The 60,738-nt window shown below is 29.5% G+C and overlaps 4 protein-coding genes and 1 long non-coding RNA gene across 5 annotated transcripts; 3 read left to right on the top strand and 2 right to left on the bottom strand.

Annotated features, from left to right (window-relative positions):
• The first annotated feature begins 2,607 nt into the window (after nucleotides 1-2,607).
• LOC137820286 (vacuolar protein sorting-associated protein 2 homolog 1) lies at nucleotides 2,608-7,601 on the top strand. The gene is made up of 5 exons (XM_068624272.1): nucleotides 2,608-2,919; nucleotides 3,504-3,634; nucleotides 6,625-6,729; nucleotides 6,947-7,207; nucleotides 7,307-7,601. The coding sequence occupies exons 1-5, from the start codon at nucleotides 2,883-2,885 to the stop codon at nucleotides 7,445-7,447; spliced, it is 675 nt and encodes a 224-aa protein (XP_068480373.1). The 5' UTR covers nucleotides 2,608-2,882; the 3' UTR covers nucleotides 7,448-7,601.
• A 12,275-nt stretch (nucleotides 7,602-19,876) lies between these two features.
• LOC137822436 (RING-H2 finger protein ATL52-like) lies at nucleotides 19,877-20,401 on the bottom strand. Its single transcript, XM_068627322.1, has one exon. It carries the CDS (start codon nucleotides 20,399-20,401, stop codon nucleotides 19,877-19,879), a length of 525 nt encoding a protein of 174 aa, XP_068483423.1.
• Nucleotides 20,402-31,051: 10,650 nt separating this feature from the next.
• On the top strand, nucleotides 31,052-31,651 carry LOC137822434 (golgin IMH1-like). Its single transcript, XM_068627321.1, has one exon. It carries the CDS (start codon nucleotides 31,052-31,054, stop codon nucleotides 31,649-31,651), a length of 600 nt encoding a protein of 199 aa, XP_068483422.1.
• Nucleotides 31,652-35,435: 3,784 nt separating this feature from the next.
• Nucleotides 35,436-38,825, bottom strand: LOC137822433 (uncharacterized). The gene is made up of 2 exons (XM_068627320.1): nucleotides 37,858-38,825; nucleotides 35,436-37,785 (listed from the first exon to the last, which is right to left on the bottom strand). The coding sequence occupies exons 1-2, from the start codon at nucleotides 38,823-38,825 to the stop codon at nucleotides 35,436-35,438; spliced, it is 3,318 nt and encodes a 1,105-aa protein (XP_068483421.1).
• A 13,599-nt stretch (nucleotides 38,826-52,424) lies between these two features.
• LOC137822734 (uncharacterized) lies at nucleotides 52,425-56,153 on the top strand. Its single transcript, XR_011082975.1, has 2 exons — nucleotides 52,425-54,482; nucleotides 55,126-56,153. It is a non-coding gene; the product is annotated as an uncharacterized lncRNA (long non-coding RNA).
• Nucleotides 56,154-60,738: the final 4,585 nt, after the last annotated feature.

Below are 60,738 nucleotides of genomic sequence, written 5' to 3'. Positions count from 1 at the left end.
TTCTGGATTATATAATCTGGAAGTCTTTTTTCATATGTGTGATTAGCTTCTAAATTACATAATCTGAAAGTCTTTTTTGAATATGAGATTAGTTTCCGGATCATGTATCAGGAAGTCTTTTTTCAAATGCATAATTAACTTCCAAATTATATAATATCTGAAAATCTTTTCTGGATATGAAAATAGGTTCTGGATTATATAATCTGAAATATTTGGATATATTAAGAATTACATAATCTATAGGCTTATTTCAAATAAATAAAAAACTTCCAATTTTTATAAATATAGAAAACACTTATGGATCCGAAAAGTTGAAGTTGAACTAGTAACATGTCCATTGAAGTCTTAATTTACTTTTGTGATTTCTAATCTGTTACATTATTTTAAAAAATTTATATTTACTTTTACTTCAATACAAGAGTCTTATAAAATCTCATTTAATAATATATTATTTAAAATTTAACCCAAAAATATTTATTATTGTAAAATATTCATAGAAAATAATAGTTACTTAAAAAAAATCTAAGATCTTAAATTTAGTATCATATTAAATTATAAAACTTAAATCTTAAATTTATGATCTTATGTATGATTTGTAATGGAAATGTCCAATGAGGTTTTATAAGTACTAAAAACTGAGAGCTACCAAAATAGGTGTTAAATTAAAATTAGGCAATTCTAATCCCATTTATTAAGAACTATAATTATATTTTAAAAAATGAAATAATATTTTATTAGAATACATACATTTGTTACAACTTATGTACGAAATCACTTAATCTAGAAAGATAAAATTAGTTTTATTAATGTGACTTTAATTTTAAAGAGAATTATATTTTTATAAAGCATACCAAAATAGTACATTAGTTGGATATAAGGTTAGATTAGGCCTAAAAATTGATAGTTTATTTAAAATTTGGATTGAGAGAGAACAACATTTTTTAAACCTTTATACGTTTTTACAACCCCACTATAAATTATTTTTCTAAATAACTTATATAATATCTTTATTTCATGATGACTCCAGTGGACATTTTTTTTATCTTTATATAAACAATCAACAAACAATAAATATATCATTCAATGAAAATTTACTACATCAATACATCTTTTACAATAATAACTCCTACACCATACCATGTAAACATTTCAATCATATTTTAATTATTATTATTCTTATAATGAATATTATTATTATTATAATTATTCTTAGGATTTTTTCTTCTTATTATTAATATGTACAATATATTATTAATATGTACAATATATTATTAATAATAATACAATATATTAATAATGTTAATAATAACTAATAATATATTAAAAATGTCAATAATAATTATAATAAAATTAATAATAATAATTTTAATAATATAAATAATAATATTAATATTATTAATAGTAATATTAATAATATTTAGAGTAATAACAATAATAATATTAACATTAATAATAATTAATAATATTAATAATAATAATAATAATATTAAAATTAATGTAATTATTTATGAATATGAGTTTATCCATATGTAATTATTTATAAATTATAATTTGTATGTAATTGTTTACATATTTTAATTTGTATGTACGAAAAATTTCATAATTAATATTTATATGTAACAATTTTTCGTTTTAATTCATAAAAATTATGTATGGATTTTATTTTTCCACCAAATTATTTCATTATTATATATAAAAAAAATTCGTAAATAACTCATATTTACCTAAAAATAATCATTCATAGATAAGTTCAAATATACCTATACATAATAATTTATAGATAAGTCCAAATTTACCTACAAACACAAATTCGTAGGTAATTATGAGTATGTAAGAACAACTTTTATTGTAATTGTTTTACTGTTAAAATTTTATTAAATTTGATTAATGTTTGTTTGATTAAATTTAACTTTGTGTGAGTATTGAAAGAGTGATAATTATAAGAAAATCGATGATAAACTCATTATTCAATAAACTTGAGGACAAACTTGCTTCCATTTATGTTTGAGTTTCCATTTTGAATAATTTCTAATTTTTTCCTATAGTTTTACTCCTATTTTACTATTCTATTGATTAGAATAACTTATTCAAACTTTGTATGATATCACTTTCACAATAAAAAAATGTGATATGCAATTAAACTTTAATTTATACATGCTTCTCTATGTTCTAAACTTCTTATGAATACTTAAACTCTATCATTTATTTTAAGAACTTTCATTCCTTGCTACAACTAATAAAACATCATCATTTGAGATTATATATGCATGTGTAGAAAATCTTTATTTGATAAGATAATATTATCATATTTATTGGTAAAATAAAATTACATTATAATAAAATAAGATTGTTGGAAATCCCACATCTAAAAATATTTCATTATATATAAGTGAGTGCAAACTTCATCCCATAAGCCTTATAAGATCGAATTAGACTTAAAGTCCACTTCATAATATGGTATCATAGACATTTCAAACTTATCCTATCAAGAACTGGTTTGATTTTATAGGATTAAGTTAGACTTAAAGTTTAACATTACAAAATATTAAACTTCATTTTTGTTCAATCCAAAATTATTTTGCAAAGTTTAGAAGAGAAGTCGGTGGCAGTGCAGAAGAAAGTTGTTCGGTTATTTCGCGGAAACTGATTAAACAGCAATGCAAGTGTGGGTCCCACCCCGAGTGCGGCACGTGTGGGAAACGCCGCTGATAATCGTTCGTCGCTGATTCCTTCTTTCAACGCTTACCGCGTAAGCAACCTTCGATCAAAACCATCATCTTCCAATCCCAAACGAGATCGGAGGCTTTTACGTTGTTCTGTTCTCTTGTCTTTTGCATTTTCCATTCGATCTCTGCTAAGGTTGTTCCTTTCACTCCGCGACCATGAGTTTCATCTTCGGAAAGAGGAAAACACCCGCAGGTTTGTTAATTATCGCCTTCTCTGTTCAATAGAGAAAATCTATGATTTTTCGAATTGGGGTTGCTCTATTTTGATTGCAGAGTTATCACGTCTCATCAAAATCCTTACTTTTGTAATACTGTTATGTTCCATTGAACAAAGCAGATGCACCGCAAAACTTGTTCGACCGTTTATGCAGAGTTTAATTCTTTGGATGATTATATTTCCCCCCTTTGCTTTTATTTTTTTCTTCTTCTTTCTGTTTGTGGTTGCTGTATTGCATGTTTAACTTATGATCTGTTGTATTTTTGCTCTTTTTAGCTTTTTGTCTCCTTTTTTTGATAAGATTCAGAGATTCCCTTGAGATTTATATTTTGTGTTCCCTTTCTTTTTAACTTCAATTACAATTATGCTTTGTAAGTATTGGAATTGCAATTTTAATGATCCACTAACCGGCACGTTAAGTTGTTTACTTTATGGGGTGTCTTTGAGGGGTTGTTGCAAGTTTCAAACATGCATTAACTGGTGTTTGATTGATTTGGTGTCATTCAGTAACACTGCATATTGATTTCATAGTACCTGAGCATAGAGTTTGTGACTTTCAGAGCTTCTGCGGGAAAATAAGAGGATGCTGGACAAATCAATTAGAGAAATTGAGCGCGAGCGGCAAGGTTTGCAAGCACAAGAGAAGAAATTGATTTTGGAGATAAAGAAAAGTGCTAAACAAGGCCAGATGGTATGGTGACTGTGTCCTAAGTCTATTATTTGTCTAGTTTTTGATGATATATGTATGGTGAACATATGTCTTTTTCTCAATATGTTAGTTTAGCTTTTTTTATGCAAATTTGTAACACCCAACCTCTGCAGTTTCGTAAAGGATTTGGAATGAAATTTTCTGCTCTTAAAAGAAGGAAAAGGCATGAATATGTTTGGCTGTTGTGATGATATTGTTTTTCTTAGTCTTACAATTTCCTTGTTCTTTGCTCTGTGTTGTTTGTAACTGATACTTGTGGTGTGTGGTTTAGGAAATTGTTTTACTTAATGTTATTACTTGTATTAACCAAGAGACACATGCACATGTTTTGGAGATGAAACTTTTGTTGTTGCTGTTTTTGCCATCACTAACTCCTTACCTAGTAGCGCTATTGCAGACTCAATGTGATGCCTGTTTTACTAATGCATCTGCTAACTACTGTTGCAGATCAAATGTGCTGCTTAATTTTTCAATTATATTTCAAAAGTGCTTAAGATAAATAAATGGGACTCCCATTTTCGTAAATTGGAACTCCACTCCATTCTCTTTGGTGGTATTGATTCTAAGTGTTAGTAGAAGCACTCACTGTTAGCTATTTAACTTGGTGCTAGGTAGTTGCAGTAGTTATAGCAGTAACAGTCAACTGATAACGAACAGATTGCCAGGTTGGCGTTATTGTTGTGAATCATCTGTATATAAATACCATCATATTGAATTAGAACAACATAATGAAATCATTTGAGGAAGTCTCCTCTCCTCTCTTAACATTTTTTTCCCACGCTAGTTTATCTCTGCTTCTATTACTACTGAATTCTATTATGGTATCACAAACTTGCCAATGATCCTGAGCCATGATCATTAACCACACGTAGCAATCTGTTCAACTCAGCTGCATGGGGCTTTATCATCAATGCTCTCTACTGCTCCAGTGACGTTTTCACAATCTGTCTCAGTGAAAAAATTTCTTCTCTTTATTCAGCAAGTTGAAGCTATCGTCAAGCCTTATTGCTTGTATCAATGTGTAATCAGGGCTAATTTTAATTCTAAATTCCATGGGTGATCCAATGCTCCGACAAGATCACATTAATGTGATTCTTGATGGACTTCCTGATGACTTTGACACGTTGTCATGTCCATCACTGTCCTACCAATGTACAGTGTGGACATTCTCTGTTATTCGACAAGTCAACACTACAGATTCTGAGGTTGTTTTATTCAATGAAATTGGCTTCCCCTATCCCTGACTTTATCCCAAACCATCTTCCACTTCCTCATCTCTTCCTTCTCCACCATTTCTTCTTCTCACTTTATTTTGCCTCCATCTAGTTCCACAACCAATTCTGATTCGCATAACGTCCTCAACACTTGTACTGATATCTTTCCACTCATACAGTGCAGATTAGATCCAGGTCTAGCATCACAAACCTGTGCAAGAACTCTCAGCTCTTCTTGCCAATAGTACTTAGACTTTAGTACCCTTAGACGAAGAAGCTGCATGGTCCAGCCTTCAGGATTTGAACCAAAGCATTATTTTGCCTAAAACATGCCCTACTTGAGAGGTTCACTAACACACTACATAGCCTTGTCAGCTGTGCAAATATGACTCGTCTCTGATTACCCACTTTCTGCCACTTTGTTTACATCCTAGTCTGTGTTGTTGATGACATTTTCATTACAGGAAATCATCCTATCCTTTTTCAGCAGCTGAAGATTAAGCTTAACTCAGTGTTAGCCCTCACACAATTGGGGAACTTAGATTACTTCTTGGGAATTGAAATTAAATATCTCTCCAGTGGTTCCATATGCTTATCGCAAAGGAAATATATTTGTGATCTATTTGCCAAGCCAACATGTCAACAGAAAAGGGAATTACCTCTCTCAATAAATTGGAAAATGATTGGAAAGATTCTTAGATATTTCCAATGTATGATCAACTATGGGTTACATTTTCAACCTTCTGATCCCAAAAAAACCTAACTATTCGCCCATTCTATTTGCCTTTAGACCAGATGGCAAAAGATCAACATCCGGGACCTGCATATTTTACCTTGGCTCGAATCTGATCTCATGGTGGTCTAAGAAGCAGACCTTGGTTGCTCACTTATGCAGATGCCAAATGTCACAGCTTTTCAAACACTACTGCTAAGATCCTATTCATTCAGTCTCTTCAAGAGCTACAAGTTCCTATTCTTACAACTGTTGTCTTCTGTGATAACTTAACTACTTAGTACTGTGTCACTGGCTCATAATCCAGTACTTCACTCTCGTATCAAACACATGGAATTGGATGTCTCCTTTGTCAGAGAAATGGTTATCGATATTAACAGAAGTCTCTGTATGTCATGTACCCCCTAGTGATCGGATTCTAATATGCTTACCAAGCAATATACAACACCAGATTCCATGGTGAAGAAGCAAACTCAAAGTGGTTGAGCAATTTTTAAATGTTGAGCCCACTTGAGTTTGAGTGGATGCTGTTAAGAGTAGAAACACATGGTTATCTATATCTTAGGTTCTGCTAGGTAGTTGCAGTAGTCACAGATGTAATAGTTAAAAAATAGTTAACTGATTGCCAGGCTGATTGTTCAGATGTACTGGTTGGTTAGGATTCAGTTAATCTGGGTCACATTATATATAAACCATTCTATCCCTTTTAAACTAACATGATGGTATTATTCTAATTTTTTTTTCTTTTTCTTGTTTATCTCGGTTTCTATCTACCACAGAATTCAATAGCATGACATTAACATGGAAATGATAACTGATTTGATTATTTCAAGATAGTGGAATTCAGGGTTTAGGGTTTAGGGTTTAGGGTTTGGTTTCTTGCTCTTGATGAATTTAGTTTGGTTTCAATGTTTTTTTACCAATAAGATTAGATATTTACCCTGAATCTAGATTTGTCTGTAATGGCATATATCTCTGTTGTTTATAGTTAACTATTGATTTAACCTTTACGGTGGGTTGTTCAGGGAGCTGTTAGAGTCATGGCAAAAGATCTAGTTAGAACACGGCATCAAGTTGAGAAGTTCTATAAGCTAAAATCTCAGCTCCAAGGTGTATCACTCCGAATTCAGGTAAGTCATTGTGGTGACTGTATCTATTGTTTTGTAATTTTTGTTTTTGGCATACATGGTTAATATAGGGCAATGACTCTTCCCCAAGGTTCATGGCATTTTCTTCTTCTTGATATATGAATAACTGGCCAACAGTCACGAAATTTTTGATTAAAACAGATGTCTTAATGATATTCAAGTACTAAAAGGTAGTTTCTTTTGTGCTTCACTTTTTCAGACTTTGAAATCAACCCAAGCAATGGGTGAGGCTATGAAAGGAGTGACAAAGGCCATGGGGCAAATGAATAGGCAGATGAACTTGCCATCTCTGCAGAAAATCATGCAAGAATTTGAGAGACAGAATGAGAAGATGGAATTGACTTCTGAGATGATGGGAGATGCAATAGATGATGCTTTGGAAGGAGAAGAGGATGAAGAAGAAACTGAAGATCTAGTGAGCCAAGTTCTTGATGAGATTGGAATTGACATCAACCAAGAGGTATGATTATGGTTTCCCATTCAACTTCTCTTTTCACCTGAAATGAATGAATGAGTCTGTAGAACAAAGCATGATGAGTTGTTTTTGTTTGATATGCAGCTTGTAAATGCACCATCATCAGCTGTTGCTGCCCCAGCTGCAAAGACCAAGGTAGCTCAAGTTGAAACTACTGGAAATGATGATGGAGGAGGGATAGACAGTGATTTACAGGCAAGGTTAGACAATTTAAGAAAAATGTAGTCTTTCCTCTGTAGACTACATGATATCAGAGAACTCAAGTTGATGCTCATATGTACCATATAGTATAATTCACAAGTTGTGCCAGGATTTGATGAACTTATGATATGATTATAAAATGATGGTTTCTAAAGTAAATAAATTTAATTTTGGTGCACCTTTGAATATTTTTATTTTTGAATATGTTGGATTTTTAAATAAATAAATAGTACACTGTCTGTTATAAAAATGGATTGTTTTTATAAATAGACACTTAGAAATCTAATTTTACGTTAATGATTCAATTTGTGTTAATTATGTATATTAAATGTTAATAATTTATTACTTTTCGTATAAATTCATTTAAATATGTTAAAATATAATAAAAATTACAATAAATAAAATATAATTAAATTCATGATTTCTTTTTAATCTTTGTTGAAGTTTGCATCGAGGGATATTGTCTTTTAAGAATATATTTCAGTTTAGTGAAAAGAAACACATTCTATATTGCACTTATAGAACGGATATTATTATTATTATTATTATTTGTTTATATATATATATAAATATATTTAATGTAATTTTTTAGATAACAAAAATATACAAATACTCATTTTTATAAATGCAAAAAAGGAGAAGGACAAACTTAATAATAATATACATAATTTTTTCACCTATCTCTTTAATTTCATATGCAACTTTGTTTGTGATGTTACTTTAGTAACTTTTTTTTTTTACTTTTATATTCATTGTTACATTTAATTTTTTTTAATAATATCCTCTTTTGTAATTTACAATTCTCGTTCAACTTGTACAATTTGTAAGTTTAAATTGCACTATTTTAAACATTTTCGTCAATTTTCATTTTATCAATTCCATCGATCAATCCATTCATATAAGACATGAGTTTAACATTTCATGTTTATTTAAAAAATCTAACATATTTTATAAAAGGAAGTATAGTTTTGTTGACATTTCTAGATTTAATATTTTCTAATAAGTTTAAGTATTTTATGTATATAATATAGTCATTCAAATTAAAATATTTTTTTAGTTTGCTAATTAAAATAAAATAAAAATATATTTTTTAATTAAATTTATTTTATTTTAAACTCTAAGTACAAATAATCATGAAAAACAATTATATGAACTATAGAAATTTTTCTTTTTAATTTTTTTAATATTTAACAAAAACACTTCACTTTAAAAAAAAACTTCATGTTTTTTTAATGTTTTTCATAAATATAATATACTTTATAAGTTTATATATATTAATCTATAAATTATCATGTTAATTTTATCATAATAACAAATTAGATGTTATACATCGATAAATAATGAATCAATGCACACAAAGAATAATATTATTTTTAACAAATGACAAGACATTTTTTGTCGTATGAAGTATGTTCAATCAGAAATTAACATATGATCCAATCTAATACTTAAATTAAGAATGAACCTAAAACTTAAGGATTAAGATGAGTTTATTGTAATCCAAGCCGCACATCTACAAATATGACAGTGTACAAAAATTCTTCCTTAACTTCTCACCACATAATATCTAAGTTTATTGATTCAGACTATTAGTGAAATAATAAGAATTTTATCATGTGATCTTTTACTTAATAAATATATTCAACCATAGTTCATAAAATATCTCATACTTATAACTTACAATTTTCATACATGTATATTATTCATAGTCATTATATTTTTAAGTCACTATGAAATTATTTCATAATATCATATTCCCTTTAAATAAATTAAGTCAATAATATTCAAAATAGTCATCAGATTACTCTTCTACTTTATTATATTGCATCACAATTCAAAAACAACTCATAAAACATAAATTAATTTGCGACAATCGTTCAAGATAACAACTCATATGAAGTTTCACTAATCCAATCATATTCAAATATAACTCATAAGAAAGCTAAGATGATAAACTACAACTCTTATGAAGACCTTAAGTTCAAAAAGAAAAATTTACTTAACTTAAAATTTTAAAAATTGCAAGAACTTTAACTAAAACTAACAAGTTGACCTTTGTTCACTAAAATAGTTATAACAATCATAATTTAAGTTACAAACCTCCTTCTTAATTGATTCCAAAGCCATTGTAAATTTATCATCCAATGGTACAACTTTCAAGAAGTCTACTAATCCTAATTTGAAAACCATTGATATGCTCAACGCCTACAAAATTGCTGAGTGAAATTAACAAATTCTCCACTTGCTCTCAAGTCTAAATCTGTTGAGCGAATTTTGATCCACTAAGCAAATTTTTACCGTTTTACTGAGTATGCCAAAGAGTAATGTTCTCTTTCTAGACAAGCGAATTTATGTAGAGTTTGTCATTTTATAGAATATTCAAAATCCAATCAATTTGGATCACATAACCAATTGTTCAATTCTAAGAAAATTCAAAGTAGAATGAAATCTAAAGTTTATCCTTCAACCTTAATCATTCTTAATTTCCTCAAATAAGTTAAACTATCAATCTTCAAGTATTCTTTAACAACTAATAAAACAAAGTCCTTACACTTACTTATTCAAATTGATCAACATCAAGTACTTAAAATATTCAAAGTTTATATCAACATAATCAAAGTTAATCATACCAAACTCGATTATACAACCCTCAACAAACAAATTTTCAAGATAAACTTATCACACCAAATTTCAATTGTTACAATGTAATTCAATTCATAAGAGTCTAATACTATTATCAAGTCATAACTCTCATTATCAACAATAACAATTTTCATAACACACATAATTGTTCAATCAATTCAACAAAATTACAAAAATAAACTCAAAGTATCTTATTAAAATTTCTCCTATTTCACATTTCTTTCAATAATCATCCACATACTTAGACATTTAATTGTGATTACATTCAATTGTCATTTAGAGAAGTTAATAATAATACATTCCCTTTCCTTACAATAATTGCTCAAATAAAAAAGATCACAGGGACAAATTGAAAACACTCCAAGATTTTAGAGATAAAAAGACATAACAAAAAACAACCAAGTTTCACTAAAAGACTAAACTAATTGAGGGAATATTTTTTAAAAATTATCAAAAACCAATGATATCAAATCTAAACAAAAAGAATAAGAAAAAGATTTCTCAAGTAAAGAGACAATTATTCTAATTTAAATTCTATTTGGTTAAGAATAATCTTAACTGCACCCATTGTACTCATATGTAAAAGTTTTACTTAATATTAATTAATCTTTCTCTTCAATAATTGTTGATTCTTCGATCATTTATGACACCTCTGTTGGTAGGTTCAGAAAATTAATAAATGATGTAAACAAAGTCAAGCTGCAATAATATTTCGCATTTATTGTAATAATATTTAGTTGTATTAATATATATATATTCATATTTAGTTTAAGAAAACACATATTTGAAAAAATAGAAAATTCTCGTTCTTAAACTCTTAATCTTTAAAATTATTGTTTAATCTTTAAAAAAAATAATGTATTGTCAAATGTAAATGTGATCTGAATGAATCATTTAGTACACTAAAAAAATATTATATTAATTAAGTTAGATATTATTTAAAAAAAAAAATTAATATTTAAAATAACTTTTATTATTAATAAATATTTTTAATTAATTGTAAGGTTTTAGTATAATTTATAAAGTTGAGGTTGATAAAAAAGTTTTGGGAGAAACATTAACCTGGCTGAAATTGGTACAGTATTTGCCATTTTTCATAATTTAAACATGTGAAAAAAAAGATATTGCTATATTTTTGACATTATTTGTTTGTATCATAGGCATACATAGGTGTGTGGAGAAGTTGATAATAATGGTAACATGTTGAAAGAAAAAAAAGAGACTTAGGTGGTGTTTTATGTGACATGAGATGTTGAGAAGGTGTGTCCTTTGTTTCCATGTTCTCATAGGTGGCTACTATTATAGTCTATGTTCAATGTCTTTATTCATTCAATTTCAAGATATGTTAAAGATGCTTTCATTCCATGAACTCACTCAACAACATTTATAAAGTATAATATCTTAAATTATATTTGTGTTTTTCAGAGATTCTACTGTTAGATTGATCACACATTCAAAATTTGCTTTAAAGATTAGTGTTTATCTTTAAAAAAAACATTAATAAAAAAAATGTATTTAAATTATATTCATCTCGACTTTTAAGGAATAAAAATATCACTATAAGAAAATTATGAAATAGAAAACATTTTTTAATACTAAAATAATTAGTTGTCATAGTAACTAAATTATCATTCTAGAAACTAAACAAAAATTGATTTCTAAATTAGTTCTTATTATTATTAAATAGTTTCTAAATTTATATCTAATTAGCAACCAAAGTTTTAAAAACCAAATTTAAAAACTAAATAATTGGTAGTTAAAACCTTGGTTGCTAATTAGATACCAATTTATAAACTATTTAACAATAATATAAACTAATTTAGAAACTAATTTTTTATTTAGTTTATAAAATGTTCTTTAATTTAATTATTATTGTAACTAATTATTTTAATTCGATTTTATGATTTTCTTGTAGTATATATATATATATATATATATATATATATATATATATATATATATATATATATTTACTGTAGCAGAACATTATAAAAATATAATTTAATTGTTTTTAGTTTTACTTATTTATTCTGTTTTTTAAATGAGCTTAATCTCAGTTATTTTTATAAAATAATAATAGTTATATTTACAGATTAAAATACTTTATATATATATATATTACAATTTATATATTAAATCATTATATTTAAAATTATAATTAATTTTATTAATATGATTTAAATTTTAAAATTATGTATTTTATATCAAGTTTTTAAAATTTTATTTTTCATTCTTTAGTAAGTAAAAGTGGTTCATTAACACAATGTACGATCTATGGACCGACAAAATTTAGTAAATGACATGTAAACATGATCATATAATTTATTTTGGTATCTATAATTACATTATATTAAATAAATTTCTCTTTTCTTATTTTTTATGCTTTTTTTAATCAATTTATTTTAAAAATTAATTACTTATTTTAATATTTTCCAGAAGATATTATTTTAAAAAACTAAATTAATTTAATTTAAACTTGTGATTTACTAACCGAAACTAAATTAATTGTTAAAATAAATAATTATTAATTAAATTGGTATTAATTTAAAAATTATATATTAATAATAGAAATATCAATACTTTTTGTAATTTTTAAAATAATTTTTAATATAAAATATAATAATTAATTTTTTTCATTTTTTAAAATTAATTTTTATTTGATAATTTTGTTGTAATAGGTATTAATAATATTATTTTTATTTATTTCATTCCATTACCAATTTAACAATTAAAATTTAGTTACCATCATTGTCTATTGTTATTTCAATCATTACACAAACTAATATTATTAAATAATTATTTTATCATTATCTTTTATCATATATTTGTGACAAATATCATTTTATCGTTATTTTAATTATAATTTGTGACCAACTCTTATTTCAACCACTAAAATAAGTGATTTTTTTAGTGATGCATGGTGATTAAAATGGAATAAAATGAGATGTTGAGTTTTCTTCTTTTTAGAATTCATGTGAAGTGTTTTCAGTGACAAGTCATATCAATTTTATGGCTTTTATAAAGTGATTTGTATTCACAATTTATGCTCAATAATATTTAAGAATTAAACTTTCAAATAATGATATAAGTCATCTCTTTTATATTTAATTTTTATTTCAATTAGTCCATTTTATTAAGGTGTTTCGATTAATGAAAGTTATAGAAAATTCCATTATATTATTAACATGGTAGAAATATATAAATATTTCTTGAACTCTTTTAAAAATTATAAAGGAGTAATGTTTCTGAAGTAGAAATATATCCTATGGATATAAAAACAAATATAGAATAATAATAAAAAAATGTATTTTGACAATTACAATAAAAAATATTAGTTTATCACTGTGATATAACATAATATAATTTTAAAACTTATTTTAAAAAATTAATGTGATAATATATAATAACAAAAGAGGTCTCATTTTCTTTAATTTTGAAGTTTTTTTTAAATATTTTTTTTTTTACTTTCTCAAATTTGAGTTTTTTTTTTTTTTACTTTGATGCTCTAAAATAAAAAATATTTTTTTAGTTACTACAATTTAAAAATGTTATTTTATTTCTCTTTGTCGATATTATTATTAGAGGCACAGTTTACCTAACAAAATAAAGTTTAGTAGATTTAGAATTGCAGTTTGTAACCATATTTTACTGTCAAACTTTTTATTTAAAAATTGATTTATGACAATACCAAATAAAAGTAAATCAAAATCTAATACCTCTAATACAACATCATAATTTTTAAATTCCAAAGTAAAATTCCACATATAGAATATTTGTATTATTTCAAAAAAAATGTAATTTAAAGCTCACTAAAAATATTATAAAAAAGCAATTTTCGACCACTAAAAATTGGTTTTATAATTTTAATTTAAAATTTGATACTTATTTAGAACTGAGAAATTTTCTCCATGTACGGATGTAAAAAAATAATTCTCTAAATAAAACTTTTACTTAAAAAAATTATTAAATAAAAATTAATTTTAAAAATAAAAAATAATTAATTATTATATTAACTAAATCAGATACTATTTTAAATATTAAAAAATTTATTCAAATCTAAAATAATTTTTATTATTAATAAAATTTATAAATTAATATCTAATTAAAAATAATTTTTAATTTAAAATAGTTAAATGCGCTAATGAGATATTGTTTAAAAACTAGTTTATAATTTTTGTTAATAATAAAAATTATTTTATATATCAATAATTTTTTATTTTTTAAAATATGATATAATTTAATTAATATAATAATTAATTTCTATTTAATAATAATTTTTTAGTGTATATTAACTTTTTTTTCCAAAATAGAACTGATTATTATATAAGGTGAGAATTCGGTTGTTACTTGTATTATTTAAAAAAGGATTGATTATAAAAAATATCAGATTATAAAAAACAGTGGTATTCAATTTAAAATTAAACAAAATACCTCGTTGTCGAAACACTTCCATCATATTTTGAAGACCTTAATCAACCAAATCGAGGACAACAAATGGTGTTTTTGCATCAAGGATTCTATTGATGTTCCAATACTAGGAAGAGATTAGATCTCCATTTTCACAATTATTTATGTTTTTTTTAATTGTTTTTTTTTAACTGTTGCAACGTCAATGTCAAGTTCGAAAGATAATATCGTTAGAAATATTATTTGTTTTGTATGTTTTGTTCTTAAAAAGCGTTTCGGTGAAGTTAAGAGAGAAATGTGTATTTAAACTACTCTTAACCTCAACTCCTAAACGACGTGAGACTATATATTGGTCGTACGGAAATCATAGTCTTTGGTCCAGGGCTAAGGAAAAGATTTATGATACCCAGAAAAGAATTTACGGTTCTCATAGACGGCGTCAATCTTCCAATCTCAAGTCTGTCAATCACAATATCTGATGTATTGTCTGTTTTGGAGATTGGTGTTCAATCATAATTTTGTCCTTAACCTTAAAAGACGTCTCGGTGGATTAAGGGAGAAATATGTATTTAAATTTTTTTTACCTTAACTTCTAAACGATATGAAACTACATATTGATAGTATTAGAAAAAAATATTAAGAGTATTTTTAACAAGTTTTTTTTTAAACATTTTATAAGAGACAAAAGTAAAAAAACAAACTTAGCTTTTTTTTAATAAGATGAAAATAGTGAATGAATTAAAAATAAGAATTTAAAAAGGTATATAAAAAAGTTGTATAAATTGATTTTTAGGTCAATATATATCACCATTGATTGTTTTAGTACACTTCTTTGCATTTCCATAGTGGATGGATACGATTGATAGAGTTTTGTAAGATATATGGACATGCGCGTACGGTAGACTCGACTCTCATCTCCTTTCAAATCACGGCTAACATTTTCTTAAAAGACATTTTTGCCCTTTCTTTTCTTCTTTGTTGTTTTCTCATTTTTTAGTAGGTAAGATTAGTCTACATTATTATAATTTGGAATGTTAAAAACTAAACCAATTAATAAAACAATAAAAAATTGATTAAAAAAATTGAAACTCTGTTAACATTAATTTTTAAAGATTTTTTTGGAATTTTTTTTCAGCATATCGATTTGATTTGGATTTTAAATTATAATTAAAAAATAAAATCAAATTACTTTATACCTATATACTATGAAGATGCTCAAATCTCAATAAATTAATTATAAATCAACTTTAATTAGTATACTACAACTAATGATATATTATAATTCAATCACTATCTTATAAATAATATAAGACATAACTATATAACTAAATATAATCTTTGTCCTTTTTATTTATTTAATTTAAATTTTTATTTTATTATTAGGAGGTTTAAACACTTGTATAAATTTTTTTTAATAAACATATGAGATCTCTCATTTTTCAATATTTATATTATCTATTTAAGGATCTTTAGCTCAATGTTAAGCATCTTTTAACTTGACTTCATTCCTTAAATATTTGTAGTTCTACTTATATCTTGAGTCTCTCTAAATCATTTTCATTATTTGAATAATTCTTTATATTGAAACACGTGATTACTAAATTATAGAAAAACATAAATGAATGTTCACAACGTATTAAAAGGCTTAAACACTAAAAATTATATAAAGAGTCCAAGAGCTCTCAATTAAGACTAAAGAGTGTGCTATTATTTTCAAATAAATAATTTGCACTAATCTCTTCTTGTTTATCAATAAGCAATACATTTAATCGACATACAATATATAATTTGCATTCATCTTTTTGTGATTTAGTATTTGAAAATGTACACCATCTAATTAGTATGGCAAAAAATTGCTTGCACCGATCTCTTCCTATTCAAAGACTATAAAATGCAAATCATCTAATCAATTAGATAGTAAAAAAATTAGTACCGATCTATTTGTAATTAAGTATCCTATCGTAATTATGTACTAATCTTTTTATATCACCTTATGCACTAATTTATGTGCACCAATCCATGAATTAACATTAAATAGTGTACATACAAATAAAACGTGATAGTTATCAAATCAAACACTAATTATATTTGTATAGACAAAGTGAGTCTAAATAGTATCTGAAACTAGTCGTACAATTGTTGATGTGATGGTTGTCTCTCGCTCCTCACTTCAAGTCTCCTCCTTAAATTGTTGGTGCTTAGTCGGGGTTTACCTGAAAAGGGTACTTCGACGATCAAGTAAGTACTTTGTGTTAAAAGTGTATATGAAAATTGATTAAAACATACCTTACACCCCTGTAAAGGGTCTATTTATAGTGTTTAGTCATGGGTATGTGTTGTGATTGACCGAATCTATCGAATATCAATGTTAACTGATTTCTAACATGATTTTCTGATTTATAGGGAAGTATATTGGTATATTTTAAGAATATTTTTAATAAATCAATATTTTTCACTAAATCAGTATTAGCTGTTTATCCCAGATTCGGTGGAACATGATAATGATTCATAGACAATTTTCATAACTCTCACTATTGTCATTTATTGAAACACCTTAAATATATATTAATACAATTGGTCAGTCGCTGAGACAGAGTAATTAACTCGCCCAGACCGATACATTAACCAATTTAATCCAATATTTATAAGCAAGCACTAAGCATAATTATTTATTAATTTAATCTTACTAAATATTGTACTTCCTTCTTTTTAATTTATGAAAAACTAAACCTTATCTACTTATCTCTATAAAAAAGAACCTAATAGTTATTTGATTGGACATGAATTAATGTCCTTCAATTTTCATATACAACGCGGAGTATTGTGTTTTAATCTTCTATCAAGATTTTTCTAAAAAAAAATGCATTCATGACGTAAGAAAAAAAAACAATTTACGTGTCCATTTTCGTTTCTAGTATTATGTTACATCGTTTTTTGTTCCTGCGAACATTATCTTTCAAATAGAGCCAAATTGAAGTTGAAGATGCTACCACTTAAGGACAAGTAGTATAAATGCAGTTCAATAGCTACACGCTAAAATGGATAAATAATTATTCTAAACTGAAACATTTTAAAGTTAGAAAGCAAAACATATATTTTTTCTATTGAATTTATAATTTTAAATTTTAGATTTTAAAAATCTAATGCTAAATACATTAATATTTAATTTTCAATTAAATTCATTCTCAGATTACATTTTTTTGTATACATCGGTGACAAACTTTACATAAAAATAATAAGAATAATATAATAATAATTTAACAAGGATATTAATAAGTTGATTTAGAGACTACAACAAAATAAGACACTCTATGTATTTGACTATGTTAATTTCTGACGTTGATATAGAAACTGATAATAATCTTCTTTTCATCATGCTGACGAATATAAAATTTGTATCGGGTAATGATACCTTCATACAAAAATATTATTATTTTATTATAATAGAATATTTTAATTAAAAAATATTTTTAAATGATTTTTTTTACTATTAAAGTGTAAACAATTTTGTCCATTATCTGTCTTTTTCGAATAACAAGTATCCCACTTAAATATTTATTAAAAAAATTAAAAAATTATAGGAAATAAAATATAATATTATTAAGAATTCATGTAAAATAACATAATTTTTCTTTTCTTTTGGATGTCAAATAATAAAAAATAAATTATAATTGTACAAATTTAAAAATAAAGCATCAAATAAACTTAAAAACATTTTTATATAATTGATATCAATGACCAATATGAGAACCAATAAATATGCACATATTATTCCTGATAATTACTTTAAAAAAGTTAAATATCTATGTTTATTATTATATTGATTCATTTAAAATATATTTAGGTAACATTAACAAAAAAATTGGCATACTCACACTTATAGATTTATTTTAGTTAACATCAATAAAAATTGATATTTTCACAAATATAGATTTATTTAACCTTCCTATTAGACTCTAGTAAAGATTCTGTAATATGGAGAGTGATGGTGCATAAAATTAAATTTAAAATTTGTAATAAAAAATATGTATGAAATTTGAAAAGTAGTAATATGTTTTAGCAATGATGAAGAAATGAATTAGGGAAAGATGTGGACTCATGTGGACCAAATCCAATGGTATATGCCCAACCAATCAAATGCACCTACAAGCCGCCCCGGTCCCCTAACTCCCACAAAGTTCCTAATCTTCACTTTCATTTTTATTTTATTTTTTAATAAAAGTTCTTATATTTGATATCACTGTAAAACTTATATTTTGATTAGACTGATATCTCAATAACAAAAATTAATTTATCATCATATAAAATTATTATTAAAAATAAAAAAATACAAGTAAATATGAGAACTAAACTAAAATCATTATATAAAAAAACTTCATCTTCATTCTTTCACATTCATATTTTTCTTATTTTTTAATAATAAAATATTATATTTAATTAATAAAAATAAAAATAAATAAAATATCTACATATGACAATGCAGGACGGACCACGCAGGTCGTCCCGCAATCCTCAATCAAAAAATGTAAGACAGACTCACTAATCTAACTCGTTGATCCGTTTTGATCCGTCCCGCATAATCCGCAGCCCATTGATCCACATAAATAAATAAAAAGTTAATGAAATTTTAACTTTTAAAAAAATATATTTTTTTTATGTGAAAAAAATCAGTAAAATGAGCTCATACTCTTTGTGCGAGGCGAGCCAACCCGACCTATATTTTAAGGTGTGGGGCGGCTCGGCCCGCATTGTCATCCATGTTTTTAATTGTCAAATGATAGTGTAAAACAATAATGACTATCAACATATATCAGCTTCCTAAACAATTAATAAAAAAATAAATATACTAAAAATAGTAGATGAGAATAGGATATCTTCTCGTACGTCTAATATAGTTTCACATTACTCAATTAAAAAAAAATTATATATATTTTCATCTTTCAACCTACTCAAACATTTTTTAACAACAAAACATTACCTTCAAAAAAGAAAATATTTTATTTTGGATTTATAAACTAAAAACATTTGAAACATGATTACGTGAGAGGGTAGAAGATAGATATTAATGAGGGTATAAAAAATATAGTATGAATCTCTGAAAAATGGTTTACACATATCGAATGTCAAAGAAACGAAAACAAGGTAAAATTTGGTCCTGGGTATTGGTTCCTAAACTGCTCCGAAATGAACCTAATCTGGTGATGTTCAAGTTGTAGTTCACTCACTGAGTCAGTGTTCCACCAAAGAAAAAAGGACCCACCCCAGTGAATTATTAAACCACGAAAGTCCGAATTAATTTTCACAAGACATAACAGTTTTGATAAACTTAACAAAATTTTGATGGCAGTGAAAATTAACTGAAAAGCTTTGCGGCATGTAATAATTTATTGTGTATAATCTGAACTATGAGATGCGACCGGATTCAATGAAGGCATGGAGAGAATTGTCGAGAACGGGTGTTCTGCAAATGGGGCAATCGAAGTGAGAGAAGAGCCACATGTCTATGCAAAGAACGTGGAAATAGTGTTTGCACTGTGGAAGCTTCCTCACTTCTTCTCCTTCTTCATAAACCGACAAGCAAACAGGGCATTCAAAATCTTCTTCTTCTTCTTCTTCTTTTTTTTCTTTTCCGACCTCTTCTTTCTTGTACTTGAAGCTCGACAGCAACTGTCTTTGTTGACTCTCCAACCTCCTCGTTATCTCCGAAACGCCGTCAATTGTTGTTCCCAAACCGTTGGAACTCGCCCCGGAAGGCGGCGACCGCGCGTGGCCGCGTCTGAGGAGAAGGAGGTTGTATATGGCGAGCACTATGGCGGCGGTTCCGACCACCACAAGACCGTAGTACAACATGGGCATGGTGTTGTTCTTGGAAGAGGAAGAGGGTGGAGGAGGGGATGAGACTGTGAAAGGGCTTAGAACATCACCCATGTTATGATGATGATGATGATGATGATGATGGGGTTTTGGTGAGATTGGGAGAGAGAGAGAGAGAGAGAAGAAGCTGGAGAATATTATTTTGTAGACAACGAATCAACTAACTCACTCTACACCCTTATCTACCCAATAGTGTTCTAGTTTAGGAGATGTGATTATTGAGTTCTTTTTTTCTTCACCTACTCTATCCCATTTCAGCCATCTTCTAATTTAATCATTTTATTTTGAAGACAACTTTTCAATAAATTAATTAAAAAAAATTAAATATATTTTTTATTATTATACTATATAATGTAAAATTCATTTTCTTTCTTAATTCAAATTTTATAATTTTTGAATATTTATAAGAGAAATGATACATTGACAACACAATTACATTTATCTCTTTAAAATTTCAGTTTTTGTATGAAACAATCAAAATATCATTTATTTCGTATTATCAATAGGAGATTGTATATCTGAGTATAACTCTTAATTTTAGTAATTAAAGAAAAGTTTTGATAGCTTTCATTAAAGAATGTTACTAGTTACTAATTGAAGAAAAGTTTTGATAGGTTTTATAAAAGTAATGTTAACTAGTTAAAGGTAAAAAAAGTGGTGGTGATTATGTTATGATTGAAGGGTAGAATATGAATATGGTAGGTGTTTTTTTTTTTCTTTTTATGGTGAAGTTGAGTACTATAATGTGTGATGGAATATTAGTGTTTTAGAGAGGACTAAGAGGAGGAGACAAGGAAATGTACTATGAGGGGGGCAGTGAAGAAGAATGGGTGAGAGTGACCAGAAATTTGTTGATAAGTGTCATGTCTCTCTTGCACGTTCTCTTCCTCTCTTTATTGCCTCAACTTTTTTCCAAGCCTATTTGGGTAAAACCTAAGTACCATTTTTATGTCTATTCATTTCTGATGTACTGAGATTAATTTCATTCATATGGTAATAATAATAATAATTATTATTAATTTTATAATGTGACTTTCCATTGGATTATTATTTGAAAGGAGGAATTAGGAATTAGTGCAATTTGAGTTGTGAAAATGGACTCTTCCAACGTAAATTGCCATCATCAATGGTGAGACGGAGGGGCACTACAGATTTTCAAAATAGTAAGAAAAACAGCACTCCACACTTCCAAATTTCCCTCATCTTTCAGAATTAATTAAAAAATATATATTTTTGTTCTCTACTGTAGATTTTTTGTTTTCGTATCCTAAAAGACTATTTATATATTCTTTCTTCTTTCAATTTGTTGAGGCGTCTTTTAAGGATAAAATCGTGATACAACATCGATCTCCAAAACGGACAATATTCCAGATGCGGTGATTGACCTTGGCGATGTTATCTTTTGGACTTGAGGTCGAAACAATAGCGTCATCTTTAGGAACGAAAATGTGTCTCAAGCCACTCAACTAGTGGGAAACCACTCTCCTTTGATCTCGACTGAATAGCTTGTTCCGGTACCGCTAATATAGTTTCACATTACTTAAGAGTATAAGCCAATGATAGTTTATATACTTCTTTTTCCTTCAATCCATTAAGGTGCCTTTTAAGGACAAAATGAACCATATTTCAAATTTGGTTTTACATTTCAAACTTAAAATGAATTCATTTTTATTAAATAAATTTATTAAAATTAAATTAATCTTAAATTTGAAAACATCTACTATACTTACCAATATTTTTGGTGGTTTGTTTGTTGGATCAAAGAGCCAAACATTCCTTCAATAATTGTTTGGTTGAGTAGGAAAATAGCAGCAACTATTAATGTTTGCTTTGAATTTCAGGTACTAAAAATTACTAATGAAAGTTAATGTTTGTTTAGGTAGAGATGGAAAAACAGATATTTTTCTCTTTTAAGTGTCTAAAATAAGCTTAATGTGAATTGTTTGTACAGGTTAATCCTGGATTAGACAATGGTCGTGTTGGATTTAAGAGGCTCTTTTTTTATTTCAAACTCCACATTCAACAAAATAAGTTGTACATTTTCTCACCCATGTTTGGGTTTGATTTGTTAAAATTTCTACTTTATTTTGTGATGTTTTATAGTTTCTAATTGTTTTGTATATAAAAAAAATTATGTCCATTGATTTAAACTTAAAAAAATTACAGGTTTATTTCATTTGAGCTAGTAATATTATAACATTTTTAACTTGAATAATTTACAATTCTTGTAAATTAACTAAAACTACTTTTATGAAACACGTTAATATAATTAACTTTTAAAACCATATCACATAAATAAGTTTGATTTTAATTTCTTCTAAGAAAATAATATTTTTGAATAATAGAGTCCCAATTATTTATATATATATATATTGATTTCGTATTTAAGATGTTTTTGTTGATTTTGGCTTAATCCCAAGTCCCACATCGGTGGGGTTCATTGTTTGAGAAGGAGGTTTGAGGGTTATAAATTAAACTCTCCTCCTTCACTGTTATATATCCCAATTTGTAATATCTTCTCCCATAATAATAAAAGTGAATTGTTTTTGCTGTGCTCGGAGATTAGGCTAAATTGGCCGAACTCCGTTAACAATTTTCGGGTGTGTTTTTCCTCTTTATCTCTTTTATTATTCTGCTTTATTTATTCAATATTATTTGTCGAGTAGCTCTATTAGAGTTATGTTTTAGTGGGAAAATTACCCGTTTTTCCCAACAAGTGGTATCAAGAGTTGAAGGTTCGCCTTGGGTTGTTTGAAATTATTTGTGATATTGAATATTATATTTTGAGTTTGTAATGGCAAATCAAGAAGAAGAAGCGAAGGATGTATCCAGAGTGTCGGGCTCCTCGTCATCATGGTCGAGGTTCCCAGTGTCCACTTTGAAATTGGCGGTGGAAATATTTGATGGCACTGGACATTTTGGCATGTGGCAAGGAGAGGTCTTGGACTCTCTTTTTCAGCAGGGTCTTGATATTGCTATTGAAGGAGAGAAACCAAAAGAGGTAGAGGAGAAAGATTGGAGTATCATCAACCGGTTAGCATGCGGAACTATTCGATCCTGCCTGTCCAGAGAGCAGAAGTACGCTGTAAAAAACGAGACTTCTGCACACAAACTGTGGAAGGCATTAGAGGACAAGTTTCTGAAGAAGAGTGGTCAGAACAAGCTCCTGATGAAGAAAAGGTTGTTCCGATTTGACTACCAACAAGGTACTACTATGAATACACACATCACTATGTTTAATCAATTAGTAGCAGACCTGTTGAATTTAGATGTGAAGTTTGAGGATGAGGATTTGGCTTTGATGTTGTTATCATCTCTTCCTGATAAATTTGAACATTTGGAGACTACGCTCCTTCACGGGAAGGAGAATATGTCGTTAGATGCTGTTTGTTTTGCTTTATATAGTCATGAATTGAGAAAGCAGGATAAGATGAAAACCAAATCAACGACATCAGAAGAAGCATTGGTGGCAAGAGGTCGTCAGCAAAGCCAAACAAAGGAGAGAAGAGGGATGTCTAAGTCTAAAGGTCGAGCCGTTGCCAAAGATGAGTGTTCTTTCTGTCATGAGAAAGGACACTGGAAGAAAGACTGTCCAAAACTGCAGAAGAAAGAGAAGGCTCCACAAGATGCAAATGTTGCAGACTGCAAAAGTGATGTGGAATCAGATATCTCTTTAATTGCCTCGCTTTCAGCATCATCGTATCCAGATGAGTGGATATTGGATTCAGGTTGTACCTATCATATGTGTCCCATTCGGGATTGGTTCTTTGAATTTCAAGAACTTGATGGCGGGGTTGTTTACATGGGTAATGATAATCCATGTACGACAACTGGGATATGTTCAATCAAGTTGCAGAATCATGATGGATCCACCAGAATTTTGCGGGATGTACGGTACATGCCAAAGTTGAAGAAGAATCTCATCTCATTGGGGGCTTTAGAATCTAAAGACCTAGTTGTGACGATGCGAGATGAAATTCTTAAAGCAACTTCAGGAGCACTGGTGATGTTGAAAGGCGTGATGAAGAACAATTTGTATTACTATCAAGGTAGTACAGTGGTGGGGACAGTAGCGGCAGTAACTTCTAGCTCTAAGAAGGATGTTGAGGCAACGAAGTTGTGGCATATGAGGTTGGGACATGCTGGAGAGAAATCCTTGCAAATTCTTACCAAGCAGGGATTGTTGAAAGGTACGAAGGCTTGCAAACTTGAATTTTGTGAGCATTGTGTTCTGGGAAAACAACGAAGAGTGAAGTTTGGCACTGCAATTCTCAATACCAAGGGTATTCTGGATTATGTGCATTCAGATGTGTGGGGACCTGCCAAGACTCCGTCAATCGGAGGTAGGCATTATTTTGTCACTTTTGTGGATGATTTTTCCAGGAGAGTTTGGGTGTTTACTATGAAGAACAAAAATGATGTGCTTGAAATTTTCCTTAAGTGGAAAGCTCAAGTTGAAAACCAGACAGGAAGGAAGATTAAGGTTCTCCGAACAGACAATGGAGGAGAATACAAGAGTGATCTGTTCCTGAAGGTATGTCAAGATTGTGGCATAGTTCGACACTTCACTGTTAGAAAAACACCACATCAGAATGGGGTGTCGGAGCGTATGAACAAGACACTTGTGGAGAAAGTTCGTTGTATGTTGTCTAATGCTGAGTTAGGCAGAGAGTTTTGGGCTGAGGCTGTGACATACGCTCAACATCTCGTCAATCGTTTGCCATCATCTGCTATAGATGGAAAAACCTCGTTAGAGGTATGGTCTGGAAAACCTGCAACTGATTATGATTCTTTGCATGTTTTTGGTTCTATTGCATATTATCATGTGATTGAATCAAAGTTGGATCCACGGGCAAAGAAAGCTCTTTTCATGGGCTTTAGTCCTGGAGTGAAGGGATACCGTTTGTGGTGTCTAGAGGCAAAGAAGACGATTATCAACAGGGATGTTACCTTTGATGAATCTGCCATGTTAAAGAAGGTAAATCTAGAAAGAGCTGATAGTACTCCGCAACAGGTGGAGTATGCCCGGAAGCAGGTGGAGTTTGAGCCGACAGTGGTGATCCCAACACGAAATACCACAAGTGACTCTCCTATGGTAGAAGAAGAGTCAGATGAGGAAGAGGTTCCTACCCAAGAATCTCAACAGCAATCAGTGCCAATTGCAGTTAGAAGACAGAGACGAGATATTCAGAAGCCTGCTCGTTTCATGGATATGGTTGCCTATGCACTTCCAGTTGTTGATGACATTCCATCCACTTACCTAGAAGCCATTATGAGTTCAGAGAGTGGTAATTGGGCAAGTGCGATGGAAGAGGAGATGCAGTCTTTGAAGAAGAACAAGACGTGAAAGCTGGCACAATTACCGAAAGGTAAGAAGGCAATTGGGTGCAAATGGGTATTTGCAAAGAAAGAAGGATTTCCTAATAAAGAAGATGTTCGCTACAAGACAAGGTAGTTACAAGAACCAAGTTTGAACACTGTTTAAACTTGGTTAATATCTTGCACATTTGAAGTTGGCGCCCGGAGGCGCAAATTTGAAGCACCGCAAAGTTTGTTTTTGTTATGTTTTGAGAAGATTTGTTTTAGGTGAGAGATTTGTTGATTTTGGCTTAATCCCAAGTCCCACATCAGTGGGTTCATTGTTTGAGAAGGAGGTTTGAGGGTTATAAATTAAACTCTTCTCCTTCACTGTTATATATCCCAATTTGTAATATCTTCTCCCATAATAATAAAAGTGAATTGTTTTTGCTATGCTCGGAGATTAGGCTAAATTGGTCGAACTCCGTTAACAATTTTCGGTGTGTTTTTCCTCTTTGTCTCTTTTATTATTCCGCTTTATTTATTCAATATTATTTGTCGGGTAGCTTTGTTAGGATTATGTTTTAGTGGGAAAATTACCCGTTTTTCCCAACAATTTTAATATAATTAAAATAAATTTTCTAATGCTTTTTTAGATAAAGGATTAAAAAATAATGAAGTATACGTAGAAATCTACAAACACGTAAAATTTAAAAAAGCAAATAAATAAATAATTAAGTGAATAAATTTGGAAAGTGAGATATGAGTAAAGAATAAAGAAAGTGAAAACATTAATAAAAAAAAACCATAAATGTAAAATAAAGTAAATGGCAAGAAAGCTAAATGAGAAAAAAATTATAAATTAGCAAAAACAAAAACAATCACACTTTGTAAAGAAAAACCTAAAAATCGCAAAGAAAATTATGATTAATGTGCACACTCCAAAACAAATAAAACATTAGATATCAACTCTATTGACATTATCTCAAAAGATAAAAACTTTTTTTTTCTTCACGAACTTCCTTTTCTCCCTAATTTTTAAAGCATATATCATGAATTATTGTGTTTTTTAAGGTTTCATTCTTTTTTTAATCTTTAAAATAAAGAGTCATTTCCTCCACTATTAAAGAGGGAATGAATCTTATATATAATTATAATTCAAATATTAGGATTGATTTGCTAAAAATATCATCAAACATGTATAAAAAAAATGACCAATTATTACAAATAACTTGATATAATATAAAAAGATTAAAGTAACCACAAGAAGAAAATACCTAATTTAATTTTGGAGACAAAAATATAAACATTGTTTCAAAATTTCTTTAGATATACCCAATATATTATTTCAATACCCAATTTTGTGATGTTTTGATTTAAATTGATTTATAGCATGTTTAAAAAATGATTATTATTGTTATGTAAAATATTATGTTTCTTGCATATTTTTTAATATTAAAAAATGATAAGGGTAACAATAAATTTACTATTATTATAAAATATGTTTTTTTATAGATCTTAATTTTACATTAAAATTATGGACTTATAAATTTCGAGTTTGTTTGGATTGAAAGTTAGATTTGAGAGAGTAAAAAAATGAGAGAAATAGAGTGAAAGACGATATTATTTTGATTGAGAGAAATAAGATAAAAAGTGAAGGAAAATGAATAAAAAAATTTCACTGAATTTCATTGAATAAAAATATTGGATAATATAATGAATGTTCTGAATATCTTTAGCTAACATTTAATAAGAATGAATATAAATTAAAATTGATATATGATTTAATATAAGAAGTAATTATTTAATAAATTGGAAATAAAAATTAAATTTAATTAAAAATTAAGGTTTACATTAATTAAATAATTAATTACTTAAAAATATTTCTGCAAATGTTAGTAAGAAGAGAAAATATAATTAAACAATTTTTAACATATTAATTTTTTTCACTTGCTTACATGTAAGCAATCAAACTTTAATTATTATTATGGTTTAATTAATTTTAAGTCTCTCATAAATTTGATTTTTTTATTAATTTATATTTGAGTACCTAATATTTTTTTTAATTTAATTAAATTATTTTTATTAATTTTTCATGTGTAGATGTAAGTAATGACAATTCAAAGTAAATGAGTCACAATTCGAATTGACGACAAAACCGGTCAGAAAGAACTCATTTGAGAGATGTAAAAAAAATAAAATTCATTACACTGAAAGAATCTTTTAATTAAAAAATAATAATTAAGAAGAAAATAAAGTTAATACAATAATTTTTTAATATATTAATCTTGAATTTTTATTTGTTGAAATTTGTAAGAAATATAATTGTTTTTATTATTATTTTTCAATTATATGTTGAATAAAATTACCGAGTAAATTGATAATTGAGTGTTCTGAGTTGGCTTTCTGTATAAATCTGAGTGGACTCCACATGAACTTTCTTTCCACGTATACTTTAAGATACAGAAACAACATGAGTGATGCTAGAAAAATTACTATTTTTTACCAAATACCTCATCAAAATTTATTTATATGACTTTATTGTTATTATTATTATTTATAATAATGGTGTTGGATGGATGTCCATTTATTTTTTTTCTCAGAAGATTCATGGTTTTACTTTTAGAAAATGTTTTCATGGATATTTATATAGAAAGAAAGAAAATTATAAGAGATATATATAATATGACAAGAGTATAAAAGTATGTAAATTATCACTATTTACTTTATGATGTCATGTTATATAATTAAGATAGAGATGATATATTGATATATTCTTAAGAAAAACAACATCTTCACAATTTAATATATTAATATTTTAATTATATTTTTTATATCTTAATATAAATTATTATTATTATTATTATTATATCTTAAAATAGGGGTCGTAAAGTGAAGATACTTTATTTTATATGGTTTCAAGGTATAATTTTTTTGTACATTTTAGATACACGTGAAAGTGGTATGCTAACAGTTGCCCGCATTAACATTTAAAGTTGGAATCAATTGAAGGTGAGATATTAGAAAGTGTATTTAAACTTAATTGAAATTTGTAAAATAGGTTGAAAAATCAATTCAAATTTTATCTTCACTTATATATTGTAAAATAATTTTATTTTTAATATTTTTTTTATTAATAATAAATGTTCTTACAAAAAGGACCAAGAACACTCGAACCAAAATGACAAGACGACCAAAATGGTATTTCCTATTGGGCTGAACTACTTCTTGGGCTGGACTCTCGGTTTCCTCTTGGGCTGAACTACTTCCTGGGCTGGACTCTCGGCTACTTTTCTCGGCTGGCACTCTCGGCTGCTCCTCTTGGCTGCTCTTCTCGGCTGCTCCTTTCGGCTGGTATTCCTCACAGGTGGGGGGATGTACCTGCAAGTCGCTCCGATGCCAAAGTCAGAAACAATTTAATGGTTTTTCAGATAAAATCACTCTTACCTTTTTCTTGTGCTGACCTCCTATTTATAGGGTTTCGTTGATGGGCCTTCTACAGTACTTTTGGACTTTCTTTTTACACCTTTTTATTATTTTTACACCCCCTTGTGCAAGTTCCTTATTTAAATTGGGTTTTATTATAATTTCCATTATCCTTTCAGGTTTCGGTCCAGACCTCTCGGTTTTAACTTATCACTTTGGTTATTTAACATGTAGTTCTCGGCCTATACCTCTCGGTTTTAGGCTACCAGTACACTGGCCCCCGAGACAAAAATAGTTTATTTATATTTAAAGAAAAGTATTTGTGTCTTAATATAATATAATAGTTTTGAGTTTTGATTTGATTTGGTATTTAATGCCTTGGTTTTCGTAATTTACTTTTATGAAAATATATGATTTGACATGAAATGCCTATTTTAACCATTAGATCATATATCTTTTTGAATAATTGTGTGATCACAACGTTTCAAATTCTAGGGTTCGCGTGGGTTATAAATAGGTTCCTCATTGAGCCTTTTTTACGATTGTGAAACTTATTGCTATTAAACAAGAAGTTCATTTTCCATCTTCAGTTGATTCTGGCAAAGGTAATGTCTCTTTCAAGCTTTTCTGCTAGTGATGATTGTTCGAGCGCGGGTGGTGAATCAACTGGGCGAGTGGTTCGAGAAGAGGATCATCCAGACTCAAAGTCTTCATCTGCTACCCCTTCTTGCATGAATGATTCCAATGGAGCCCCTACTATTGATGTTCCTCAAGAAGTCAAATTTATATTGCCTCGGAAAAACCTTCGTCCAGGTTATCAGTGGGTTAACCCTAAAGTTCGGGAATATTTTTCAAAGTATCGTTCTGCTACTGAACTTCGTAGTTTTCTTTCTCATTCTCAGATTTATTATTCTGACATTGAAAACGATATTATTTCTTTTCGGCGTGTTGGAGATGTTGATAATGTTTGCCATGGCCGAGAAGATGATAGCTATGAATTTTTTTATTTTTATGCTTGCTTTTTTAGAGACCTTCATATTCGATTGCCTTTGAACAACTTTCAAATAGGCGTTCTTAATTTTCTTAATGTTGCTCTTACTCAGCTTCAACCTAATGGTTGGGCTGCAATGCAAGCTTTTAGTATTTTGTGTAAATTACTGTCAATTTCTCCTAGTCCTGCTTCTTTCTTGTACTATTATAGTTCTCGGCCTGGTAAACGACCAGGATGGCTATCTCTTATTAGTAAATCCAACGTTTGCTTCCTTAAACCTTTTACATCATCATATAAGGATTTTAAGGGAGGTTTTTTCAAAATTCTAATAGAGCCGATAGGAAAAGAGTATTTTTCAATGGAGATTCTCCAAAATTTCCTCTTTACTGGACAAGAGATCCCGTGAAGTTTAATTCAATACCTTTTCACTCAATGGGGGCGGCCGATCGTCATGTTATTGAAGTTTTCAGTCACCTCTCGTACCAAGTTCCCACTCGCGCCTTGCTACAATTGTATACTTCATCCCATCCTCGAGAAGATCTTATTGGTAGGTGGTTGTTCTTCATTTTCTTGTTTTATAGGATGAGTTTTTTAACTTTGCTAAGTTTTTTTATTGATTTTCAGCTTTGATGGCAAGCACAAATCCGAAAGCTCGGTCTTATTTTTCGAAGCTGCTAAACAAGGTAGGTGATGTAACTCCTCGGCGTGAAAATGTGGTGAATCCTGTTGTTGAAATGGAAGGAGCGGAGCGTGTTGCGCCTGTTGAAGTGGTTGAAGTTACACACAATGTTGATGTTGTCGGGCCTTCGAAAAAATCAAAGAAGTGAGATAGAAGCAGCAAGAGATCACACTCTTCTTCTCGGCGTCATCGCCGCGTTGAGAATGTTTCGTCTGAACCGCTCTCTGAAACCATTTTTTGTGCATCAACGAAGTATGCGAAGTTTGTCCAAACTTCTTTTAACGAATCGTCTTATAACATGTTGAAAAATATGGATGCTGCTTCATTAGCGGATTCTATTATTGAATTGTCGAGTAGAAGTTTGTTGATTGGAAAAATGATGAAAGAGAAAAATGGAAACTGTGTGTCTTTATCTGAATTTGAGAAATTGAGGACTGACCTTGCTGAATATAAGGAGAAAACGAGCTCTTTGTTCGAACAACTAGAAGAGATGAAGAAACAAAAAAGTGAACAAGAAGTTGCAAAGGAAGATTTTAAAAAAGAAATTGTTGAATTGAAGAATGAAAGCTTGAGGTCTAGTGAAGAAAATGCTCAACTTCGTAAAGAGAATCAATTGTTGAATGAGAGGGTATCAGCGTTATTGTCTACGAACGAAGCCGACAAGAGCACCATCAAACTTATGGATGAAGAGATAAATCAGCTGAGGACCAACGTTTTTGAAGCCGAAAGCTTTATATTTGAACAGCATCAACTTGGTTTTGAGAAGGCGCTTCAGCAAGCAAAATATTTTTACAAGATTCCACTTGATGAAGGCAACTTTGATGTTAAGAAGGATTTTTACAAGGGTGAATTGGTGCCGGCTAACGAGATTCCAGACACTGATGCTGAAGATATCAACATTGAGAGCTAGAGGGGCGTAGGTTTATTTGCCGAAAGTAGATTTATTTTGAACTACTAATCCATGTATGGATGCTTTTTGATATGCTAATCCATGTGGGGACATTCGTTTTGTTAATGTAATGTCTTTTTGAGAACCTTAATACGTATAAAGTTTATTGGTTTGTCAATTGTTATCTTGCGTTATTGATCGGATACTTTGCGTAATTGTCACCTGCCGGTTTAATTGTGACCTGCCGGTTTACATGTTTGAAATGTTTTAGTAAACAGTTTGACGTTTACGTCTAGATGTTTACTTTTTTAGTCTCCTATCATGAAACATGTTTATAACTACTTATTCTTTTCAATTGTAATATCTCTAATACAATTACGTTTTGTTCGCACCCCAAGTATCTTTCGGTTTTTATCCGAAAGTTGTTTCAAAATAGCGGATTCTTTGCGAATTTTGTAATCTATGAACGTATGAAATCAAGTTTTATGCAAAATATTATAATGGGTTATTGATTCATAATTTATTATAGTGACCAAGAACATTTCTTATTTTGTCGGCTTTCTTATCCAATTTATTATCAACATAAGTATGGTATGCGAGTGAGTTTTTATTTGGAATGAAATCGTCCGAAACCACTAGTTTTATGAGTGTACGATTTTTCGGGTGGGTTTTCACTTAGAGTGAAATCATCCAAGGCCGAAAGTTTTATGAATACATGTCTTTTCGGGTGGGTTTTCACTTAGAGTGAAATCATCCAAGGCCGAAAGTTTTATGAATACATGTCTTTTCGGGTGGGTTTTCACTTAGAGTGAAATCATCCAAGACCGAAAGTTTTATGAATACATGTCTTTTCGGGTGGGTTTTCACTTGGAGTGAAATCATCCAAGACCGAAAGTTATGTAAATGAACAAAACATTGTTAATGGATAATGCTTCTTCATTGATGGATAGATATATACACGAAGTCTTCTTTTTACATCTTCCAATTCAACTAAAATAAAACTTTAAATGACTTGTATTCCATGTTCTTGGTACTATTTTTTCTTCTAAAGTTTCCAATCTGTATGCTCCATTTTGCAAATTTTCGAGTATTCTAAATGGACCTTCCCAGTTAGATGCCAATTTTCCATGTCGTGGATCTTTTCGTGCATCAGTTCGCATTCTCCATACCAAATCCCCCTCCTTAAAATCTTTGAATTTTACTTTTGCATTGAACCTTTTCATTGCCATTCTTTTTACTACTGCCTCTTTTATTTTTGCTCGCTCTCTAAGTTCTTCAATAAGATCAAGGTCGGTTCTCAAGCATTCATTGTTAATGTTCCAGTCTTTTATCTGCCTTCGTAATGTTGGTTCATTCACTTCTACAGGTAACATTGCATCCATCCCATATGTGAGGTTGAATGGTGTTTCACCAGTTGAAGTTTGTGGTGTGCATCTATATGCCCATAAGATTTCTGGTAACTTCTCTGCCCATAAACCTTTAGCACTTCCTAACCTCTTCTTCAATTGTCCCAAAATAACTTTGTTTGCAGCCTCCGCTTGTCCATTCGTCTGTGGATGTTCAACTGAAGTGCTTGTTGACTTGATTCCCAAATCTGCATAAAATTCCATAAGTTTTTTGTCAATGAATTGTCGGCCATTGTCAGTTATTATGGTGTGTGGGATTCCAAATCGACATATTATATTTTTCCATATAAACGTTTGAACTTGCTGAGTTGTTATCTTAGTCAGTGCTTCTGCTTCTATCCATTTTGTAAAGTAATCTATAGCGACTATCATGAATTTAGTTTGTCCCCGGCCGAGTGGAAATGGACCGAGTATATCAATTCCCCATTTTGCAAACGGCCATGGAGAAATAATTCCTTGTAATGCTTGTGCTGGTATATGGTTCAAACATCCAAACTCTTGACACTTCTTGCATGTTTTAACATAAATTTCACAATCTTCTCGGAGTGTTGGCCAATAATATCCAGCTCTGCAAACTTTTGTTGCCATTGTTCGAGCTCCACAATGTAATCCACACATTCCTTCGTGAAGTTCTTTCACTACATATTGAGCTTGCTCTTTTGAGAGACATTTTAACAAAGGTATTGAATATCCGCGTTTGTAGAGTTCATTGATAAGTGTCTAATTTCAGTAATATTTCATATTAAAATATAGGCACTTATGAGGATTTATTGCTAATTTACATATAAAATAATCCCTAATTTATGAATTTATACCTTTTTACATTTTTTATGATCTTTATTTGAATAAGAGTATTTTATTCCCAAATTTGGTGTTAATTGCAGATTTCTAAGGAAGATTGGAGATTTGGATTAAAGATGAATGATTTGAGCTAAAAAGGATAAAGATAGAAGGTCCCAGAATGGAAAAGATGCAAAGAAAGATTGGGCCTTTTTTATGTTTTATCATTTAGCCCATTAGCGCGACACAATAAACCTAACCCTAGAAAACTAGGATAAATAGAGGGCTAGAGGCTCAACCTTAGTGTGCTAGATTGAGAGGAAAACACCATAGAGTGAATTGTAACCCAATTGGGAGAATGGAAGGTGATAGAAGTATGCGTGGCTAATTCTACCCTTTGGGATTGGGAGTAATCTGCTCAAACTCTTATGTATTGAGGTGATATCTTATATATTAATATTCAGTTCTTGATTGATTATTGGTATTGTTGTTTTACTTTTAATTTTCCGTGACAAATTGAGAATCTTAAATCTGACCGGGAGGTATTTTTAGTGTTCGGACCAAAACAACAATACTTAACATATTTGAGTGCTAGGAATAGACTTGAAATGTTAATTGCTATTAAACGTTTGAGCTTCGTTCTAAGTTGTTCTTATAATTATGCGAGGGATCGATAGTTATGGGACATTCTTAAGGATTTTATATGCGAGGAATCGATATAAATGATTTTTATACGGGTATCAATCTCAATCAAAGAACTTAATATTGACATGCTAATCAAAATACTTGAGAGTGAGAGAGATGAAACTAATCCTTATTTTTCCAATTGAAACAACTAATTCTTCTTTGTCTGTTTTCTTATTGATCAGTGCTAACACAATTAATTCAAAACTCTTTTAATTGTTCTGTTTTTATATTTAGCGATTATTGTACTCGATAATTCACTGTTCCTTGTGGGATCGATATCCGTCCTTAGGGACAATTATTACTTTTGACAAACGCGGTGCACTTGCCGTAAAAAGTCATCATTCATCTCCAATTAACACAAAACTAGCTATTTTTTTTGTCATTTTTGTATCCAGTTGAACACCTTGCTCTTGATTCTTTATGGCTTCCATATATGTTTCTATCCATTCATCTATTGTTGTGGTAACGTTGCAACATTCCTCGAGACCGACTGTCGGATAACTGAGGGTTTGTTGTATAACCGAATTGTGTTGGAGTTGCCGCTGTTGACTTGCCAATTTGGATAATGAATCTGCTTTCATGTTTAGTTCTCTCGGAATATATTTTATTTTAGCTTGTTTGAAACATTGCATGACATTTAATACCTTATGATAATATTGCATCAATAATGGATCTTTTACCTGATAATCTCCTCGTACCTGTCCCACTGAGAGCTGAGAATCACTTTTGCAAATGACGTTTTCAACTCCCATGTCTCTCGCCAGTAGTAGTCCTGCAATAAGAGCTTCGTATTCGGCCTGGTTGTTGGATGTTCTGAACTCGAATCTCAATGTCATCTCTATTTCGAAGTTGTCTGGTCCTTCAAGTACTATCCCCGCTCCGCTTCCTTTTTTGCTTGACGCGCCATCTACATACAATATCCACTGCTCCTGCTATGCTGTTGTCGGCATCTGGATGATGAAATCCGCAAGGGATTGAGCTTTGATTAGTCCTCTCGGTTCATACTTGATTCCATATTTGGAAAGCTCCATTGACCATGTCACCATTCTACCTGCAAGTTCTGGTTTTCTCAAAAATTTTGATATTGGATAATCTGTCCTCACAATTATCTGATGATTCTGAAAGTATGGCCGAAGACGTCTTGCGGCGTACACCAAGGTTAAGGCAACTTTTTCTACTTTGGGATATCTGGTTTTAGCATTTTGAAGGGATCTACTTACAAAATATATTGGTTTCTGGTCCGGATTCTCTTGGATTAACGCTGCTCCTATGGCTTCATTGGAAGTTGCTAAGTAAACTATGATGGGTTGGGTCAACTCAGGTTTGATTAGGATTGGTGGTTCAGCTACCATACTTTTGATTTGAGAGAAGGCTTGCTCACATTTTTCATTCCACTCAAAGGTTTCAGATTTTTTTAACAAGCTTATTATCGGTTTAGTTTTTTCAGCTAAGATTGGTAAAAACCTTGACAATGAATTTAATTTTCCCACTAATCTCTGCACCTCTTTCAGGTTTTTCGGGTTCCCCATCTTTATAATTGCTTCGCATTTATCAGGATTAGCCTCAATCCCTCTGTTGGTTAACATAAAACCTAGAAATTTCCCACCTTTGACGCCGAACACACATTTTTCTGGGTTGAGACGTATATTGTACTCTCTTATGCGTGAAAACACCTCCTCAAGATCTCCCAAATGTTTCTCCACTTCTTCTGATTTCACAACCATATCGTCCACATATACTTCCATGTTTTTTCCAATTTGATCTTTGAACACCTTATCCATCAATCTCTGATACGTTGCTCCAGCATTCTTTAAGCCGAAAGGCATGACTTTGTAACAATAATTTGCCGTATCTGTGGTAAAAGCTGTTTTGGGCACATCCGGCTCATACATCTGTATTTGGTTATATCCTAAATAAGCATCGAGAAAACTCATCATTTCTTGTCCAGACGCCCCATCTACCAATCGGTCTATGTTGGGCAATGGATATGTATCTTTCGGACAAGCTTTATTCAAGTCCGTATAATCTGTACACATTCTCCACTTTCCATTCGGTTTTTTGACAAGCACCACATTGGATAACCATGTCGTATATTGAGCTTCCTTAATGAAACCAGCTTGCATTAACTTCTCAGTTTCTTCTATTGCTGCCTTTCGTCTCTCTTCACCCAACTTTCTTCGTTTTTGAGATATCGGTCTCGCTTCTCGACATACCGATAACTTGTGACAAATTACCTTTGGATCAATTCCGGGTATATCAGACGGTGTCCAAGCGAACAAGTCTTTGTTATTGCGTAACAATGTGATAAGTTTGTTTAACAATTCTTCGGGCAAACTTCCACTTATATAAGTGCATTGCTTCTCGTCCCGGCCTAATACTACGGCTGTAGTCTCTTCTTTTGGTTCCAATCTTTCATCATTTAATCTTGGGTCCAAATCCACCATTGCCACCATTCTTTCGGTATCTTTGTGTGTCTTCAAATTCATCTTCAAACCGGTCGCATAACACTCTCGAGCATCTCTTTGATTAACATAGACTGTTGCTATCTCCCCCTTTTCTGTTGGAAATTTCATTGCTAAATGTGGTGTTGAAACTATTGCTCCCAACTTATTCAAAGAAGATCGTCCTAACAACACATTATATGATATAGAAGCATGCACCACCAAATATCTGATTTTGATTTTTTTAGTCTTACTCCCTCTTCCAAATGTAGTCATCAAATCCACATATCCTTTCGTGCTGACTCTTTCCCCTGAGAAGCCAATGATTTGTTCTCGGAAAGGTACAATGTCTTCTTCTTTTAGATGCAATCTTTTGAAAGTATCCCAAAACAGAATATCAACTGAGCTTCCTTGATCAACCAAGGTTTTCATGACGGCATATTCGGCTATTTCTACTGTTATCACCATAGGATCGTCGTGATCAGGATCAATTTCTTGAAAATCTTCATCTGTAAAAAGCATTGGTGGCAAAGTTCTTCTTTTGAAAATGTGGTTAATGGTCCTTATACTTCTCCAATGTTGTTTCCTTGCTGATGATGATTCTTTTCCAGAGAAACCACCTGAAATAGTATTTATAAACCCCCTGACGGGTCTCCCCAAACTTCGTTCCCTACTTCTCCTTACTGATTGTGTGTTTTGGTAAGCTCTATCATTTCTTCCTTCTGATCTCCCACCTCTTCTATCATCTCTTTTTTCTATTCTTTTTTCTCTTTCAAATCTGTCTGCCCTTCTCTCTCCTGTTTCAATTCCTTTCAATCTTCTCTCCGGACTTGACCTCAGTCTAACATTTCCTCATTGAACAAAACGTTTCAACTGCCCAGCCTGAATCAATTCTTCTATTCTATCTTTTAACCCGACACACTCCTCTGTATGATGGCCATGATTTTTATGATATTCACAATGTTTGGTGTGGTTGGCCCTTTCCGGTGTTCGTGCTTTTCTAGGTGGTGGTATTATCTCTGCCGCCATGGCTTCTTGTAGGACTCTTGTTCTGTTTGTATTCAAGGGTGTGTATTGCTGGAACTTTCGGCTTCTGAATTCTTCTCTGGCTCTTCTAGCCATAGGTCCACTTTCTTTTTCTATCACCTTTCTTTCACCTCCATCCATCCTTGCCTGATTCCGAAACTCTTTCAGTTCTTCCATTTGCATGAATTTCGACGCTCGTTGTCTTAGTTCATCTAAATTAGTCGCAGGTTTCTTGCAGAGACTATCAGCAAACGGCCCTGGCTTTAGTGCTGTTATCATATGATGCATGGTAACCTCTGGGCTGAGATTTCGAATTCCCAGGGCAACCTTCCCAAAGCGTTCCATGAACATTCTTAACGACTCTCCCTTTTCTTGTCTTATATTCACTAAAGCAATCGAGGTTAGATGATGGGGACGACTGGTTGCGAACTGAGCTCCAAACTTTTCCACCAATGTATCAAAACAATCTATGCTCAAGGGCGGAAGGCGTGTGAACCAACTTAATGCTGCCCCTTTTAACGTTGTAGGGAACACTCTGCACATAATAGCATCGTTCCATGTATATAAACTGATCTGTGTGGTATATACCGCAACATGTTCATCAGGGTCCGTGCTTCCGTCATATTTGTCAATAGTTAAATTTCTCCAATTGTCAGGCAATGGAGTATCAACTATAACATCATAGAAGGGATGTTTTCTTGAAGATGCTCCTGCAAAAACTTCAGAATCTCCGAGCAATCTTCTTTTCGTTTGGGAACTTTCATTATGATAAATCCTCTCATTGACTTGTGCTCTTGGCTGAACGGTTTCAAATGATGCGTTCAAAATTGTCTCCTCTTGTAATTTTCTCCTCATGCGTGCGTTTTCGGCTCTTAGCACACTCAATTCTTCTTCATTACTCTTTTTTAACGTCTCAAACTCTTTCTGCAGCTGACATTATCTGCTTGCTCTCCTTCTTGTTCTTCTCTTTGATCCATCTTGTCTTCTACCTTTCTTTCTAACTAGTTCTCGGCCCCACGGTGGGCGCCAAAATGTTCTTACAAAAAGGGACCAAGAACACTCGAACCAAAATGACAAGACGACCAAAATGGTATTTCCTGTTGGGCTGAACTACTTCTCGGGCTGGACTCTCGGTTTCCTCTTGGGCTGAACTACTTCCTGGGCTGGACTCTCGGCTACTTTTCTCGGCTGGCACTCTCGGCTGCTCTTCTCGGCTGCTCCTTTCGGCTAGTATTCCTCACAGGTGGGGGGATGTACTTGCAAGTCGCTCCGATGCCAAAGTCAGAAACAATTTAATGGTTTTTCAGATAAAATCACTCTTACCTTTTTCTTGTGCTGACCTCCTATTTATAGGGTTTCGTTGATGGGCCTTCTACAGTACTTTTGGACTTTCTTTTTACACCTTTTTATTATTTTTACACCCCCTTGTGCAAGTTCCTTATTTAAATTGGGTTTTATTATAATTTCTATTATCCTTTCAGGTTTCGGTCTAGACCTCTCGGTTTTAACTTATCACTTTGGTTATTTAACATGTAGTTCTCGGCCTATACCTCTCGGTTTTAGGCTACCAGTACAATAAATAAATTAAATTAAACAAGACATTTTGTAACACTAAAAAAAGTACATCTAACTATTATAACACAGGTTCTACATATTTCTATACAAGCTTAGAGTTTTTTTAAAATATTTCTAATATCTGATTAGGACTTATAGAAATGTAAATATTTATAATATAAAGTTCAAAAGAACATCCTAAAGCTTTTCGGGACCTCCAACACCTATGTGATCATCTACTCGTGTACATATAGTACAATCATCGCACATTTCACAATACAACAAGAAAAGTAAGGGTAAGCTAGTGAAAATAAATTTTTATAATATACACAATTAAATCAAAAGAAAAAACTAAATTACATGGATCAATTTCTCAATTATTCAATTTTCTTCAAATCCCAACATAAAACAATCACATAGATTTTACATGGATCTACACATCCAGGATATTCAACAAACAAAATAACATCTGACGCCTTTTAAAAGACTTACCAAAGACTAACACCTGATCCAAAGATTATCATTGAGTCCAATAGAAAGGATCAGGATAAGTTCAATACAACCCAAGTCGTGCATCTCATATGTCACGGTGTGCATGAACTCCTCCATCGACTTTTCACCACTTTTCACCACCTAATATCTTAGTCTATGTGACTTAGATCATCAATGAAGCTCGTAGATCTATGTTATCACATAAACATCAATACTTAATACACATACATACATCAATCCATACATTATCTCAAATGTATTAATTCAATTTCATACCATTTTCATCATACAATATCATTCAAAACGTGATCCACAACATTTAAAAGTCTGTTTAACATAACAAAACATCACTTAAATACTAAACCATCAAAATCTAATATTTATATCAGTTTAAATAATATATAAACAAGTGACACAATATATAAACACACAACATCCCTACAAGAGAAATTGAATACTGGGACCACGTCCCTTCCACATCCAGATCATCTAACCTAGGGTGCTATTAAAAATTTAAGTTAGTTTCCCTTACCTTAATTACTTGCTTTCCAAACAACTTCTAGAATTGTATTCCCCACAGTACAGATAAACTTCAAGATTTACGAGCCTAATACAAGTTATCCAAACATAACAAAAATTCAATATATAGTAAAATAAGTTGAGAGAATTAATCTTCTCAACTGATCCCACCAAGATTGATGACTAAATCCTAAAGAAAAACAGAGAACAAATGATCTTTAGAGCAAAAATGAATTTACTCTGTTTGAAAATCTAATTGAGTAAAAATGTTCTTAACTCATCGGCTACAACGTGGTCCGATTAGATTCTAAAATAGATGAAGATTGAAAGAGAAAATGAAAAGAGATGAGAAATATTTAGAGAGAAAAATATATATAAAGAAAAAAAAATGTGTATCACGGAAAGTTATGGTTTTTTTAAAAGGAATATATTTTAATTCTTATACAAATTAATTTAGATCGATTTGTAGTTAAAACTTACTAGGTCAAAGTGCATATTACAAACCAATGTATGATAAATAATTTTATTTATATTTATATTTATAACTTTGGAGACCAAAACAAATAAAAAATATCACAACTAAAAAATTTGTATCACAGTCACAATTTTAGTTTATATATTATTCTTACATTTTGGAATTAAAAAATCCACGTACCTCTTCTATTTCTATCTGTGAATTATACACATTATGTATTTAGTATATGGAATACACTTAAAAAAAGTATCAATTGTGTGAGTATAATTAACCCCAATCTCAAGAAAATAAGTATAATTATTCCTAAACAAAAATTAAGAATATTAATCTAGTATTCTTCTTATGTTAGTAAAATAAATATTTGTTCTGCAATGAGTTTGATACAAAAAGTCAATATATTTGGTGGCCCGTGTTACAATACAATAAACAATTTTGTGACACTGTTTTTTCCAATAAAAAAAGTCATGAAATTTACTACAATGCCCCTTATATGGTTCAATATTCATTCTACACTATAAAAGTGACATACGATCATCTTTTTTATATTTTGAAGTATTTAATATTTTATTGATTTATTTACATTTTAATTTCAAAATTATATTAGATAAAATTATATTACTGTATTGTGATTATATTTATGTATTTTATTTTTTAATGCTATAATATATTATATTTTAAATATATGAACGTCAAATTTAACAAAGTTTTAAGTATCATATTTTTAACGCCAAAATAAGAAATTTTTTAAAAGTACTTCCACTAATTTTAGAAATGACTCTTTCGATTATTGTTAGGCATTATTATGGTTGACCTTCATTCGATATCATTTTCTTATTCCCGTCAATGAATTAAATTAGACTACTTTAAAAAATAAAATAAATGATTATATAAAAAAATTAAATCACATGAGTGAAATTCATTTTAAATCTAGGTATAATGATTTTATAAATAAATTCTAATATATATTTTAATAAAATTATATTATTGTCTATTATTCTTTTTTTTTATATAAAATTAAGCAAATGGGGATTTTGTGTAACTGACTTAATCTATTTTGAAGTGCAAATAATACTATAATATCCAACTTACTCCATAACTCACCTATATAATTAATTATATAATTTTTTTAATGTATATTAATTATTTAAATAAATATTTTATAATTTTTTGACTAAATATTAAGTCTAATTTAATTCAATAAAATTAAAATTTAATTAAATACTATAGTTATTATATAGCTTTAAACATATATTATTTTTTGCGTGAATAATGTACTTTTCACAATTGTATAAATGTTCGAAATTAAATTTGAACGATGCATGTTTGATATCAAATAAGTTATTTAAAACAAAAAATAATTATAATTATTTTTAGTATTAACTATCTAAAATAATTATTATAAAAACTAAGTTTAGATACTAAAATAATTAGTTGCCATATATTAAAATTTTATTTTTAACGAATTTTAGTGAATTGGAATCACATTTAACTTTAAACTTCTACAACTTATTTTTATTTTGATAAAAGCTTTAATTAAAATATTGTATGAAGGCTTTGTTAATTCACATAAAAATGATGTTCCCCATAAAGAATGTTTGAAAAAAGAAAAGAATAACAATGTGTTTTCTTTTTCTATAGTTGAAGAAGAAAAAAACATCTTAAAAATTAAAAAAAAAAGTTAAAGTTTTTTCCTTCATTTTTTTTCCAATTTGAATTTTGGATTTTTTTTTTCATCCATTCACTTTTCTCACGACCAAATATAAAAAAATCTAAGATCACGATCCAACATCTGAACCAAAATACCACTAAATATATTCATGCACCCTATGCAAGAGTTAGTATAGAAGAAATTAAGAACAATGAGTCTGTTTGGATAAGTTTTTTTAAAAATATTTCTAGAAGATAAATTGAAGAAAAATAAATTTTCTTTTATAAAATAAAATTTGTTAATGCATAAACTAATTTGTAAAATATTTTCTACATAGTTTAATTAAATTCTTGTTTTTAAATTGTAAATAAGTTAATTTTAATTTCTTTTTCAAACATATTCTAAATACCTCAACTTGTATTAAGTTTCAATGGATGCAGATTCATGTAGCCATGCATGAAATTAATTTTAAATATACGCAGATAGTCCTCATTTTTTATGAAAAATAAATCATGCTTGCGTCATTATATAATAATTTTAAAAGTTTTTATCTCAAACTTACAAACATTAAAAATGGATTACTTATGTTTTCGTACTTAGACAACACAATAATTTGATCTTATCACTGTCAATAATATTCAACAAACCATTAATACCAACAGACTTAAAATTATGAAGAATATATGAATTTTTTTTTTCAGAAAAAGGTCACATTTGAATTACATAGATTTTAATATTTATAAAGTAGTATATTTTTAGCATTAATGTAGTTATTAATGACCTAATTATTTGTCTCAACATGTGTTTTTTCAACTGACTTTATAAAATAAAGGTGAAGGGTACTGGAGAAGAAGAAGAAGAAGAAAAAGAAGAAACAGAATGATAAAGAGAAGCAAAGAACCACTATAACAGATCCAAGATCCAAAGCACCCAAGATCCAAGATTCAATAAGGAAAAAAAAAATCATAACAAGTTAGTTAACATTTCAACACTTTTCTTGAAAATCTGTTTTACTTATAAAAATCAACCTTCACCCACACCATTTCAGAAATTGAAAAATCGATTTTGCACAATTTGAAAATTGAAAATTGATTTTGCACCATTTATAAAAATATGAAAATTGATTATGTATTTGGAAAATTCAAAAATCAATTATGTTTGTCTAAAACAACCACCAGAATCGATTTTATTGTTTCTAAATGATTTTGAATGTACAGGACTGCTAAAAAAAAAATCAAGGCAGACCAGTTCTCTCATTCCTCAAACCAATTTCATCGTTCTGGGCATAAGAGCAAACTTCACAACAAGCAAAACTCTCACAAACCTAATTATATTTACACACTAACAAACACTTCACGTTCATGGGTCTACAATTTTTTGGTCAAGATTCTTCTACCCAGTGCTAACACTGAGCAGTGTAAAAAAGAAAAGCCATTAAAAAATGCATGCAGAACTACCTATAGTGTTTAATATATTTAGAATGGATGGAAGGATACAAAAGTAAAATTGCATCTTGTGCCAAATGTAATCAGTGCACATCTTCTCACAAAAGTGAAAAGTAAAAAAGGACTCACCCCACTCCCCATCCGCATCAACACCCTCAAACACACAAAATCAAATAGACACTCCTCTCACTCGCCTCTCCGTCCTTCCTTACACATCGAACAAACATACTATAAAAGTTGAAATTTATAAGTATCCTTTGAAAACAAATGAGTTAAATTATGTAAATGGATTTTTGTTTGAACAAAATCAATTCACAAAGATAAAAGGATTGAATTTGGATTCAACTTTTGAAATTCATTTATAATTAACCGGACCAAAATATTGTCATTTTAGTAAATTTTGTTAAAATCTAGTAAAATTATAAGTTTCAATTTTTAATTTTATTTTTTACATGGTCAACTTTTATTAAATTTAAGAATAAATTGTACAACACATGGTCTATTATAAAATAATTATTGAAATCACACACACTCTTTTATGCTAATGGTTTAATATATTTATTTTATTTGTCTAAAATTAATATAAACTATTTTTTTTCAAAAGTTTGGTCCAATATAAATAAAATCAAAGTAACACACTCACTAATATTAAGTGATACTTGTAATGATTAATGTTGGCTAGTGTATATAATTTAGTTATGAAAGACTCTTATAGATTATTATTTTTAGGAAATATGTTATAATGTTTAGCTATATATATATATATATAAATTTTAGTTTAGATTGTTTTTTATATAAGTTGAAACATCTCTTAAATACTTTGATTTTTTTAATTCTTTTCTTAAAAAAAATATACTTGAATAATTTATATTTAGTTAACTCTGAATTAAATGATTGATATAAATTTTAAGATGTTAAATTTGAGTTAAAATGGATGGGTTAGATTATGTCCCAATTAATATTTATTTATTATTTTTATTTTTATTATTTTGAATAATTATGAAAAAACCCGTAGCCGTACGATTCCTTTTTTGAGTGACGTACAGCGGTGAACCCTTCCCCAATTATGCAAAAGTTGAATAATTTGGATATGTTGCTCTCTTAATATCATTACAAAATGTAGTGCTACTCAAAATTATGAGTATTTTTTTCAAAACTATTTTATATTCTTCTCTCTTCATTATTTATCAATAAAGTTTTATTCTATAGTATTATCTCTCTCTTTTTCTACCAAGTTAATCGTAATTTTATTTTTATTACACAAAAGATTATGTTCATAAATGCATTATATAAGCATAACTTCCTCATTTGTTTTCACCACGAAAATGAAGATAGTTTATTGAATCATATATTTAATTTTCCTTTTGGGTGAAACATTAGTCTTATTCAAAACAAATTCACTTGCCACTTGCTCCATGCAATAAACACGGAGAATGGTGCACATGGACCCTTGATTTTGAAAGCGCATAAAAAATCAAACTCCTTCCTTTCTCTTATCATCATCATTACCAAAGCCCTTTCACTATTATTTAAACTATTTTAGAACATCAACATGTTTTTTTTTCAATAAATTATTCATTTCAAATTACTATTTTATACTCTTAGATCTAGTTTTTATCATTAACTCAAAGGGGTGTGTACTTGTACAAATTTTACAGGGAAGAGTGTCTTCCATCCTTGCTTTATCCTTTTCGTTTTTCTTTTCCTCTGTTGTATAAGTAGAAATTCTCTAAAGCTTAACTAGAATTTATTTTAATCATTCATCGAAAAAATTAAACTATTAAACTAAATATTTTATCTATTTATACTACTCGTTAATAAGAGTTTATTGAGCTTGTCACTTCATATTAAATCTTCTACTTATCATCTATTTTAATTGATTTTCTATTTTTATAATTTTTTCCTTTAACACTTAATTAATTTTATTTGTTGTCTATATGTGTTTCTTATTAAAATTGACACATGTATGCCTTTTCACGTAAGATTTCCACTAACATCTCTTTCGTTCTTTTCTTTTTTCGACTTCTTAACCTCCTGATGACTTTTTACGGCAAGTGCACCGCGTTTGTAAGAAGTAATAATTGTCCCTAAGGACGGATATCGATCTCACAAGGAACAATGAATTATCGAGTACAATAATCGCTAAATATAAAAACAGAACAATTAAAAGAGTTTTGAATTAATTGTGTTGGCACTGATCAATAAGAAAACAAACAAATAATTAGTTGTTTCAATTGGAAAAATAAGGATTAGTTTCATCTCTCTCACTCTCAAGTATTTTGATTAGCATGTCAATATTAAGTTCTTTGATTGAAATTGAAGCCCGTATAAAAATCATTTATATCGATTCCTCGCATATAAAATTCTTAAGAATGTCCCTTAACTATCGAGGTGTCACGAAAAATTAAAAGTAAAACAACAATACCAATAATCAATCAAGAACTGAATATTAATATATAAGATATCACCTCAATACATAAGAGTTTGAGCGGATTACTTCAAATCCCAAAGGGTAGAATTAGCACGCATACTTCTAGCACCTTCCATTCTCCCAATTGGGTTACAATTCACTCTATGGTGTTTTCCTCTCAATCTGGCACACTACAGTTGAGTCTCTAGCCCTCTATTTATCGTAGTTTTCTGGGTTAGGTTGCTTCTTGTGTCGCGCTAATGGGCTAAATGATAAAACATAAAAAAGCTCAATCTTTCTTTGCATCTTTTCCATTCTGGGACCTTCTATCTTTATCTTTTTAGCTTAAATCATTCATCTTAAATTCAAATCTCCAATTTTCCTTAGAAATCTGCAATTAACACCAAATTTGAAAAATACTCTTATTCAAATAAAGATCACAAAAAATATAAAAAAGGTATAAATTCATAAATTAGGGATTATTTTATATGTAAATTAGCAATAAATTCTCATAAGTGCCTATATTTTAATATGAAATATTACTGAAATTAGACATTTATCACCTCCTGACCTTTCGACATGTCCCTTTGGGTATGACCAATTCAGGTTGTATTTGATACTAAGTTATTTCTACTTAAAAAAAAGTGTATTACCATTAGACCTAATATTACATGTTGAACTGTGAGTGAAATAATTGTTGATAGATGAGTTTTGTTAACCAGATTAATTTTATTGTCGATTTCAGAATTTAGAAGAGTTAAGTTACAATAGAATTGTAATACTTTCACTATATGTTAAGAGTTATAATATCAATGTTCCATACCATAGAATCTAACTGAAATACAATCTATTATCCCTTCTAGATTATTATATATACAATTAAAAGTTTCTATAATAATTCATTTAAAAATGAAAGAATAATTTTTAATAAATTAGTTGTCAAAATTAAATAAATGTATGTTTTTAATAGCATTTATTACCCTCAACTATTCAAAAGAAGTGACTTAAAGTGTCAAAACACCTTTTGCAAGTGTGCCCTCATTCCGCATCAAAGAGAGATCATCCACACTACGGAGAAATCGTCTTGAAAGGAATAGAGTATAAAAAAGAGACATTCTCGCTCCATACAATAACATTTGCCATTGAGATCTTTTTACTTTTATCGTTACAACTTTAAATAATGGTAAATCAACTACAGTAACAATGTAATAAATTGGAAAGTTGTGCGATTGTGTTTTGATAATCAATGTTTCTAATTATTTATCAAATGCTACAACATCATCAATTGTCTTTAACTCTTTTAATTTTGATGAGAATTTTTCATGAACATGGGTATGGGTATGTGATGAAAAATTCAACACAGTGAAATAATAACTCAATCAGAGCAATAAGCAAATAATAATAAGTAATCCAATTTACAAGAATCTATGAGTACCAATAACAAATAATGGCAACAACAAAAATACATGGAAGGAAAACACAAATTTTAACTTAGAAAATCTTCTCAATACGAGAAGTAAAAACAACGAACACAAGTCAGTCAATCAAGCTCCACTATGATCAAAATTAAGGTTACAGGAGAGTCTCAAATCACAACACAAACCGTGCTTAATAATCAGCTAAATAACAAGTCAACAGAGGTAAAATAGAGAACAATAAACCAGAAAATTCACAAAAATCATAGCTACTGTACACGGCCTATAGGTCACTGTTCCGGTGACTTTTCAACAATCTGAATGGTCAAATTGAAGCACCACGAGTTATGAATTTGCTGACAAATTCCCAGACCCATCCAACGATGGACGAAGCAGCAGCGACGATCGGAAAATTTTCCATTCTCAAAAAGCGTTGTTGTAGTGTGAGACGAATTTCTCACTGCTCAAACAACTTCTCAAATATCCGAATGATCAAATTGAACTACCACAAGTTATGAACCTTTTGACAAAATCTCAGCCCGATCCAATGATGGGCAAAGTGTCGGCGACGACCGAAAGTAGCTAGACAAAACTTCCTCTCTTCACTCTTTTCTCCTTTTCTTTTTCTCTCTCTCTCTCTACTCTCTCTCTTTGCTCTCTCTCTCTCACTCAACTGACTACCTTCTCTGTTGAAGAATAAAAAACATAAAGGTGATTAATATTGGGCTGGGCCTCCACATAAGAAGTGAGCCCAACCCAACCGTATGAATATGAGTAATATCTGAGTTTTTAAATTTGGTTTGAGGACGAAGATAAATATATACATACCTGTCCACCTCTATCTTCATACATGTTTTAATTTTTTAAAAAATACTAAAACACCCTTAATTTATCTGGTAACTTAAAAAATATATTTTTAATATTATGTTTGGTGTTTTGTTTCGTTTAATCTGAATAACTTTTATTTTGTTACTTAATATTTTATTCTCTCTCTCAATTGTTGGCTTAGTTCGAAACGCACCAAATTTACCAAAATCTTTAAGATATTTTTTCTCTCATCACAATTTCAACTACATATTTGTTTTCTTAGTGTACAAAACTATTTATTTCATTTTAAGAAATATAAACTTAGATTTATTGAATTAAATTATTTATAAGACATACATTTGATCATTTCTATTTTTTTAATATTTTTATTTTCTATTTTTAATATTTATGTAATTGTTATTAAATATTATATTATAATATTATAATTTCATGTTTAAAATTAAAATAACATTGAATCATTGATAATATATTTTTTAATGTCTTTTTTATTTCAAGTAATAAAATTTATTTAATTAATATTTGAGATAGAACAAGAGCATACATGAATATACCACTAACCAAGAGAGACATAGACCGGGATAAGACACAACATTTACAAAATAAAAAACAAAATAATATAAAATTGTATTTCAGAAATAAAGACAAATACTCTTAAACTCATACTTGTGCCGTTGTTGTCCAACATAAGAGACTAAAAAACATTGTTTAAAATAATTCATATATTCTGCTAACTCTTCACAATTACCAATTAATGTTATTATTTGATTGTAGAAACTAAAAAATGTTATTGGAGAAAATTTATACTATTTTTTTTAATTTATGTTATAAAATATAACATATTTGATAAATTTACGAAATTATTTATTTATTGTAATATATATTTATATCAAACAACATTCTATTTTAAGGTCTGTATTCAAATTTTGGGCTTACGAATAGCCCATGATCTCAAAGAAGGCTTTTACTTAATGTACCCACATTGTTTAATCTACAATCCCATAATTTATTGAAATGACCATTTTATTCTTCTCTAAAGTGACTTTTTCGAATTATTCACTTTTGAATTTTTCCCCATAATTTTTATAATTTATGAAATACATTATGAAACATAGTTAATTTTTATAATTTATCAGTTTACCTCACTACTTTAATAATTAACCTTAAAATTTTTAATCCAACTCATCTCACTATAAAGTTATGAATTAAGTAAGTTTACCTATCCAATTACTTTACTACTCAATATTGCTTAAATGTAGATCGAGCGATAACAACTTGAGGTTTGAGCAAGGAGGAGCAATTCTTTCTTCATTAGACTGAAATATTGCTCAAACAACATAATGTCACTCAAGTAGTGCATAAAATTTTAGAATGTGTGAGATCATGCAACTATACATCAACGCTTAAGTAACAGGTGGTCGATCAAACATTGATGAAATAATCAAAATAGCGTTTTTTCTCAAGTCATATCGCTTAAACATTGTGAGGTCGTGCAAGTGATTCAGTTTAATAAATAATGTTCAAACGAAATGAACTCGCTCAAATAAGATGAACTCACTCAAATAATATCTACATGATGATAATGATAATGATGATGAAACACATAATATTATATATATATATATGACTTTATGTACTGTATAGTATTTATATGATATATTATCTGTAATATTTCATGAGTGTGTTATCATTACTAATAATAATAATAATATATATATATATATTAAAATAATAGTCACTTGTTTTTCTTTAAATCTATATTCATTAAAGCTTAAATATATAAATTAAAAATTAAAAATAAAACCAAAGAACCTTTTATTAAAAAAACTATATTTTATAAATAAAGTAAATGAGAGGAATGTCCTCTATTAAAAATATAACAGATATAACCATGATTTTTAAAAATGTAATAAAGATAAATTCTTATTTGAAAATTATAGGAAATATAACCATCACTTTATTAAAAAATATAAAAGAATTAAATGTTTATTTTAAAATTAAAAAGAATAAGAATGACATTTAGTATAATATAATAGGAGATAAATACATATTTTTTCTTTAATCTAAAGGTATTTTGATATTTGGATAATATATATATATATATAATTTAAATAAGGCGTCACCATTTAATTGGTGGAGGAAGAAAGTAGAAATCACAAGAGAATATAGAGAGTTTAAATCTGATAAAAAAAGGAGATAAAAATGGTGTTTAATTATTGTATTTGTGGTCATAAAAAAGGTGATATTCTGTTCTCAACATTATTTTTTAACTTATTCTTAGAACTTTAAAAAAAAAAATTAAAGTTCTATTTCGACAATTTTTTTACAAATCCTATAAAAGAAATCAGACGAAAAAATGATTTAAATTTTTTAATAATTAAAATTAATTTATGTATAAATTAATTTGTATTTTTTTTTGTATAACTTCTTTAGTTTTTTATTTATTTTTAACATGTATAAAAAAAGGCGTCACGAAAATGTTGTCTCAAATCTGAGTATTTCACCATGAATAATTTGTACATATTTTTTTTTTCCAAATTGTATTTAGTACTATGAAGTCTTAATTCATTTTTAAATTATTTAGAAATATATTTTATTTTTAAAATTTTGATTACATAACATAAATATATTTAGTGAAACACACAAATAGTTTAATTAATAAAATAATTACATTTTGTATTTTAAAATGTTTATCATTTTCATTTTCATTTTTCGGTAAGTTTTTGAATTATTAGTTAAAATTACATTTTTATTAAATATTTGTGAAATTATTTTTAAAACAACTCTAACGATATTATTGGATTACATTTAAATAAATTATTTTAATCTTATAAAAATATGGATTAATAGTAAAAATTGTTTTCAACTTTCAGTATATTTTGGAAAATGGATTCACAGTCACTAATAGAAGTAATGAAAAATACCTTAAATTTATATACAATATATTTATTAAAGAATCACCATTATTTTATAAAAAAATTAATTGTTTTAAAATCAAACAAAAAATCGATTGAACTTAATACAGCATATGCCTATTTATAATAGAAGTTGTTTTTCTATTAATTATTGGTGAGATAAAAAAAAAGTCTTTCCCCTTAAAAATAAATAAAATAAAACTTCAGCTTGAGCGATAAAAACAAAAATATAAAAAACTAATAATATAATTTGAAAAACATAAAAATAATCTGAAATACCAATAAAAAAAAGTCACATGCTCTAGAAAGAACTCATACTGTCTTATTATAATAAAGCTAATGAGGAAAATATTTTAAAAAACATTAGTTAAAGAAATAAGTTTTTTTTTTCAAATGGATAAAATACAAAATATTTATTAAAATAAAAATGCATTAAAAATTGATAATATAATTTGTAAAAATTAAAATGTTAGAAATTGAACTCAAATCAAAACTCCTAAAATTTAATTATGTTGACTAAAATGTTAATGAATTATCTATTAATATAAAACCAAAACAATATTTGTAAGAATTTTTTTAAATATCATTAAAATAATAATTGTAATGTTGTTTCTCCTATTTTAAGTCGTCTTAAGATAAGAATCAAAACCTTAATTACATCATTAGTTCCATTTTTCATCCACCACGTAATCTCAGCCGTTAATCTTGGTAATCTCTTTCTATATATACCTAAGATCTTTCTTGACTATTGAGTTTTGTTGTTATTGATGGTATTGCTTCGGTGATTGAATTTTTTTACTATTGCTTCGGGGGATTGTTGTGCTTCTTATTAGTTCACACTTCTTGATTCTCTGCTTTGTCTAATTATATGATGTTTGTGTTTTCGGATTGAAGAACGCAAGAGTTATTAAGAATTACTAATTGGTGATCAATGTGCGTTTATGGTATTGAAGAACGTAAGAATTATTAGTAGATTCATTTACGCTTCTATGGGATTGAAGATCGTTTACTCCGAATATGATTCTTTATGTGATGATGGCGAGTTTTGAACCTTTTGATCAAATTCCTGTTTTTTCAGTGGATGAAACGGAAAGCATAATAGTTCAGAAGGCCAATTGATCAAGTATTCTTTTAGTCTTCTTTTTGTTATTTAATTTATCTGGTATTTGATCATCGATAATAAGATTGAATTATGATTTGTTTATCTGCAGTGGTGTTCGGATTAGTTGTGTAACGTCCAAGTCTTTTTAGTCTTTATCTGCATCCTCATCTTTTCTATACTTCTTTTTATTAAGAGCTTAGTTCGTTTCCTTGAATTTTTGACTGTACAGTAATTCGTTTCTTGAATTTTTGGGTTGTACATGGAAGACACAATGGATGCGTGGTGTAGGACATGATGTGAAGTATTATGTTCTGTTACTCTTGTGCTTTCTTTTGCGTTTATTTGTGATAGCTTAACTTGGTGTTGGTGTTCATTCCCCTTCAGCAATTCGAGTTTCTGATATTTGAAACACTAATCCCTAAAAAGGGTTTAAAACGGCTGCATCAGTATATCCTAATTTCTCGATTAGTTTCCTCTCTGTTGTTGGATTGACTGGTGTTCGATGTTTGAATTATTTTCTCTATTTGATCTCCAAGGATTAAATTGTGGAAATTCAATTATTTTATTTGTGAAGCTAAATGTTTCTTTCGCCTGTACATTGTTGGTTTGATTATAATCTTGGTTGTATTTTGATGGTTTATGGTTCATAAGAGGCATCTTGTGGGATGAGCATTGGAGAACTGCGGTTGGCTTTTACTCTTTTGATTTTATGGTTTACTCCTTGGTTTGAAAAGTTCTACTACTCAATTTTGATGCTTTTCTGGATAATCTTCTAATAGGTCTTTGGCTCTTGTATAGTTTTCCGAAACCTTTCGATTCATACCAAACATATGGGCTGAGTTGTGAACTTGATGGGAATTGCTGCATGTAATCTCCTGCAAGCCTATTATGAGTGACAACAATGTCTGAGAGCCTATTATGGATGACACCAATGTTTGAGAGTCTATTATGGCTGACAGGAATGTCTAAGAGCCTATTATGGGTGACAACAATGTCCAAGAACCTATTATTAGTGACAACAATGTCTTTGGTGGAAATTTTTGAAATCTGATCCTAAAACAACAATGTTTGAGAGCCTATGATGGGTGACAACAATGTCTGAGCCTATTATGAGTGACAACAATGTCTCTTTGGTGGAAATTTTTGAAATCTGATCCTGAAACAACAATGTCTGAGAGCCTATTATGAGTGACAGCAATGTCTGAGCCTATTATGAGTTACAACAGTGTCTCTTTGGTGGAAATTTTTGAAATTTGTTCTTGAAATTATTTTAAATGTTTCACTTTAATCTCCATTTGGGTTTCTCGTTCGTCTAGTTTTGAAATTTGCATTTATTTTTATTTGTTTGCAGCACATTGAGTCTTTATTTGAGATTTATAACTCAACCAGTGATGGAATATATATATAGTGGGACGGCTAACATGTCTGAACAACTAGTGATAGATTTTTTTTTTCTTTTGTTTCCTTCATTGTTTATTGAGTTGAGTGTTTTCGAAATATTTCTGTAACCACTTGGGCTTGAAAGTTAACATTATGACATGGCGATAGATAATTGGACTTCTTTTATTAGTTATCCTAAACCTTTCAGTTCATTTTTTTTCATATTTGTTCTATTTGGACAAGAAGTGTATGCGATAAAGATAATGAAGTTTTAGAGGTGAATTTGTCAATTTCAGTCAGAACGGACTCTGGACAGGAATTGTATTTTGGAGGTGAATTTGTTAATTTTAGTCAAAACAACATGTGATGTCCAATCTTAAGTCGGGCATTTTCGAAAAGTTCTGTGTCACAAACTTATTTTTAGGAATGAGACTACGGCTACCTTGGTTTTATCTGATAATTCTAGGCTTGCTATCTTCTTCTGTGGGTTTTGACTTGGTTTCAATTTTCAGTAATGTGTGGTAAGCTGGCAGTATCAGATTTCCTTGTTTGCACATCAGGAATTGAACCAATGTTAAGGCATTAAGTTTCTATAATTAGAGTAGTATGAGACAACTTTGTTTCTCTGAAATTTGGGGAGTTACCCTTTAGTATTTCATGGTAGTTCTTTTATACAATGTACAAGTATATCCAGATTTATTTTGAATATTTTTTAACAACAATGCTTTTGGAAAGGATTTGTTTGAGCGCTACCATCGGCATGTTCAACTTGAAAAGACAAGAACTTGTAATAGCCTAATTTCTTTTATGAGGTTCCACCTTTTATTTACTTCTAAGGACTGATCACCAACATTAGTATTAAATTTTGATTTGGTTTTCAACAGTGGTTTACTGATTGAATTCATCTAATATTTTCTAAAATTCCTCCTCTAGAACGAGTTTTTTTTAGTTTTCTAGAAATTTTTCTCTTTACAGGTAACACGAGCAATGGATGTGTCAGGACATTTAGAAGCATGGGGGATCAGTTGAAGCCTTAGACAGTGTTACCCTTACATTTTTCTCTTGTGTTCATTTGTGACTAGCTATTTGAATGCAATTTTTATTTGGTGACAGAGATCTATCAAAATAAAAAGATTGGGTTTGAATTTCCTCTTTATTTGATTTTTTCAGATTTGATCACCATATATTAGGATTTTTCATTGTCATTTGTTTCTCTGCGGTGGTGTTTGCATTATGTTTCATGCTACGTCTAATCAATCATGTTGTGAATCTCTTTATTTTGAATTTGTGTTATTGTTTGTATGCTTCATCCTTTTGAGCAACACAAGCAACGACTGAGGTAGAATGTAGACACTTTGGCACGAGATCCAGCGAAGCTTTATGTTCTTACCCTTGAATTTTGTTGTGCATTTATACATGATTGACTAAACTTGTTTGAATTTTCTGTTTTTTTGGATTCTCGTGCCTATGCTTTTAGTAACCTTCTAATGTGGAAGTTTTTATGGGTGTTGGTAACAGGCTTTACAAGAGTTTCAGAGGATCAGTAATTTCAGAGGTGATTAAATGAAAATCTTGGTCAATAATATCATTTCAGGGGACCTATTCTCTTAATTGTCTTGCAGTGAACTGTTAAAAAATTTATTCATTTGCAAAAGGCCGAATGAAATTTTGGTGTGATCAATTCTCTATTCATTGTTCAAGTACCAACAACATGATTTGGTGATCTCTTATCATTTACCCTGAAAATTCTTGATTGGTATTTTTGACAGGGTAGGGCTTGGGCAGAGTCAAAAGCCTTATGGATTTTTGGACTAGGAATTGTCCAACTACTAACTGTGTGTGTACAAGTTTGAAATATATGATGTGTTTATCAGATATTTTCTAGGTATATATATATATAAATATATTTAGTTGCTAGTTTTATTTCCTCTTGTGCTTTACAGGGAGACAATGTATTTGTGTCATAGGTTTGGGAAACATGGAGATCCTGTGAAACTTTAGTTTTTCTTGTTATTATTCTCTGGATAAGCTTGTACAGTGGGATTTCATGCCTAATTGTAACATGCACTGTAAGAGTTTAGAGGTATGAGACAGTAAGTCCATGTAATTGTTATTTTAATTAATTAGTAGTATGCAGCGTGCTGAGTGTAAATGTTATTTTAATTAATTAGTACTATGCAACGAGCCGAGTCTTTATTTTAGATTTCTCCTTCATATTGAATCAATCATGATATTGGGACAACTAACATCTTTGCATACTGAAGATTAATTAACCCGATGATGAGCTTCTGAATTTGATCGAGAAATAAATTGTATGTATTTTATATTGTGTGCAATATAGTGTTAGAATTGTGAAACAAATTGTATGTATTTTATATTGTGTGCAACATAGTGTTAGAACTGTGGGATAGCTTGTAACGTACATGATTTGGGATCTTGTATTTTTTTTTCTATTCAATTTTATATTGAGTGCTTAAGGTCATCATAATTGTTCTCCGTTACTTCCACTTGGTCTTTCCAGGGAAGACATACTATGAATGTTTCTTTGGTCGTGGAGGCAATGGTGGTGGATGATTTGACTTCTTGCTACTCTTGTTTCTTCTATTTATATTTGATGCTGATTCTTGCTTGACGCAATGAATTAAAACAATTAAAACGGCTAACAAGTCAGGCTCACTTTTTTCTAACAAATCCAGGAGTTGGTTGAACTGTTTGCATTCATCCCTTTCTAGCATTTGTCGATTGAGTATTAAAAATCATAACAGTTTAAATTGTCTTACAACTTGGGATAATGTTTCCTTTGGTTGTCTTCCTTGCTTTCCATATCAGGAATTGTTTCAATCTAAAAGGCATTGGTTTTTGGGGTAGAGTAGTAGCATGAGAAAACTTTGTTGCTCTGCAAATTGGAGAATTACTCTTGGTACTTTTTTATATAAGTATTTTTGGATTTTAATTGTATATCCTTCTTGTTAACAATCCTTTAGGAGAATAAGATTTGTTTGAGCACTATTGTCTGCATGAAGCTGAATATTAAACGTGAAAGGCTATTTAACTTTGTGTTGGAGTTGATCACGAATCATTAAGATTTGAATTTTGATTTGTTTCTCTACAGCAGGGTTTGGTTTTGTTTTATGTGATGACCTTATCGAGCCTTTTATGAGCAACTGCGACTCTATCGATTTTTGAATTCTTGAATAGTTCAACTAATCTTTTCTTAAATTCTTAGTTTTTTAATTTCTTGAATTTATTAATTAATCTTATCTTTTCTTAAATTCTTGGTCTTTATTACCGACTTAGTTTGTTTGTGTTCATTTCTTTTTAGCATGTTGAGACTGCAAGAATGGTTGAGGATTAAAATCTGAAAGTGTTTAGAACAACCAATAATTCAGGATAACCTAATTTCTTATGAGTTTCCTCTTTATTTGATTTCTTGACATTTGTTCACGAAGCATAAGGATTAAATTGTCATTTGTTTATGTGCTTTGATGTTTGGATTATGTTTCATATCGAGCTTGTTGAATGTTGATGTCTGTCTTTGTTTTGAATGTCTTATTGTCTCTATACTTAAACTTTTTCTTTAATGTTGATTCTTGCTTGATGCTATTTATTAAAACGGTTAACAAGTTGGGATTATTATTTTATTTCTGAAAATTAAAGTATTAAAAATCATAAGATTAGGAAGACTTACAACTTGGGATAACCTTTCTTCTGTGTTGAGTTGGAGTTGATCACCGAACATTAAGATTTGAATTGTGATTTGTTTCTCTGCAGCAGGATTTGGTTTAGTTTTGTGTGATGACCTGTATCTCATCGAGCCTGTTATGAGCAACTAAGGCTCCATTGGTTTTTGAATTCATTAATTTATCTTATCCTTTCTTAAATTCTTGGTTTTTATTACTGATATCTATTTGAATTTAAATATTGTTCTTAAATTTTTTATGTCTAGGTGTTGATTTCTCTGTGTTCATACCTTTTTTGCATGTAAGATTGGTTGAGGATAAATCTTCAAAGTGTACAACGGATGTGAGGTAGGATATCTAAATACTGGATGGAGATTCTTGATGCGTTAGGTTTTGTTATCCCTATATTTTTTTGTCTTTATTTCGTGATTTGCTCTTTGATGACAGATGTCTACTTGAGTTTGATTATGGCTATTTATTTTATGTCAGAGATCTATCATATGTCACAGTTAATGTGCTTGTGTTGGTTCCTTTTCAGCATGATTTCGATGAGGATTAAAAAACATAAATTTGAATATAGTTCTCGTTTGATTATTGAAGTTTGAAATATATGATGTGTTTGTGAGATATTTTCTAGGAATATATATATATATATAATACTTTTATTTTTACATTGAATTACATAATTGCTTTATTAATATGATCATTTGATTATAGCAGAATTGCAGTGGTTTTTATAACATTATTCATGGTTGTTATATTTCCTTTAATAGTTATTCTTGTTGAAAAAGTAATCTAGAAGTCCTTTGTTGGCTAATGATTCTCTAACATTTGTTTTTTTAACTTTATAGTAGTTACTTACAAAAAAATTGTATTTTGCTTTCAATAATTTGTTTATTTTTATAATGTTTTATAATGTATTTTTATAATGATTGCTAACTAAATATTTGCTTTCATTATAATGTTGATGATCTGAATGATTTTTCGATTGTGAATCTATTTTATAAAAAATTTTAAGTAATCATTAATAAATTGCTTTGTATACACTCTTTGTAGGAAAAATCTTAAAACCCTATGTTGGCTACACATGCTCTTTATTGTAATTCTTAAGAAAGGTTCCTGGGTTGATCTGTATCACAATGTGTATGCTGATTGAAGCGAAATTCTCTACATATTTCAATTGGCTAAATATCCAATTGGTTTATAAGGGTCAAATATATATGTTTTTTGTTCTTACATTCTCTTCAATTTTTTTCTAGGTTTTCTAATTTGAACCACTGTATTTCTAAATCTTTATGGTAAAAAGAAAAGGGGTTAATGGTTCACTTTCATAAGAATTTATAAGAATTTGATTTTAGAAATTTACAAAACTTACTCGCACTCTCTTCTAGAAAGTCTTTTTTGGTGTAGTTGTTTAATAAATACATCTCACTAAATATATAGGGCTATATTGTTTTGGTTGTAATTATATATAGTTTTCTTTTATTTCCTATTTTCTTAGTTATTACTTCATTTTACTAATTATAAAGAGCATTGGACAATTTGATTTCAAAACTTCATTTTGTATTGTTTTATTTTGAGCAGTTTTGAGTTACATTCGGAATATCACCTAGCCTCATCCTTGATCAGATTATCTCAATTATCTTTCAATATGAGAATGATCTCCAATATGAGTGCTATATTTAGTTCTATCTCCAATATGAGAATGAGAAGCAACAATTTTTTCCAATATTAGAGCTCTACTTAGTTCTATCTCCTATATGAGAATGAGAGAAGCTTTCCAATATCTCCCACACGAATGAGAGAAACAACAGTATTTGGAATGTTTTCTTGTAATTTTCCTGAGCCACGTCTCCCCCAATCCCTCAAGGCTATGAGCTATGAGTGACACCTCCCCTACTCCAACAGGTTTTAGGATTTGGGTAGGATGTCGAAGGAAACACTATCTTATTGCTAATTATATTTCTGAATCACTTGATCATTTTGTTATGTCATGCTTTTAAGAAAGTTTAGTTTTCTCAAGTTCCTATGCTTCTTGTTGAGATTTCACGGGAAGACAATAGATATATGGGGCAGGTTTCGAAAACAGTGGATGGAGGTCCGGTAAAACCTTAGGTTTTATTATTTCTGCATTCATGATTTTCTTTGTGATTATATTTTTGGCTAAAATTGTGGAGTGGGAGTTCTTGAAAACAGGCACTATATCAATATGAGAGAGGCTTTAGCATTTGTGTTGTTGGGCCTTCGACTTTGATGATTCGATATCTTTTTCTACTTGAGTTGCAGTGACTTACTATGGATGTCTTTTGGGTTGTGGAGGCAACTGTGTTAGATTGTTGGACTTATTGTGAAGCTTTAGGTTTTACTACGTTTCCATTCACTATTTTTCGTATGTGCTCGATTTGGAATGTCTACAGTCTCTCTTATTGGTTGGATAGTTAGAAGGTACCTGTGTCGGTTATTGTGTGTATCTACTGAGATTGATTATAGTTTTCTTGAATTCATTGGTCTTATAGGGAAGCCAAGCAATGAAGTGTGGTGTAGGATGTGTTGAGTTGTGAACTTGTTTGGAATTGTTGCATGTAATCTCCTGTGAGCGTGCTATGAGTGACAACAATGTCTCTTACTGTGAGTGACAACAATGTCTGAGCCTATCGTCAGTGACAACAATGTCTCTTACGTGGAAATTTTTAATAATGATCCTGAAATTATTTTAAATGCTTCACTTATGTTTCTAAAAATCTCGTTCGTCCAGTTTTGAAATTTGCACTTATTTGTTTGCAACACGTTGAGTCTTTATTTGTGATTTATCTTTCAGATTGTTAACTCAGCCAGTGATGGAATATAGTGGGACGGCTAACATGTCTAAACAACCAGTGATAGATTTTTTTCTTGTTTCCTTCATTGT

This window comes from Phaseolus vulgaris, chromosome 9 (assembly GCF_000499845.2).
Source record: "Phaseolus vulgaris cultivar G19833 chromosome 9, P. vulgaris v2.0, whole genome shotgun sequence".
In the NCBI taxonomy this organism is placed as follows: domain Eukaryota; kingdom Viridiplantae; phylum Streptophyta; class Magnoliopsida; order Fabales; family Fabaceae; genus Phaseolus; species Phaseolus vulgaris.
This window is presented reverse-complemented; position numbering and strand designations above follow the sequence as displayed.

Excerpts from the sequence above, each read along its gene's own strand:
- LOC137820286 (XM_068624272.1), top strand. The coding sequence starts at position 2,883 with ATGAGTTTCATCTTCGGAAAGAGGAAAACACCCGCAG. Across the intron at positions 2,920-3,503 it reads AAAGAGGAAAACACCCGCAG|AGCTTCTGCGGGAAAATAAG; the intron begins GTTTGTTAATTA and ends TGTGACTTTCAG. Across the intron at positions 6,730-6,946 it reads GTGTATCACTCCGAATTCAG|ACTTTGAAATCAACCCAAGC; the intron begins GTAAGTCATTGT and ends TCACTTTTTCAG.
- LOC137822433 (XM_068627320.1), bottom strand. The coding sequence starts at position 38,825 with ATGAGGAGAAAATTACAAGAGGAGACAATTTTGAACGCATCATTTGAA. Across the intron at positions 37,786-37,857 it reads CATACAGAGGAGTGTGTCGG|ACTGAGGTCAAGTCCGGAGA; the intron begins GTTAAAAGATAG and ends AGGAAATGTTAG.
- LOC137822436 (XM_068627322.1), bottom strand. The coding sequence starts at position 20,401 with ATGGGTGATGTTCTAAGCCCTTTCACAGTCTCATCCCCTCCTCCACCC.
- LOC137822434 (XM_068627321.1), top strand. The coding sequence starts at position 31,052 with ATGGATGCTGCTTCATTAGCGGATTCTATTATTGAATTGTCGAGTAGA.